General features: G+C 38.6%; 1 non-coding gene across 1 annotated transcript; it reads right to left on the minus strand.

The window, feature by feature from the left end:
- Positions 1–27,847: 27,847 nt before the first annotated feature.
- Positions 27,848–27,954, minus strand: LOC141616036 (small nucleolar RNA R71). The gene has a single exon (XR_012530414.1). It is a non-coding gene; the product is annotated as a small nucleolar RNA R71 (small nucleolar RNA).
- Positions 27,955–72,089: the final 44,135 nt, after the last annotated feature.

A 72,089-nucleotide genomic window follows, 5' to 3' on the forward strand; every position in this document is an offset into this window, starting at 1 on the left:
ATAATGGCTTATCTTTGACGAAGGCCGAAATACTCACCTAGGACCTAGTCCTAGCTTGAATACTTTAGCCCACTCCAAACAAGACAAGTAGGACACCCAATTAACCATAAGAGGGGCAAAGAGTCCAAACTTGCACACACAAATGATCATACACACCCTAGCATATGAAAGGCTACGCAAGAGCATATTCAGCTGACAATCCAACAATATCTCCAATATCAATAGTAATCCAAATTCCAGCTAACCATCAGTACCATAATCCATGAGAACAAGCTAAAATGGCAAAGAGGCAACAAGACTCAAGCATAAGGCATCAAAGCATCCAACAACCAACATGTGAAATGATAATTACAAATATCGAGGCATAACATAAAACATCCAATAACAACCAATCTCACCTCAAAGACAAACCCTCGACCCGAGTCCCGCGACGGGTCATTGGTCAAATCGAGGCTAACCGGTTTAAACCTAGTTTAACCAAACTCATTTGGTCAAACTTGCCCAGCTCAGAGTCTTGGCCCAAATCACAACATTCATTACAATATCATTCTCATGCAATATTCCAATTTCTATCATGTGAACACTATCAACATAAAACAAACATTCCAACTTACAAAATAACTAATTCCACAAAATTCTCGCATAATAAAATAGCATAAATAACCGTCTCACACAAGGGTAAACTTTTATATAAATTTTTAATCGATAAAACGACGTCATTTACTCATACGGACTCCGAATTTTTAATCGATAAAACCACCTAATTTTTCGATGCCGTTCAATCTGTCATATTTTTGGAAACATTGGAAACCGTCTCGGACCGGTACTGACGCGTTCCAGCCAAAACACGGACTTGTCACAACACATAATTCCTCATCCAAATTTGTTCCAAACAATAATATACAAATGGGTAACATAAATTAAACATAAGCATACTCATCTTACTCCATTCATTCATTTATCAACAAGATCGTCTCAAACAAGAACAAACAACAACAAACAACAAATACAACTACTAATGTGACATTAAATCGTCGAGTAATTCGGAATAGTTACCTTAAGCTAGCAAAGAGACAAGTAATAACTTGAGAAAGCTTCTAAAACCCAAAATTACTCTTCATCTTCAACCACATATGAATCACCTAACTCATCTTCAAATTCTTCACCTATAAGAACAACAAAAACACAATTATTAAGCTTAAATTCGAAACCCTAAAAAGATGAGCCTTAAACAAAAATTAGGGGAAATGAAAATAAAGCTTACAAGTAGATGAAGAATGAAAAGAGGATTCCAAATATATAAATTTTATGCAAATTGGTGGAGAAATGAAGGATTTATGAAGGATTTAGAGATTGTAAGGAGGATTTTTGAGATGAATTTGGTGTTTGATGAAAGGAAGAGAGAGAGAGAGTTATGGAGGAAATGAAAATTGAAAGAGGAGGCAAAAGGAGGGAGGGGGTCGGTCCAAATGGAGGGGAGGTCGTCAATTGTTTACGTTTTGGGTTTGCTTCGTCGGTAATTAGAAATATTCGTCGAACGCGATTTCCGAGAATATTAAAGTTCTTAAACACGATTTTACTAAAAGATTAAGTACTCATATGCCCAATATCCAAACTCGTTTACCCAACGACCGTAAGAAATGGGAAAATCCCAATTTTACGACTTTTATCCGAAACCCATTTTATCAAAGGAAAAGGTTTAAATATAGTTTAAATCACTTTTAAACATTTCTAAACTATCAAAAATAATTACATTTCTTCAAAATAAAATAAGATTATGTTTTATCAAATAAATTTTATTTCAAATAAATTAATATAAAATTAAAATAGATTAAAATATTACTTTTAAAATATAATAAAGGTCTTCAAATTTACGGGGTGTTACATGGTACATATGGATTAATACCATAAACAACTTCAAATATAGAATGCTTAGTAGCAAATTTAGGTGACATGTAATAAGCAAACTCAGCATAAGCTAACTTTAAATCCCAATCCCTTTGTGTTTTACTGACCAAACCTCGAAGCAAAGTACCCAAAATTCGGTTAGTAACTTCAGTTTGCCCATCTGTTTGTGGGTGGTGTGAAGTACTAAATAGTAACTTGGTACCCAACTTTCTCCATAGAGTATTCCAAAAATAGCTCAGAAACTTAGTGTCTCGATCAAAAACAATTGTCTTAGGTATCCCATGTAAACAAACTATCTCGCGAAAATATAAATCAGCAACATGTGAGGCATCATCAGTTTTATGGCAAGCAATAAAATGAGCCATTTTAGAAAATCGATCGAAAACCACATAATTGCATCCTTCCCTCTTGGTGTCCTAGGAAGAGCAATAATGAAATCCATATAAATATCTTCCCATGGATGCTCGAGAATAGGCAATGGCAAGTACTCTCCGGGTGTGAATTTGCTCTTTTTCATTTGACACATAACACATTTAGCAATCAAACTTTGAACATCACCTTGCATCTTCGGCCAATAAAAATGTACATGTAGAATGTCAAGTGTTTTAGAAACACCAAAGTGACCAGCAACACCTCCTCCGTGAGCTTCTCGTACTAACAACTCACAAACTGGACATTTAGGAACACACAAGCCATTCCTTTTAAAAAGAAAACTATCTTTTAGTGAAAAATCTTTAAGAACACCATGTTTACATGTATAAACAATATCAGCAAAATCCACGTCGTTGTTGTATTACACTTTTAACATCGCAAACCCAAGAAGTTTCACATTAATTAGTGTAGTCAAAAGTGTATAACGCCTTGAAAGTGCATCAACGACGACATTACTCTTACCATCCTTATATTTTCATGAAAAATTAAAGGATTGCAAAAATTCAACCCACTTAGCATGGCGTGAGTTAAGCTTGTGTTGGCCATTTATATGTTTCAATGCTTCATGATCATAATGTAACACAAAATGATTAGGCCTCAAATAATGACTCCAATGATTAAGAGCTCTCACAATTACATAAAATCCTTATCATATGTCGAATAATTGCATCTTGCTCCACAAATTTTTTCAGAAAAATAAGCAATTGGGCGTCCACCTTGAAGCAAAGCAACTCCAATACCCACTCCACTAGCGGCACATTCAACTTCAAATGGAATAGAAAAATCAGGTAATGCTAGGATAGGTGCTTCACATAACTTGCATTTTACCTCGTCAAATGCGCGTTGAGCTTGGTCATTCCACCCAAATAATCCTTTCTTTAGACATTCAGTTATAGGACTCATAAGAGTGCTGAAATTACGAATAAATCGACGATAAAAAGAATCTAAACCATAAAATGATCTTACTTCTGTCACATTTGTTGGTGTAGGCCATGAACGAATAGCTTCAACTTTTGATTGATCAACAGCAACTCCGTCTTTTGATACCACATACCCAAGAAACACAACACTAGGCACCATAAAACTATATTTCTCCAACTTGGCATATAATTTTTGCTTCCTTAAGACTTCCAACACTTGCTGCAAATGGTCCAAGTGTTCTTCCGTACTTTTGTTGTACACAAGGATATCGTCAAGGTAAACCACAACAAATTTACCATTGAAAGATCTCAATACCTCGTTCATCAAGCGCATAAATGTGCTAGGTGCGTTAGTAAGCCCATATGACATAACCAACCACTCATATAAACTCTGCTTTGTCTTAAAAGCGGTTTTCCATTCATCTCTTTCACGCATTCTGATTTGGTGATAGCCACTACGCAAATCAATCTTGGAAAATATAACTTACCCATGTAATTCATCAAGTATATCATCAAAATGAGGAATAGGAAAACGATATTTGATAGTAATATTGTTTACGGCTCTACTATCAATACACATACGCCACGTACCGTCTTTATTTGGAACAAGATGCACATGGACTTAAGCTTTCTCGCACATAACCACGCTCCATAAGTTCCTCAATTTGCCTTTGTAACTCCTTAGTCTCATCAGGATTGCATCTACAAGGTGCTTTATTAGGTAATGCTGCACCGGAAATCAAATCAATTTGATGCTCAATTCCTGTAATTGGTGGAAGGCCTGGTGGAAGATCCTCCTGAAATACATCATGAAATTTCTCCATCCGGGGTTGGAGTAAAGCTTGCACCTCCAAAGAACCATTTTTTTCATTCTCCCCCTCTTTGACAAAAAGAGCGAAAATTTGGCCTCCTTTATTCAATTGCCTATCAAAATCTTTAGCACTTAACTTGCAATTGTTATTAAGCCTGGTTTCTTACTCTTACTCATAGTGGTTCTTATGTCTTTAGGAGACATGGGTTTCAGTTCAATTTTATTGCCACCAACCAGTAAGGAATACACATTAGAGCGTCCCATGTGAGTGACATGACAGTCATATTGCTAAGGACGGCCCAATATGAGATGACAAGCATCCATAGGCACCACATCACACAATATTTAATCTTCGTAAAAACCCATAGCAAAATTCACAAGAGTTTGTTTTGTTACTTTTACCTCATTACCATCATTCAACCAATGAAGTTTATAAGGTTTTGGATGATTATGAGTGTTCAAAGACAGCTTGTTCACCATTTCAGTTGAAGCAACATTGGTGCAGCTTCCCTCATCAATTATCACATTACACCATTTACCTTTAACAAAACATCGAGTGTGAAAAAGTTGTTCGCTTTGTTCAGTATCAATAGATTCAAGTTTGGCATGTAAAGAACGTCGAATTACCAAGGACTCCCCTCCAATAGGAGCCTGAAATCCCTCAATTTCAATTTCCTTATCTGTTTCAACGCCTTCTTCTTCCTCTTTTTCTAATTCTTCATATATCACATCCCTTATTTCAATTGCATCACGTAAAGTAATAATATGTTTGTTTGGGCACTCACTTTGATAGTGACCAAAGACTTCACATTTAAAGCAACGAATTTTACTCAAGTCATGCTCTTTACCCTTTGCATGGGAACTACCAGCTTCTGGTTTGGGTGGTAATTGAGGTTTAGAACTCGAGCCAGAACCTCCAAATTTTGATGTACCTTCATTCTTATTCGAAGTTGTGCTTTTAGTGCCAAATGAAGGGGTACGAGCAGTCTTTTGTTGTTTCTCAACTTTAAGAGATAATGAACATAGATCATTAAAAGAAACAGAAGGATACATATCGACCACATTAGAAATATGTCGATTCAAGCCTCTCATAAATCGTGCCATTTTTTCTTCTTCTAGTTCATTCACATCACACATCATCATAACTTTCTCAAATTCAGATATATATTCATGCACACTTAAAGATCCTTGAACCAAATCGGCGGCCCTTCGATAAAGATCTTGCTTGTAGTTTTTAGGAACATACCTTTTGCGCAATTTGCGTTTTAGGGTCTCCCAAGAATTTATCTTTTCTTTGTTTCCAGGTGCTCTTTGAATTTTTAAATTCTCATACCAAAGTGATGCATTTCTCACAAGTTTCAGCATTTTTCATCGTTAAGATCTTTAAATTCAAACATACGTTCCCACTCCAAATAATTTTTCGGATCTGTTCCTCCATTGAATTCCGGAAATTCATTTACTTTGAGATCATCGACATTACGCCTTGGTTCGACGTCATGTCGCGGAGGTGGTCTACTATTACGATCCTTGAGGACCAAGTCTCGTAATTCTTCTAAGACAGTAGCTTGCGAATGAAAGTTTTCAAGAAGGACAACAATCTCTCTATCACGCCTTACATTTACATCTTCGTCATCGTTCACCATTATCACTTGACTAGAAAATCAAGAGCTGAAGCTCTGATACCAGATGATACGTTAGTAGAAGCGTTAAATATTAAGTGATTTCCACAAAGTGGAAATAAATAAATAAAATACTCCTTTTGTGGACTTTTTTGTTTATAATTAAAAATATAAATGTAAATTAAAGATATGATTGAACAAACTCGACCTTGAATTTACACAAAATGCGGTGCTTAATATTAGACAACCTTGCCTAATAATTAAGCGATTTATTTCACTAACCGCAACTAGAAAACCAATATAGAATTGAATTACTTCTCAACTCTTATACTAAAATTCAACAAGAACTTCAAATGAATTACAAAATCACTTATTTATAGTGATTTAAGAAATTAATGTACGTAAACATGAAAACGTACAACACTTATTACATTAAACATATGTAATTTATTTATCTGAAATAAACTTGCGAGATTATTAAAACTTCATGAGTTACAACCATTAACTCCATTGATTAAGCTTCTGTTTTCCGTGAATATGAAATGCGTCGCCTTGGAAATAACTCTGCTTCTCATTCTTTTTTTATTCTCATCATAAAGTTACTAAATAAACTCCTCCCATAATTAATTTGATATCAATATGTTGATAATATAAGGAGTTTTTCAATCACTTCCAATAAGCAATAATTCCATTAGAATCATCTTCATTAATCAACGCAACATGACTTAGACTTGAATTCGCCCCCAAATGAATAAGACCAATTTGTAGTAATTAAAAAAACTTCTTTGTCAATTGCGTCAAATAATAATTGATCACTTACTCCCGTATCAGAATCTGTGTTGATCTTTGTGGGTACCTTTTATGGATCTGCTTTCGAATATGAGTCGGTTCTGGTATCGCGGTGTTTGGTTTTTTAATGTTTTCGAAGTCTGGGGTTTCTGGGTTGTGTTGTTGGTTGTTGTTGCTATCCGTGTTAGGCGTTTTCCCGATTTTTATCATCGTCTTTCATACCTTGGTGTTGGTGTTTATCATTAGTGATGATTCGGTTTGGGTTAGGATGATCATGTCCAGCCTTACAGTATGGAACACCAGCGTTACCTTAATGGAAAACACCCTCATAAGAACGAAAGGTGGTATGCAAATGAGCATAACAAGCAATTTTGTGACTGGTTTAAAGATACTATTTACGATGATGACAACCCAATTGACAACCCAATGGATAAGAAGTGGTTAGTTGTTCTATCTTGCCATCGCCGAATTCCAGATGATGAAGACGTCGAATTTGAAGGACTTGATCACAGTGTTATATCGCAATTTGGTAATGATCTTGAAAATGTTAACATTCCAAACATATATACACGAGATGATCATGATGAAGGTATTTGGGTTAATGAAGAGACTAGAAAATCCAAAAACGTTCCCGGCAGCTGTGAAAATATCAGCAATCCAAACAAGATATTTTACGTCATGTGTAATTATTGTCTTGCTGTTATATATCAAACTGTTGTTGTAAACTTTTTCTGTTGTTGCGGCGGGTTGGGGAAAAATCGTACCAAATGATGCTTTATTTCTTGACGATAAAATCAAACAAAAATAAATATAAAATACAATGATTATACCTAAACCGTTGTTCAGGACGTATACAGTTATAACGGTTCAGGCCGTTGTTATCTATATAAAAATGATGCTTTATTTCTTGGCGGTAAAATCAAACAAAATGAAAAGCTTTAAGATAACGGTTATTTCTAACCCATTGTAGATGATACTAATCAATAACGGTTTCAAACAAAACCGTTGTCTGTTTGGAAATAAAATACAACGGCTTTTCATATACCGTGTTTATTAGTTTCCATTAAACAAGGTCTTGCAAGTGTTGTATTATTCACACATATATACTCTGAGCTTCCCCTCCCCCACATAATATCCTCAAACACTGAGCTTCCCCTCAACAACTAGCCTACCCCATTGTCGTCGTAATCATCGTCGTCATCGCCATTGCCGCCGCCAGATCAACCCGGATTCTCCTCTTTAAAGAAGTAATAAACCCTCCTCTCTAAAGATTTGTTTTTTATTATAAGTATGCATTGTTATTGTTTGTTTATTAGTTTCTGCTTTAGATATGGTCGAAAAGCGGAAAAGAAACTATGGAAATGCGTCAGGCGGCGACTCAGGTGATGAGAATAATTTGCAACACACTGCAGGTCGAATGCGCCATAGGGTTTCCCTAGAAGCAATAAATTCAAAGATACTTAATCCTTTACAATGGGATAAAGATACGGGGCTGCCATATGGTGAGAATGCCCGGTATTTAGCGAGTTGGATTGGTTGTTGTGTAAGACAGTATGTGCCTCTCGGTACGCCGCTTGTCAGTGAACTGAGTAAAATACGGAACGCCATGCTAATAAACAGAATAAAGGTATGTATATACAATAATAAATGCTTTAGCTGAAATTAAGTTACTACTTGATATGTGTATTAGCCGAAACAAACCAACTATGCTCATCATATATGCAGTTAGCTTACGTTGTCAACAAAAAGTATGATAAGTACCTTAAAAAAAAGCAATTAGTCTTGCTTCAAGCGGGTTTTTTTGGTCTGAAATAATAAGACGGGATTTTGTAACGATTTTACAGTTAAATGTGACCACTACTGAAAAACAAGTTATCATAAGCTGTAACACTGCCTATATCATTGTGGTTACATTTAACAATAAAATGGTCACATATGCCCGTCTGAAAAATAAGACGAAAAGTGTCCGTCTGAAATAAGAATTTGTGAAAAAAAATGACAGGGGAAGCCCTCAGATCTTGGAAGTTAAAGATTGCTGAGAACCACTTGTTCAACAAGGAAACCGGGAAGATGAACAAGAAACCACCAACAAAGAAGTATCCATATGTCAGTCAAGAGCATTGGGATAGCTATATCGCTTATAGGAAGTCTGACAAGTTTAAGGTAACTTAATAAGTAAAGAAGTATACTTTGTTTAGTGTTTGGCCATGCTTACGTTTCTCGATACAAGTTATTTGATGAAGGCTATGAGTGAGAGGAACAAGGCGAACATTTCAAAGAAAAAGACCGTCTTTTACGGCTCCCGAGGTGGTTATAGATTGATTAAGACAAAACTTGTAAGTACATAATTCTTATAGTATTAGACTATTAGGTGTTTTAGTCGGATGTTATATATTTTCATAGTAATCATACATATTTTGAGAGGATATCAAAGTGATGAAAGAATTGTAGGCAATTTTGGAAAATTCAGTCGTCACGACGCTTGGCTGGAAGGTCACACTTCTAAGAATGGAAAGATGGAAACTGAATATGATAAGGACATCAAAGATAAAATTGCAAGTTTGACTTAATATGTCACTCCTACCACTGGTGGTCGGAGTTACATAATTGTGAGTTTAAATAAAATTTAGTTGCTTAATGGTTTTTTATGTATGTAGAGGATCTGTGAGAAGGAGGTACAAGAAGGAAAATGGAAGCCTCAAGGACGTGATGACATTCTTGCTAGGGCAATCGGCAAAGCAGAGCATCCAAGTCGTGTGAGAGGGGTATCGACGCATGTTGGTATCAATAAGTATCTTGGGAAAACTCCTTGAAGGATGATGAGTGGTGATGATTCCAAGAAGGTAATCATATAAATACTGTATTTGATTCAACATAATTTATAACTATATATGCTGACATTAATTTCTACTACACAGCTACAGAAAATGGCCAGGTTGATGCTGAGAATGTTGGAAACTCGGGAAAAGCCATCAGAAGAAGAGTTGGATATGGTTCAAGAAGTCACAAAGGAAGCAGAGGAGGAGGAGGAGGAGGAGGAGGACGAGGAGGAGGAGGAGGAGGAGGAGGGAAAAGAGGTAATAATATTTATGTCTTATATACAATGTGTTATATGATTTGGAAAATCAGTACGTGTTATATGGACAAGTGTTAATGTACGAAAGGAAGCCGAGGAGGACATGGCACGGGAGAAGGAAATGGCAAAGGAGACTGAGGTGGGAGCCGAGGATCGATATCAGGCAGTTGAAGAGGAAGAGGAAACCAGGAAGGCCGTGACACAGGATGAGGTGGAGGTAGTTGATGATTAGACGTTCTTATCAACACTGAAAAAGGTAATGGCTGCTAGTTTATAATTATTCATATGATACACGTTTTTTACTTATAAAATTTATTAAAGGTAGTGCATGTATGTGTACTAATTGATTAAAGCTATCGTGAAGGGCGATTGCAAGGTGGCTTGTCGTCTGTTCTATTTACAGGCTTCAACAAGTTAAGGTTCATGGTATACCCCTTCGTGACAAATGCAGGAAAGTGGAAGTGTCCCAATTATATAAAGACGAGTATGGGGAAGTAAAATTACCATTTCCTAATGAGGAGGTCACTTATTTGAGAGAAGTCCTAAGTTCTTATGTGCAATGGCCTGACAACCTCATCAATGTTGTCATCCCAAAGGTACCTATATGCAGGCGTTAATTATTACTTGTTCTTTAAATATATTAGGGTACGAATATTAACAAATCGTAAGTACTTTAATCTTTACATTTGCAGAAGTTAAGCAAAGCCATAGCGGCAGCTAAAGCAATTACTACTACGTCAACGGACAAAGTCACCAAAAGGACTACGTCTTCCCCAAACACAAAACCACACGACATACAATATAAGCCAGCTACTTTTGTTGCAGTCAAGCCTGCTTATGATTCTTATTATGAATCGTGTGCATATAAGAAAAAAATGAAAACTACTTCACTGAAGGCTTTGAACAACCTGGCTGTAAAGAAGTCGCCTAGAGGGGATATAGTCATGATTAACATTGAAGAGAAAATTATGGGCGCAGTTGATATAGCCGTACTGGACCCGAAGCAACTGATGGAATTTGTCGACCTTCACAACTTAGATGTTGTTCACATTTTGATTTGTGATGAGTCATAATTATATACATATTTATATCTCCCCTTAGTTACTTTTGATATGGTTTTCGTGCTAATTTATATTAATTACATGCCTTTTATGTTAGAATGTTGTTACTTCTGCTATTTGATGTTTAATACAGGAATGATGCATTTGAGGGGCAAAGGAATAAAAAGGGTATCGTGGAGTGGGCATAGAGGAAAACACGAAGCATGGCACGGGAATCTAGAAGAATAAAGGAAGAGAAGTGAAGAAGACAACACGAAGAAAAGAGCTGAAACAAGAGAATACTCGATCAATCCCAAGTAGGCTCAATTGAGGAAGTCGTGTACTCTATCGAGTTCACCTAGGCTCGATCGAGTACACATCGACCTGAGGGATTTTCCGCAATTTCCATAAGTCGGTTATGTTTTACTATAAATACCCAATTCGTACCCTATGTTTATTTACGCTTTATTTTACCTAGCTACGTATTATTTTACCCTAGAACTCTCTTAAAAACTCTTAGTTTAGTTTTATCATTATTGTTTCCGGATCTAAACACTCTTTAATGATGGTATTCTCTAATCCTTCTTTAGTTATTATTAATTCAAGTTCTATTTCATTCAATATTCATTATTCATCTTTTATTCTTTTAATTATGTCTTCTATAATTATTATTGTTGTTATTACTGTTAGTATGCGTAGCTAATTTCTTATTCTAGGGTGAAAAGGGATCTAGGTTGTTAGAAAAGGGTTAATTAATGAATTGATTGTTAAATTGCTTTTGATTGTAGTTCAATTATTGTCTTACATCTAGTTAATTAATTACTTATCAGAATTGGTTAATTAGTCTTGAAAACTAGGATTTTTACCGACCGGGTTAAGACTAGTATAGGCCACGATAATTGAATTAGACTGACTTAATAATATCGATCGCATGTTAAGTTTAGATCTAAAAAGACATATTAGAATCGACCGATCGTATGACTTTCAACAATATAAATTGCCCAATCAATGAATTAAATCTTACCCTTGGATGACTACCTAGTGAACCCAATCCCTAGACTCTTTAATATTATTGAATTTAGCTTTATTTACATCGCAATTGTTTTAGAAATCAAACAAACAAAACCCCATAAAATTGTTACCTTTAAGACGAACTTAAATATAAACAAACTAGATTAATTAACTCGCCTCCCTGTGGATTCGACCCTTTCTTATTGCTAGCTACTAGTTAGTTGAGAATAGGATTTATTTTGATAGGCCAACGACTGAAAACAACCTTATCAAATTTGGCGCCGTTGCCGGGGAGGCAACAATTTTTCTGTTTGTTTTTGTTTATTTTTGTCTTTTGTCTCAGGGAGCATCAGTTCCTTGAGACAGTTTGATATTTTCTTGTTATTTTCGTGTATGCCCAAGTCTGGCAGGTCGGAGATTGTACCTTTTGATCCCGAGCCAGAGAAGACTTTTCACTATAGACGAAAATTTCAAAGAGAAGTAAGTCAAGTGGAAGACTTGAGTACACTTGACTATGAGCGGTTTACTTTCGAAGAAGATTCGTCCTTTGAAGAGGACACACTTATTTCTGCACCCGTTACTCCTACAACATTGAAGATGCCGACCTTGGCAAGTCATTCCGAATCCACCATTGATTCTATTCCTAAAGGCTTTAAGCTCCCTACCACGGATAAAGGGACCTTTAAAATTAAACCGTCCTACGTACATAAGCCTGGTAGAACGAAATCTATTTGGAAGAAAAGCTGGAGAGGACCCTGCCAAGCACATGGAGAAATTTGTCACATATTGTTGTTCTATTCCTTTGACTGCTAGGGTGACCCAAGATTAAGTCAAACATACTCTTTTTCCTTTCTCTCTGAGAGATGATGCAGCAGAATGGTTCCGTGACCATGATATGGAGACTGACGAAATCACTAACTGGACTTCACTAGCTCTTGCATTCTAGAAGAGGTATTTTACACCGGAGAAGACTAATGCTCTTAGAAGCCAGATTATGAGTTTTAAACAAGGTCCTACCAAAAACTTTAATGAGGCTTGGGTTCGTTTCAAAAGGCTAGTTCGATCCGTCCCTCATCATGGCTTCCAGATTTGGTTCCTTTGCAACCAGTTTTACAATGGGTTGTATGACGATCACAGAGCTTTGCTTGATTCCGCTACCAATGGGAGATTCCAGGATAATACTAATGACGGTAATGCTTGGAAGTTGATTGATCATATAGCTACTCACACTGCTGAGTATGGTAACCCTAGAGGTAGTAAGATAGGAAGTGGTTCAGACAACGTTATTGCGGCACAGTTGGAGGCCTTAACGGCTCAAATAGCTGAATTAAAGACATCTCAGTCTTTGGGTAATAAGCAAGAAACCGTCCATGCAATGATTAATCAAGAAGTGTCCTGTGAGAGATGTGGGATAGATGGCCACACTGCCGCCAAGTGTATGAGTACCATTGAACAAGTCTATACTTTCCAGTCTTTCAAGCAAGGTACTCCATATTCTAACTTCTTCCCTGAAAGGAATCAGAATGTATTTGCTCAAGCCCCGCAGCAGAATGCTTATATCATTCCTCAAAATCGTGGTAATCAACCACAAGGGAATTTTGTTAGGCAAAATCAAGGAGGTTTTCAACACATGCAACCTCCTCCTCAAGGTCCAAGTAATGAGATGGCAGAGATGAAGTCTCTATTACAACAAAGTTTGATGATTCAACAAAAGCAAACGGCTCAAATTTCTAAACTAATAGCTCACAACAAGATGTTGGATACTCAAGTTGCTGAAATGGCGGCTCAAAATCCTTCAAAACAGCCCGGAAATATTCCTCCTCAAGGTAAGCAAGCACATGAGAAAGTTAATGCTATTTCTTTGAGGAGCGGTACCACTTATCAAAGTCCAGACGTGCCCATTGATGGAGAGGAAGTCCCTTATATGCATTCTAAGGGATTGGGTAATCTCGAGTTGAGTGATGATGAGAAAGAATTTTGTAAGGATCAAACACGGGATAAGCAAAAAGAAGAAAAAAAGAGGAAAGACGTGAGTACTCGATCGAGCCCCAACAGGATTGATCGAGGAACCACAGTACTCGATCGAGTACAACACGGGCTCGATCTAGGACACCCCCCAGAGCATGATTTTTCTCGTGTTTCAGCTACGGCATTGGAAGAAAATAGAATCCTCGATCGAGTGACCATTGGACTCTATTGAGTACACCCTATAACTAAAGACGGTGCTTCTAAAACGACTACAAAAGCAAAAGAAGCTGAGCCAATTAAAATTCAACTACCTTTTCCACAAAGATTGCAAAAGTCTAAGCTTGAACAACAGTTCGGGAGGTTCATGGAGGTAGTAAAGAATCTTCAAGTGAGTGTGCCATTTACTGAATTGGTCACTCAAGTGCCGGCGTATGCTAAATTTTTGAAGGAGATCTTGTCAAAGAAGCGCTCGTTTGATGAAGTTGAGACGGTGGCATTCACTCAGAAGTGCGCGGCCGCATTACAAGCTAACTCACCACCAAAGTTAAAGGATCCAGGGAGTTGTTCTATTCCTTGTCATATTGGTAGTATAGCTCCTGATAAAGCCCTTTGCGATTTAGGGGCTAATTTTAGTGTCATGCCGTATTCTATATGTAAAAAGGTTAAATATGGGTCAACTACGTGTCACTAATATGACCTTGAAAATGGCTGATAGATCTTTAAAGAAGCCTATGGGTGTCTTAGAGGATGTGCCAGTTAGAGTAGGGAAGTATTTCATTCCAGTTGACTTTATCTTTATGGATATGGCTGAGGACTCCCAAGTCCCTATTATTCTAGGTAGACCATCCCTACACACAGCGGGGGCGGTCATAGATGTTAGGGATGGCAGTCTTACACTACGAGTTGGGGATGATAAAATCACTTTTATTCTTGATAAACCATTAAAACATCCCAATTTAGAAGCTACTTGTCATATGATTAATGCTCTTGTTCCTACTATTGATGATTCCCTTGCTTATTGTTTGGGCAGGAATCAGTCCGTCGCCCCTGCTGCTGCGTTCGGACCATGGAGCAAGGAAGTGGATGAGATAGCGAAATTGATTTATGGAGATGAGCCTCATCCTGAGCCAGTTTATAACTTTGATGATGATGTCGACATAGAAGCTGAGCTAGATGCCTTGGAGGTCGAGATTTTTAGAGAGGAGCCCGTCAAAGTTTTTGATGAAACTCCTACGAGGGATGAAGCACCCCATCTCCTTCCAAATGATGATGACTTGAAAAGTGATGAACATAATTGCTCGTATTTTATATTAGACTTTGAGTTTGATGAGCCAGAACTTTATTCATCGCCTATTTTCTTTGCTTGGACTATCTATTGGTGTTACTTATGTCTTTGTGTAGCACATGCGCTACTTTTTTATTTACTATTACGTGCTTTAAGTTGTATTGATTGTGCCTTGGATGGGCATTTGTTTTAAATGCAGGCAATTTAATCGTCAGGATGAGTACTCGATCGAGTGGTGATGGGCTCGATCGAGTACCTTTTGTTTTGGGTCAGAAACGTAGCTGGCTTTGATAGGAATTGTGTGGTTGGTCTTTATCCTCTATTTTTACAGCTGGTTTGGGGGAATTCATACGCTCTTACCCGGTATTCTCTTCCCTTGTATCTACTTTTATTGTATTACCTCTATTTCTTTTCCATCCCTTTTTTTAGATGAGTCCTTTAGGTTGCTGGAAATTTTTGAGGGATTGTTATGCTGTAGGCGTCACAATGAGGACACTGTGACATTTAAGTTTGGGGGAGGAGTCTTTAATTATGTTGTGTGCTTTACTTTATGTTGTGTGCATTTATAACAAAAATCCATAAAAATAAAAAAAATCAAAATATAAAAACATGTTTTTCTTTATTTTAGGTCGAGTGTTGGACCATATAGATATATGATTGAGTTTTGATAATGACAAGTATGTGCTTCGTTTTATATAAACTCTTGCTTGTAATCGTTTGTTTAGTCTTTGTTAGATTAACTTAGGTTTACAAGTTAGCAAGTGATGTTATAGCATTCGTAGCTATAACATTAAAGATTTGTGAGGCATCATTCAAGTAATGTTATAGCAGCTTGAGCTATAACATTGAAGATTCTTAAAGCGTCATAGCAACTGTAACAAGTTTCAAGTATGATGATCACTCAAGCAAAAGGCTAGATCAAGTCTTTAACAAAGCTCAAGATGAAGAGCTTTCGGTCAAGATAAAGAGAAGATCCTATCACTGAAGATCTCCAGGAAGATTAGTTAGTATAGGTCTTCATCTAATGACGGTATCTTAAGATAAGAATATTGGGAAAGTAAAGTTATAGCTATTTCACCTATAACTTTACTAACCAAACTTAAAGTTATAGCTGTTTCTACTATAACTTTAGGTAGCATTTTAATAGCACGATTTTAATAAGTTTTAAAATCATTTTTCAAAGGATAAAATTCTTTAAACATATTTCGAAATCATTTGTGTATATAGTAGAGTTGAATTATGGGTTGTTATAATAGGTAACTTGCATATCTCTATTGGTTAGTAAAACGACTTATGGGTCGTCATGCTACCTAGGGTTTGCTAGTCTATTTAACCTAACCCTAATCCAAGAAGAAAGATATTTATTCAAGATGAGCACGGGCCTAGGGTTTCAGCCGTGAGCTGTAAACCGTTGGGGCGTGTGAAGTTGTTGTGCATAAGTAAACTATCTAATCAAATCTAGCTTATATTTATATAAGATATTTTCCTGTCTTAATAATATATGATTTGATTTGGTTGCTTATGTAAACATCTTAAAGATATAGTTTTGGAAAATAAATAAGATTTACTTTTATCTTATTTACCTAAACTATAATATCTTGGATTAAATTAGGAAAGAAATAAAGATTTATCTCTTGTGATCCTTGCCGCCTATATCACGGCATCCTAGGGTTTCGTGTAAACCCTAGTTCTCTCTTCTACTATAAATACAATTGATCATTCCTTGTTCAAGTAAGCTTTTAGAAATACAACAATCTTTGCAAAACATATTTGAGTTTAATTCTTAATTGTCTTATTGTTTTGTTTTTGAAAATATTGCGAAAAGTCGTGCTCTTTAAATTGCTTATCTTTCTTAAGATTACGTCATAAGATAATAGTACTTCATAGTGTTTTTTACTCGTTCAATTGTGTGAACACTTAGAAGAACAATCAAGTGCTTTCTTAGTAACTTAAGATAGTCAAATCGAATATCTAGTGATATTCAAATCGAGTTATAGTTAGAGTTAACTATACGAGTTGGGTTGATAATTTTGTAATCCGGAGTAAGGTACTAAAATTATTAATCGAGAATAGTGGACGTAGGCTTCGACGTGTGAAGCTGAACCACTTCAAATATCGTGTGTCCTTGCATCTTTCATTTCAGTCATTTCATTACGTTCATAATCATTTAAGTTAATTAGTTAAAGTTTAATCAATAAACTTTAAGTAATTAATTAATTACCTTGATATAAAATAAAAAGTAGGCATAATTTTTAAATACTCAATTCACCCCCCCCCCCCCCCCCCCCCTCTCGAGTATTTCGGGTGTGATAGACTCTTCAATCGGTATCAGAGCCTCGTGCTCTTGATTGCCTAACCGCAAAGAGGCTAGATCCGTCTATCTTTTTATCTTTTTCTTTTATTTCTATTCCGCTGCCTTACACGTGTGAAATGGATTCCAAGTATCTTAAGTGTCCCGTCTTTGATGGGAAGAATTATGGACTTTGGAAAAACATGATGACACACTACATAAAAGGACATGATTGGGAGTGCTGGACGATTATAAAGAAAGGACCACATAAAATTTTGGTCGCATCTTCGGAAGGTACTACCCATGAGAAAAAAGAAGAAGACTATGTTGAGGCTGATTACAAGAAGGCTGAGAAAAACTCGAAAGCGATAAGCCTGTTAAAAAACGGCATGACATCGACTGAATTCGATCGTTTTTCTTCTTGCACTTCGGCCAAGGAAATATGGGATGGTCTTGAGTTGGCCTATGAAGGAACATCGGCTGTAAGGAAATATCGCATTGATTTGCTGATTCAAAAATATGAACTTTTTAGAATGGAAAATAATGAATCACTTGATAGCATGTCAGCACGATTTCTACTATAGTCAATGAGCTCAAAAATCTTGGTAAAACTTTTAACTCCGAGGATATTTCTAGAAAAGTACTTAGGAGTCTAACCAAGAAATGGCGTCCCAAGGTCACGGTTATGAAAGAAGTCAGAGATCTCACTTCCCTTCCTTATGCAGAACTTATTGGCGCTCTCATGGCTCATGAACTCGTCCTGGATGACGATGAGGCCGAGTCCAGTAATAAGAAGAGCATGGCTCTACAAGCTTCTGCTAAGGAAGAATAAGATGTAGAAATAGAGGACGAAACGGTCTTGTTTGCTAAACGGTTCAACAAACGCATTTTCAGAAATAAGCAAGCAAAATCGTTCAATAATAATAATAATAAGTTCTCTAATAAGAAAATTTCAGAGTCAAAGAATATGTTTGATAATAGAGGATGCTTCAAGTGTGGAGAATCCGGTCATATGATTAAGGACTATCCCACATGGGAGAGAATCAAAGACAAAGCAAAACGGGAGAAGACCAAGAAGGAATTCAAGCAAGTTATGATAGCATCTTGCTAGGGACATCTCGACCCTGAGGACGACGAAGCATCATAAGAAGAAGAAGTTGCTAACCTATGCTTAAGCAACGTCGGTCTTGACCTCTTCTCAGACGATGATAAAGATAGTGTGGACTCCTACTGCTGCCTTCTAGGAGATTCCGATTCAGAAGAAGAAGAGGTAAGTTATCTTGAACTTAAGAAGAGTGTTAAGAAATTGTCTAAGTATGCTTTAATAGAATATTTTGAGCAATCTCTTGATAAGTGTCACGAACAAGAAATGGAATTGAAAGACTTGAAAGAACAAATTCTTGATATTGCTGAAGAGAATCATCTCCTCAAAACAAAGGCCAAAAAGCTCAAATCTAAAGTTACAGCTAATATGGCTACAACTTCAGATACGACAAATGTTGAGAAGAAGGCTCTTGAGTCTAAAGTTATAGCTAATGAAGCTATAACCTCAGACCTGAAACTCAACATTAAGCATCTTCAATCCAAAGTTATAGCTAGTGAAGCTATAACATTGGAATTGAGGAAAGTCAAAGAGCTTCTTGAGTCCAAGGCTACGGCGAGAGAGACCGTGATCTCAGATCAAAAGAAGGAGATCGAGTCTCTAACTCAGCAATTGAAGGAATCTAAAACCGTTCTTTCAAATACTAAAAGAACGCATACCGAGACGGTTCGAGTTCTTAATGATAGATTCCAAAACTTTAATAACAATTATGAAGAGACTCATCCTCCCAAAATCATAGAGTCAGACCATTCTAAATACAACAAAGAAATAGAGTCCTTAAAAGAATTACTTTTGCATGCTAGAAAGGTTCATGAAAAATAGGAAGGTAGCACACGTATTCTAAATTTCCTAACTGAGCAATCAGATAATAACATGAAAATGGGATTAGGGCACGAGTGCTATGGTCGTAGAGATCACTCTAAATGCAAATCAACCCCTTCCGAACGAGACTTCAGAAGGAGAAAATATACAAATTTACCAGAATATTTGATTTGCAATTACTGTGGTCATACTGGACATATCCAAGAAAATTGTGTCAAATATGCTCAAGATTTAAGAAAAGGAATCAACTTTGTCAAAGCATCTGACACTATTTTCGAGGAAAGTGTTAATACCCCATCTGAACCAAGTACCAGTGAGAAACGCAACAATGATCATCGTTGGTTCTATGATATGAGCTTTGAGTTCAAGAAGGATACCAAAGCTAAACACACACCAAAACCTAAGGAGCCCGTCAAAACCAAAGCTCTTCCAAAACAACCTGAAAAACCGCGACATAAGGAACCCACAACTAAACCTAAAACGGCTTCTAAACAAACCCATTCGCCTTCAAAACGCAAAATTATTAAAAGGGTTTGGGTTAGAAAAGATCTAGTTTTCAGGGTGACTAACGTCAAAGGACCCAACTTAGCTTGGGTACCTAAAAACTGTATCTAATTATTTTGAAGGTTGTGGTGAAAGAAAATAACATATGGTACCTTGACAGTGGATGCTCAAGGCACATGACTGGAGATGTAAATTTATTTCTTTCACTTGAACCCTTCGATGGAGGTAAGGTCACATTTGATGATAACAAGAAGGGTAAGATCATCGGTGTTGGTAAAGTTGGAATATCCTCTTCTCATGCAATTAGTGATGTTTATCTTGTGAGTGGTCTCAAACACAACTTACTTAGTATCTCTCAATTATGCGACAAAGGGAATAAAGTTGTCTTTTATTCAGACTCTTGTCGAATAATAATTGAAGGAACAAGTAGTGTTGTGCTTGAAGGACACCGAAGAAGGAATGTCTATATGATTGATTTAAATAATATTCCTACTAATTCATTCACATGCATGAAAGTAACGACAGATGATCCGTGCCTTTGGCACAAAAGATTTGCTCACATAAATTCAACAACGTTGAACAAGCTAAAGAAATGGGATCTGGTTGAAGGACTTCCATCAATCAAATTCGTTCAAGAAACCCTATGTGATTCTTGTGCTCGTCGCAAACACGTTAGATCATCGTTCAAACCCAAGAGAATAGTAAGTACCAAAGAACCACTAGAACTCGTGCATATGGATCTTTGTGGCCCAATGAAGGTAAGAAGTAGAGGTGGATCCAGGTATGTCTTCGTTCTAGTTGATGACTATTCTAGATTTGTTTGGCCAATTTTTCTCAACTCAAAAGATGAGACTTTCGAAGAATTTGCAGTTCTAATGAAGCTTGCCCAAAATAAATATAAATAAAAATTAGTTTCCATTCGTACGGATCATGGCACCGAATTTGATAATCAAGCTTTTATATAATATTGTAGGGAGAATGGTGTTGAGCATAACTTCTCGGCAACACGAACCCCACAGCAAAATGGTGTTGTCGAACGTATGAATAGAACATTGGAGGATATGGCACGCACGATGTTATTGTGTAGTGGCCTACCTCGAAATTTCTGGGCTGAAGCTATTAGTACTGCATGCTATGTTCATAATCGAGCTTTTATTAGACCTATTCTCAAGAAGACTCCTTATGAGCTTCTTAGGGGACGTAAACCTAACATATCACATCTACGTTGCTTCGGGAGTAAATGTTTTGTCCATAATAATGGCGAGAATAGATTAAGCAAATTTGATCCCAGAAGTGACGAAGCGGTGTTTGTCGGTTATTCTAATCATAGTAAAGCATATAAGGTTTTCAATAAAAGAACCTTATGCATCGAAGAAAGTGTTCATGTCGTTTTTTATGAGAATAATATGTTTGACAAAGCTGAACAGGATGAGGAAGAAGATTTGAACGAACCCGATTTCCGATTATCCAGGGATGAACTTCCAGAATTGGATGAGGAAGATAAAGAAATTGAGGACACAAATGATGAACAAGGAAGCCCTTCGAATGATAAAGGAAAGAGTACTGAGAGTTTAGTTGATGATACTAATACCTCTTCTCAATCCAAGCAATTGGAGGATAAAGTTATAACTGATGAAGCTATAACTTCAACTCCTACTCAACGAACTAAGTCCAAAGTTATAACTGATTATGTTATAACCCCAGACTTGGATTCAGGGGGAACAAGACTTGAACCCCAATCATTCGAAGAAGGTGAGACTAGTTCAGATGAAGATGTGCCTCCTGTTTCTAAGAAATGGAAATATAAGGATTCCCATCCAATGGAAACCATCCTAGGAAGATTGAATGAAGGCGTTCGAACTCGGAGAAGACTTAACAACTTTTGTTCTTTCTACTCCTTTCTGTCAACTATTGAGCCAACAAATATCAAAGAAGCACTTGACGAACCAGATTGGATCGTTGTTATGCAAGAAGAGCTTCAACAGTTCGAACGAAACAAAGTGTGGCATTTGGTTCCAAGACCTAAAGACCGAACGGTTATCGGTACGAGATGGTGTTTAGGAACAAGCTGGACGATACAGGAGTTATTGTACGAAACAAAGCTAGATTGGTTGTACAAGGGTATAATCAACAAGAAGGAATTGACTACGATGAGACCTTCGCTCTTGTAGCCAGACTTGAGGCTATTAGATTATTAATAGCATTTGCTGCTCATAAAGGAATTAACTTTTTCAAATGGACGTTAAAACAGCTTTTCTTAACGGTTATTTGAATGAGGAGGTTTTTGTTGAACAACCCCAGGATTTCTCGATAGCAAGTTTCAAAACCATGTTTTCAAATTAGATAAAGCTCTATATGGTTTGAAACAAGCTCCGAGATCGTGGTACGACAGATTGTCAAAATATCTTCTTGAAAGTGGTTTTAAAAGAGGATCTGTCGATAAAAATCCTATTCCTGAAAACTGAGGTTTCTGATTTATTAGTTGTACAAATATACGTTGACGATATTATTTTTGGTTCAACTAATAATCAGTTATGCAAGTATTTTTCAGATTTAATGACCTCAGAATTCGAGATGAGCATTATGGGAGAACTCAAGTTCTTCCTTGGACTCCAAATCCAACAAACTCCTGAAGGGATTATGATACACCAACAAAAATACATTAAGGAGCTAATCAAGAAATTCGGTATGGAAAATTCTAACTCTAAGCCAACTCCCATGGGCACTGAGAAGAAGTTGACCTTGGATGAGAACGGTAAGTCTGTCGATGAGACGACTTATCGAGGTATGATTGGCTCACTCCTTTATTTAACTGCAAGTCATCCGGATATTATGTTTAGTGTATGCGTATGTGCTCGATTTCAATCGTGCCCTAAAGAATCGCATATGATCGCAGTTAAGAGAATCTTGAAGTATTTGATTGGCATATCTAAATTATATCTGTGGTATCCTCTTGAGTGTAATTTCGATCTCATAGGGTATTCAGATGCAGATTATGCAGGATGTTCACTTGACAGAAAAAGTACTTCCGGCATAGCCACGTTTGTTGGACCGTGTATCATCACGTGGGGGTCAAAGAAGCAAAATTCCGTTGCATTATCTACTGCTGAACTCGAGTACATTGCTGCTGGACTGGTATGTTCTCAGCTTTTATGGCTTAAGCAACAACTATGTGATTACGGTGTTAATGTAGGGTGTATACCTATTTTATGTGACAACACAAGTGCTATAATTATATCTAAAAATCCTGCACAGCACTCACGAACTAAGCATATAGACATTAGACACCATTTTCTACGGGATCATGTAGATAAGGGCAACATAAGACTGGAATTTTGTAGTACAGAAAAACAATGGGCTGACATTTTTACCAAAGCATTGGCTAGAGAACGTTTGTAGATTTTACGGTTGGAAATTGGTTTAATTGGTGGCAACTAAACTTGTCACAAATATTTTATTCTCTATATGACTGACTAGATTTGACGAGATTGTATGACTGTGTCCGTATTTTTTGTTGCAAGTTTAATTGTGTCAAATTTATATTATATTATGAGAATATTCCATTTTCTAGTCATATAAATTTTAAGTTTATTATGAACCAAAAGTCGTAGCCAATTGTTCCAATTTCTTGCCAAAACCGAAATTCCCACAAAATTATCTCTTACCATATCTTAACATATCTTGTCATATCTTTTAGACAATTAACCCTAACCACTTGTTTATACTATGGTAAATATCTTTTTAAAAAAAATCAAAAACTTACCTAACTTCCTCTCCACACGCCACCTCCACTTTCCTATTTCCCTTAAACCACTTTTACCATAATTGATTCCATGCTCCCATAAATACTCCCCCCTACCGTCACCATCACACACACAAAACCCCAAAGACCTCCCTTTATACTTTTCTACACACTCAACCTCCAAAATACTTTAATCATCATGACGCCTCCCTCAACCCGTTTTCACTCGCCATCAACTCGATCCACAACTCAGACCGGGTCCTCCAAACCTTCATGCAACAAAACCTATGTCCCTATCAAAACTCCCTCACCTTCATCAAACAAAAAACCAACTAACCCCGATCATAACCGGGTTGATCCTAACTTAGAAGGGAAAAGACGGAAGTTAAATAAAGGGAAAAAGAAGGCCGTAGGGTTTGAAGATTCGGTGGAAGAAACCGAGGTTGTAGCTACCCAAGAAGGTCATCAAAGGACAATGTTTCGGGAATACATGCCGAATGCAACATCAATGGGGCTTGATAAGCTTTGACTCACCGCGGATGAAAGAACTCGTGTCAACTTTGTTATGAGGTACGGTATTCATGGTGGTCGTCTCTATTCCGAAAAGTGGTATGGAAAAATTGAAGCTTTGCAATTTTTAAGGATTTCTTGAATTTTCAAGAATGGAAGAAAGTTTGTTCCTTTGTTGGTCCGGTTTATCCTATTGAGGTAATCCAGTTTTATTCTTCCGTCTCTGTCAAAAATAATGTGTTGCATGCGGTGGTGAATGATACCGAAGTCAAAATCTCCCTTGCCGACTTTTGTACTCTGTTTTCGGTCCCTGATGATGGGATCGAAATAAATCCGAGTGCGGAATAGGGAGATGTGACGGAGGAAGAAAAGCTTAAAATTAAGAAGTCGTTTGATGTTGATGCTACGGGGTCAAGTAACATGCTTGCGGGGCCATTTACCCCAAAATTGAAATTCTTTCTTAATTTCATTTGGAACACGGTTGTTCCGAGAAGGGGTGGTTGTGATAAGTTGTCTAGTTATGAGATGGTGTTGTTGTCTAAGTGGCTTGAAGGATCAAAAGTTAGTCTTCCTCGTCTTGTGTTTCATAAAATCGTTCAAACAAGTATATGTGTCACTGAGGAAAAGTTTTATACTACTTTGGATTTGCCTTATGGTATGTGGGTCTCTCGGCTTTTGGAACATAAAGGGGTGATTGGGATTTCTAGCTATGGTGTCAAGGTGAAAGATGAGATGTGTGACACTCATCTTAAATTGATGAAAATGGGTGCAATTGGACCCGATTTGGTGTTTTTGGCAAAAGAGAATGTGGAGGAGAAATAGTCGGATGTGGTCTCGATTGTTGAACAAAAATTGGAATTGTGTATGGCAAGTATTTGTGAAAAAATGGATGCACAAAATAAGATGGTTGCGGAGTTGGTCTCGGGTTTGGGAAAAGACAAGAATGAGGCTTCGGGTTCGAAGGGTTCGGATCTTGGTGAAGTCTTGTCTTATTTGCATGGGCTAGAAGCACGGGTTGATGCCATGGCTAAGGATGCGGCTAGGGCGGCCAAGGAGTGTGTTCGTCATTCTAGTTCGTTGGCTAACTTAGCTAGTCAAGGTGGGGCTTTGTGGAAGGAAGGGAAGGCTATGCATGAGGATATGCGGGTTGTGTACGAGGCTACTCAAGCCTTGTCGTTGAAGGTGCTTAATTTTGAGCGGTGTCTCACGGCACAAGCTAACCATGTCCGTTCATGCTTTGATCGTCTTGACTCTCTTGAGTTTAGGACCCGTCCCGGTTATGTCAACCCCAATGTCGTGAAACGTGACAATCCTTAAACCCGTCCTCCTCTTTTCCTTGCCTTTTCTTTTGTTAGACTTTATATTTTGAATAATTGTCTAATTCGGCCCATTTTGGCTTGCTTTTTATTCGGCCCAGTTGGCTTAAATAACTTGTTATTATTCGGCCCAATTGGCAATTAGACTAGTTTGGTTTGTAGTACACTTATTTTCTATTTTGGCATGATTATGTAGATTACTTTCTCATTTTATAATCTTTCTTTGCATGATTAATACGTGTCTCGATCTATATCATTCTAGTTGTTTTATATCTTTTCTCGTCTTTTCGATGATGTCAAGAGGGGGAAGAAATTCTTGTGACTTAAGTATTTGCCTAAGCTTGCTCCTTGTCAGAACCTTTAATCTCTTAAGGTCCTTAGATGCTATACTTTGTATATAAGTGATTGTTCTTGCGTTCAACTGTCTATGACTTTTTTTTAGTATTATTGATGCGTGTCTTTTATATGATGTTTTACACCCTATATTACACGCATTTCAGAGCTCATTTATGTAGTTTATTCTACTATTCTCCCCATTTCCGGCTACTTTCGTGTTTTTGTACATTATTGCAGAAATGTGAAGAATTCAGCGGAAATCAAGCTAAATCCGTCCCCGAGTATCTTGCATTGCATTTGACGTGAAGTATTTACTCAAGGAACGAGCTTGGTGCGCATTTCAAGGCCCAAAAGACAAATCCACGAGAATATAGAAGTCAAGTACCAGCTTAAGCAGTCGATCGACCGATACCTATGGTCGATCGACCATCCCACGACTTACAGAAGCCACTGTTCAGTGCCACTCAGTCGATCGACCGGTCCCAGTGGTCGATCGACCAAGTTACAAGCTGATACGCAGATTTAACATATAGAACGAGAAATCCAAAGCCCAAAGCGATATTAGGTTTAGGAATAATGTTACGTTATACTCCTATATAACGTAACCTGCTCACATTCAGAAAATTATCAAGTTTTACATTCAGTTTTCAACTCCGTTTTCATCAGTTTTAGTTTATCATTAATTAGGGTTCAAGGATTGTTTCGGTATTGAATACAATTCACTTCCATATTCGGCTTTGTTCTTTTCCTTCGCAATTCACACGGTACTCTCTAGTTTTGTTCAGTTATTTTGCTTTCATTCATAGTTGTAGAATTGCTAGATCAGTTTCCCCAAGCCGAATCACTGTCTTATGTTAATTGTTTCTTTCGCCGTATTAATCATGAATTCTGTAGTTTATTTAGCCAATTTTATTGTTGCCTTTATTTTCAGTATGAGTAGCTAAATAGCTTGTGCTAAGATGTAGGGGAACTGTAGATTAGGCGGCGTAGAATTAATTTGGACTGAAATCGCGTGTCAGTCGATCGACTGCCATACCTGGTCGATCGACTGACCACGTGAGGTGTTACCTTCGTTTTAATTGATTTAATTCTATATTCGACGAATCGAGTGCACACGTCTAGTTGAATGTTTAGGATATGACTGACCCATTAGATCGAGAGATAGGGACAGTTGCTAGATCACCAATTAAAATGACTAAACAAAGCTGAGATCGAAATATAGGTAAAGTTTAGATTATTAGTCACTTCTCAGGACGAGAGTCGGTATTAGTGATATTAGGAACCTATAGCGAGATCGAAAGATGCTATCTGTTAAGAGTGGACCGAGAGGACCTCTTGTTTTCCCGCCTCATGTGTTTGATTTAGACCTACTTAGTATGCTGCCGCCGAAACTACAGTGAACCGATCATCTTAGCACCCTTTTAATTCTTTATTTCATCTACTGTTTAGTTTATATTTACTTTTATTGCCTTAGCTATAAGATCACTCAAATCAATCAACCCCCACGTTCTGTTACCTCAAGACTAGAAATAGACAATTATTAATTACATTCGCCTCCCTGTGGTTCGACCCTGCTACCACTGTCTATAGTTGTAGTTGGATTATAAATATTATTTTTGGTGCTCACAACGACGGGTATCAAATTTTGGCGCCGTTTCCGGGGAGGCAATAGTTTAAAATTATTAGTTGTTTTTAATTTTAGTCTTTCGTTAGTTTAAGGGACTTCCGTTCCTTATACTCTTCTTATACTCTTCTTGTAGTTTCTTCTTATGCGCAGGTCACAGGGTGGTGAACTACTACCGTTCAATCCTGAGATTGAGAAATCTTTGCGCGAGTTGAGGCGATCATCTAGGGTATTGCCGACAGAGGAAGAGCTGAGTACTCTGTCTAGTTACTACGAGAACGCTCTATTTGAGGAGGATCCACCTTCATCTCCAGTTTCTACTTCATCAGCTGAGACCGTCACATCTCCAGATCTTCCAGTCATGGCTGAAGAAGCAAGTATAGCCAGTCACTCAGAGCCAACAGCTGAAAATCTCTACAAGGGATTTGCATTACCAGGGGAGGCAAGGAAATTCGAGCCAAAGCCTTCCTATATTAACTTGGTTGAGAGAAACCAATTCGAGGGAGCTGCAAATGAAGATGCAGCCAAGCACATGGAAATATTCATTGATTATTGATGTTCCATGTCCCCACCAGCCGGTGTGACCCCAGACCAGGTGAAGGAGACCATGTTTATATTCTCTCTTCGTGATGCTGCGAGGGAGTGGTATAGAGACCTGGATCGAGCTGCTCATGGGATCACCGATTGGAATTCTTTGGCCTTGGCATTCTATAAGAAATATTTTTCTGCCTCGAAGACCAATGCCATTAGAGCTCAGATCACGAGCTTTAAACAGGAGCCCGATGAGAACTTTCATGAAGCATGGGTCCGATTTAAGAAGCTGGTGCGAACCATTCCGCACCATGGGTTCGAGAAGTGGAGTCTATGCAATCAGTTTTATAATGGGTTGTACGACAATCAGAGAGCTATCCTGGATGCTGCAGCTAGTGGCAGATTCCAGGAGAATATGGGAGAGACTAAGGGGTGGAAGATCATTGATGATTTGGCCACCCATAAGGCTGAATATGGGAATTCCAGAGGCAATCAGAGGAGGAGTGCTGAATCCCCTTCTGTAGCTGCATTAGAGGCTATCACGGCGAGGTTTGACAAATATGAGTTGGGAGGAGCTTCAAAAGGAGGGATGTATCATGTGAATGCTGTTTCAGACGGTCCTTTTGTCTGTAGAAGATGTGGAGCTGAGGGACATGTTTCAGAAAATTGTCCTAGTCCCTTCGAGTCTTGTGCTGCCTTTCAACATTATAGGCAGACCAACACTTATTATGAGCCGAATGTCCATCCGAACTTGAGGTGGAGTAGCCAGAATGTCCTAAACCCAACTCCACCTCCACAGCAGCAGCAGCAGCAGCCTTATGTGCCTCCACATAAGCAGCCATACCAAAAACCTCCTTATGTGCCGGAGCAGCAGTCCCAAAATTCCGATCTTGCTGAGTTAAAGAATTTGTTGCTGAAAGAGTCTCAAGCTAGAGAGGCCGGGATGAAGATGCTAGAGAGCCAAATTGCTCAATTGGCTAGCAAGAATACAACTCGAGCTCCGGGACACTTACCGACTCAAACTGATCAAAAAAAGACCCTTAATGCCATTACCTTGAGGAGTGGGACCGTCCTGGAGGGGCCTGCTATGGTTGAGGATATCCCTGAAAAAGTTTAGGCGGAACCAAGCAAGAACAAAGCTGTAATAAGTAATAGCAAGAAAAAGGCGTCTACCAGGTATATCAGTTGATCGACTGATATACCCAGTCGATCGACCAGTCCGCGAGTTACAGGAGCTTCTGGTACTATTGAAGCCAGTCGATCGACTGACCAACCTGGTCGATCGATTGGAACCGCTGCTGAGGGTGAGCAATTTCGTCCTCCAATGCCCAATAATTTGAGGGACCACTTGTTTCGGGGTACGACAACTCCGAAAATATTGGGGTAAGACCCGAGTGCTGATGGGTCAGTCCCGGTTCCGAAATATGATCCGACAACGGTTAATGGGTCATTTTTGAGACGGTCTGAGGAGGGTTCAAGCTTCAACAAGGAGAAAGTGGTGGACTTTCAGCCTAAGTCCATGGATGCCGGCATGCGAGATTTAGAGGAGAGGGCAAAGTTACTTCTTACAGCCCCTTATCCAGAGAGACTGGTGCCGACGAAGGAACAGTTATCTTTCAATAAATTTGAAAATGTTGTTCGTAGCTTAAACGTACAAGTACCTTTCCTAGAATTAGTAAATCAAGTGCCTGCTTACATGAAATTTATGAAGCAATTACTGTCTAAAAAGAGGCCACTTGAAATTGTGCATACTGTCGCACTCACTGAGGAGTCATGCTTCTATTTGACTCACACTGCACCACATAAATTAGCTGACCCAGGTAGCTTCTCCGTTCCTTGCAATATTGGTACCTTCTCAATTGAGAAGGCACTATGTGACCTAGGAGCCAGCATTAGCGTCATGCCCTTGAGTCTAGCTAGGAAGTTGAAATTGACTAGGTTTGCAGTCACCGATATGACGGTACAGATGGCTGATCGTTCTGCGGTCCAGCCAATAGGAGTCTTAGAGGACATTCCTGTGCAAATAGGAAAGTTTTTCTTCCCTGTTGACTTCGTTGTACTAGACATGCCTGAGGATGCCCACATACCTATCATACTAGGTAGACCATTTATGCACACTGCTGGTGCAGTTATCGATGTAGGTTCTGGAACTTTGACCTTTAAAGTGGGAAAGCATTCTATTGTCTTTGCCCAGACGGCTAAGAAGAAAGACCCTATGTGGCCTGTCACTTGTAATACGGTTTCTGAAAAGAAATCATACTTTGTGCTACCTGATATGCCTGTCTCTATTCCTATTCCTGTTGTGACACCTCCGCCCCATATTGGGAGCAAATTGGAGGAAGATTCGTCTGTTTTACATATTGCAGGAGCTGGTTTGGGGAAGGAAGAGCCGCTGGTTGCTCCAGCTGCAAAGGAGCCAATCGTCTCAAGAGGCAGCCTAGGATGTCTTAGCTATGGCACGGATGAGGAGCTTGAGGATGAGCCAGTCAAAGTAAGGGAGTCCGACTTGGACTTTGATGAGCCAGAAGAGGTCGTTGAGTGGGACGATATCCAGGATGATCCGTTGAGTCCTGTGGATGCTGAAGTTGAAAAAAGTGCAGCCGAGAAGATGAGCACTATTGAGGCAACCTCTAGTAGCCAGAAGCCGACCAAGTGGGCCATTCCGTGGCCATTCTTGATCAACTATTAGTTGATCACGTGCTTTACAAACAATTTTTATTGCTTTTAGACTCTTTATTTTTATTGCTTTTGTGTGCGCATTTTATTTGGTTTGCTTAGGATTCTAAAGCCTTATACTATACTTTGGATTTTGCGCAATTTTGGGCGCGTTATTTTGTGCATTTGCAGGTTTTTAGACCTCATTAGCTCAAGTAATTGAGCTAATTCGAAGAAATCTGAAGTTACAGCAGTTATTCCAATCGATCGACTGCCTTCTATGGTCGATCGACTGGTCTGCAGTTTCCAGGAGCTATTGATCCTTTCACCTTAGTCGATCGACTGGGTGATGTGGTCGATCGACCAAGTTCGCTGTTGTATCCATTTTCGATCACTCCCCTGCTGTGTTTGATCGTTTTGCGGAATTGAGGGAGTCTTCCCTCCCCTTTATTTTCCGACTCATTTCTGATTTCTTCCATTTTCGTAATTTTGCACATAATTACCGCCTCATAATTGTTTTCTCGATTTTATGCGTGGTATTTGTTTGTCTTTTCAGGTACTTATTGGTAGCACTGCTGGCTACTGAAACCTCCTAGCTAACGCTGGTTTGGGGAGGTTTTCCTTGCTGCGCTTAAAGTCTTGTGAGCTCCCGAGTTCCATTTCATGTCATGTTTGTTTATTCATTTTTCGCAAATTCCCGTTTCCCTTTTGCTTCTTTATACATGATTTTGCACAATGGGGACATTGTGCGATTTGGTTTGGGGAAGGGTTTTGCGTTGCATTTCATTTGCTTGCATTCACGTTTACATTTCAGTTTTGCATTGTTTATTTCATTTCTCTTATATATACAAAATTCAAAAAAATTGATAATAAAATTTCAAAAATTTCAAACAATGCACGTTTAATTTTAGAATATAGGTCGAGTCGGAACGGCAGTATTTCAATGATGACATTGCATTTGCACCTGTTTTTGCCTAAGCCTTGCTAATTGACATGTTATTAGTAGAATCATTTGCATAGTGATACCTGTCGCTGTGAGTACCAAAGATAAAATTTATAATCTCCTATTAAGACTAACCTAGGCTAGTGGTAACAGGGTCGAACCACAAGGAGGCAGTTGTAAACTTTAATTGATTTATGTTCAGTCTGAGGTAACTATTATGGGGGTTGATTTGAATTGGTCGACAGCTAAAGTGAACAAAGATAATAAACTAAATTAACAAAACAAACAGATAAAAGAAGGGTACTAGGATGGTCGGGTCATTATAGCTTCGGCGGCAGCAAACTAAGTTGGTCTGAATCAAACACAGGTAAGGCGGGAAATAAAGAGGTCCTCTCGGTCCACTCTTAACAAATAGCATCTCTCGATCTCGCTATAGGTCCCTAATGTCACTAATACTAACTTTCGTCCTGAAAAGTGACTAACGGTCTAAACTATACCTATCTTTCGATCTTAGCACAGGTTAGTCGAATTAATTGATGGTCAAATAACTTTCCCTATCTTTCGATCTAAAGGGTCAGTCACAAAATAGGTATCTAACTGGTCGCATGCATTCAATTCGTTAGATACAAGATTAAAAACAATTAAAACGAAGGATAACCTTACAAGGTCAGTCGATCGACCAACTCTGTCAGTCGATCGACCAACACGCGGGTTCAGTCCGTGTAAAATCTAATGCCGCCTATGCTACAACTCGCCTACATCCTAGCACGAACTATTTAGCTACTCATGGCGATGATGAAAACTATAACAACATTAAAGATTAAGACTAAGGAATTCATGCTTGAATTAACGGTATAAAGAAATTGCATAAGATGATAATTACGGCTTTCGGGAAACTAACTAGCAAATCTATCTCTACGAATGCAATAAAGATGAACTGAATTAAGAACAAGGAAATACCGAAATTGCAGAGGAACGATTAAGAACGAGAACAAAATTCCGATGCTCACAATGTCTCCGAACCTTAATTATTGATAAACTAAATTGAATGTGAAACCAGGTAAAACTCAGATGTAATTCGATACCTAAAACTGAAAGTTGTGTTACGTTATATAGCAAATAAGCGTAACAATTATTTCCTAAACCTAAACTTCACGGGCTTCAAGATTAACGGTCTCTAAATTCACGTCTGGAATAAAAATCTGGTCGATCGATTGATAATTCTGGTCGATCGACTGCTCCTCAGCAAACAGTGGCTTCTGGAACCCGAGCTTTGGTCGATCGACTGAAGGTGGTAGTCGATCGACTGGATGAGCTGCTACTTGACTTCTTAAAATACGTGGACTTGTCTTTTGGGCCTTGGATCGCGCACCAAGCTCGTTCCTTAAGCAATTCCTTGGCTTTCGGGAAACTAACTAGCAAATCTATCTCTACGAATGCAATAAAGATGAACTGAATTAAGAACAAGGAAATACCGAAATTGCAGAGGAACGATTAAGAACGAGAAAAAAATTCTGATGCTCACAATGTCTCCGAACCCTAATTATTGATAAACTAAATTGAATATGAAACCAGGTAAAACTCAGATGTAATTCGATACCTAAAACTGAAAGTTGTGTTACGTTATATAGCAAATAAGCGTAACAATTATTTCCTAAACCTAAACTTCACGGGCTTCAAGATTAACGGTCTCTAAATTCACGCCTGAATAAAAATCGTCGATCGATCGATAATTCTGTCGATCGATCGCTCCTCAAAGAAAGCAAAGTGGCTTCGATCCGAGCTTTGGTCGATCGACTGAAGGTGGTAGTCGATCGACTGGATGAGCTGCTACTTGACTTCTTAAAATACGTGGACTTGTCTTTTGGGCCTTGGATCGCGCACCAAGCTCGTTCCTTAAGCAATTCCTTTACGTCATTTGCAATGCAGCTTACTCGAGGACGGATTTGACTTGATTTCTACTCATTTCCGCATAAATCTGCAATATTACATAAAAATACGAAAGTAGACAGAACGGGGCAAATAGTAGCATAAATTACATAAATGAGCTCTGAAATGCGTGTAAAAGGAGATGTAAAACATCATATAAATGACACGCATCAAACTTCCCCAAACCAAACCCTTGCTTGTCCCCAAGCAAGAACTAGACTCGATCTAATGACCTAATGGAACGAGTTCAATCTCAGAGCGAATTGACAACTGTAAAGCCTAAACCGATTTAATGCACAATCAACAATCAATTAGTAATGTGAATCATGCAAACGAATTATAAAGTCGTCAAAAACTGTTGCACCTTTGACTATAGAGACTTATCAAATTGGACTCTCGCGGGTCGCTCAAATCACTCAATTAAGCACAGGTGAATAATGTAAAGATAGAAAGAATTCATTTTGTAGTGACACTCACCTAACTACGACCTATGAGAACATGCCAGCAATAAAATATGAAAATGACCTCTATGACCGTACATATGCATTCCAACCAAACAAATGACCAATGACACATGCCGAGGTATATATGTGGATATGTGAGGTATGGGTAAGAAGAGGCAAAACATTTTATGGTAAAGTGGAGGTACAGATGATCAAGCTAGTACCAAAACGGAACCACGTGGCAACATCCAACTTCTTTCTCATAAACAAATAAAACGGTGCTATAGCAAGCACAAAACTCACAATCTCCAAATTATTAAATCAATAAAACTCCCCATAGAATATAAATGAAACATGGGAGCAAAAATCGCCAGAAGATAAGGATTAATTTATGCGAATTGACTTCTTTTCTCGAACCTCAGTCGATCGACCAAAAGGGGCAGTCGATCGACCCAACTGAACAGTACAGAACTTTTTTCTTTTTTCGAATCATTTTTTTTCTTTTTTTTTTTTGTTTCTTTCTTCCTTTCCTTTTCATTTCATTTCCCAACCATTATCTCAACAGAGCATATGCCACCAAAAATGAGTAACAATCCCAAAAACACAGACTACTAGCTTGACAAAGGACAGGCTAAATGTAGGATGTAGTAAATAGGACAAAAAAGGATATTTTTGGCAGTGTGAAGCTTATGGGCAATATGAGAAAAGGAAACCTCTACCACATGTGTCAACTAACCACAAACCGAATGCATACAGGTATTAAGTAGATCAAATTCATATTCATGCAAATTAAGGAAACATGTCTCATAAGGAGTACTACTCACATTCCTAGATAAACCGGTCATGAATGTCACCAGTTATAGGCTCTAATAACTCAGAAATATGATGTAGCTTGCCAATTTTCAAAGTCAAGTCTCAAGTCCAGCAAATAATTAACGAAAACTCGTAGACTATGCACTTACTATTCTACTAATAACATGTTAATCAAGCAAGGCTTAGGCAAAACAGATGCAAAGAGCAATATCATCCTTGAAATACTACCGTTCCGACTCAATCTATATGCTAAAATAAACGTGCATTTTATGAAATTTTTGAAATTTTTCAATTTTTTTTTGGATTTTTGGGATATATATAAAATGAAGAAAAAACAATGCAAACTGAAATGTAAACGTGAATGCAAGCAAATGAATGAAGTGCGACGCAAAACCCTTCCCCAAACCAAATCGCACAATGTCCCCATTGTGCAAAATCATGTAATGAAAGCAAAAGGAAATGGGAATTTGCGAGAAAAGGGAAATAAAAACATAATGACATAAAGTAAAGACTTGGGAACTTACAAGACTTTAAGCGCAGCAAAGGAAACCTCCCCAAACCAGCGTGAGTTAGGAGGTTTCAGTAGCTAGCAGTGCTACCAACAAGAGTGCCTGAAAGACAGAAAACACCACGCATAAGACCGAAGAAAACAATTTTGGGACGGTAAAAATTGTGCACAAATGAGGCAATAGAAGAAATAGACAATTCGACGGAAAATAAAGTGGAGTAGAAAACTCCCTTAGGTCCGCATATCGACCAAACACAGCAGGGGAGAGGTCGTGAACGCATATAGCAGCAGCGGTGGTCGATCGACCACTTAACCCAGTCGATCGACCAGGTGGACATGAACAGTAGCTCCTGTAAACCTGCAATTCAGTCGATCGACTGAAAACACTGCTGCAGTGTCTTATTTCTTCGTAATTGCTCAATGACTCGAGCTAACAAGCTCTAAATACCTGCAAATGCACAATAATACGCGCCCAAAATTGCGCAAAACCCATGGAAAAGTCTAAAGTACTTAAAAATTCTAAGCAAGTAAAATAAAAGCGAAGTTTTCGCGCACACAAAAGCAATAGAAAATAGTTCGAAAGCAAATAAAAAGAAGTTTATAACGAACTTGATCAACTAATAGTTGATCAAGAAGGACCACGGTATGGCCCACTTCGTCGGCTTCTGGCTACTAGAGGTAGCCTCAACGGTGCTCATGTTATCAGCTGCACCCTTCCTAGCTTCGACAGTCGGAGAACTCAGCTGATCAACTTGGCCATCTCCCCAATCAAGGACTTCCTCGGAATCATCGGAATCCAGATCAGACCATCTCACCTTGACTGGCTCATCTTCCACTTCCTCATCGGTCCCATAGCTTAGGTAACCAAGACCGCCTCTCGAAACAATTTGCTCTGTCGCGGCTGGAGCATCCAACGGCTCTTCCTTCCCCAAACCAGCTCCTGCAATATCTGAAACAACAAATTCTTCCTCCTTTTTGCTCCCAATCTGGGGCGGAGGGGTTAATACAGCAGTAGTAATAGGGACAGGCAATTCAGGGAGCACAAAGTACGATCTTTTTTCAGAGACCGTATTACAAGTAACAGGCCACATGGCGTCCTTCTTTTTAGCAGGTTGGGCAAAAACGATAGAATGTTTCCCAACCTTGAAAGTCAAGGTTCCTAAACCGACGTCAATAACTGCACCAGCAGTGTGCAGAAACGGCCTACCTAAGATGATCGGTATATGGGCATCCTCAGGCATGTCAAGGACAACAAAGTCAACGGGGAAGAAAAACTTCCCTATCTGGACGGGTATGTCCTCTAGGACTCCTATAGGCTCGACCGCAGATCGGTCAGCCATCTAAACTGTCATGTCTGTGATAGCGAACTGGGTCAACTTGAGTTTCCTAGCTAAACTCAAGGGCATGACACTTATACTGGCCCCTAGGTCACACAATGCCTTCTCAATTGAGAAGGTACCTATTTTGCAAGGGACAGAAAAGCTGCCCGGGTCCTCTAACTTATGGGGCGCAGTGTGAGACAGATAAGAACAAGACTCCTTGGTGAGTGCGACAGTGTGCACTGTTTCAAGTGACCGCTTTTTGGACAACAGTTGTTTCATAAATTTAGTGTAAGCGGGTACTTGGTTAACTAACTCAAGGAAGGGGACTTGCACATTCAGACTACGGATAACTTTCTCAAACTTACTGAAAGATACCTGTTCTTTGGTCGGCACGAGCCTCTCCGGATATGGGGCTGTAAGGAGCACCTTAGCCCTCTCTTATAAGTCGCGTGTGCCGGTATCCTTGGACTTTGGCTGAAAGTCCGTCACCTTCTCTTTGTTGAAGCTAAACCCCTCCTCAGACCGTCTCAAATGAGAACCATTGACCGTCATTGGATCGAACTTCGGAGCCGGGACTGACCCATTAGCACTCGGGTCTGCCCCTAAAATCTTCGGGACTGTGGTACCCCGAAACAAATGGTCTCGTAGATTATTTGGCATTAAAGGACGAGATTCTTCAACATCAGCAGTGGTATTGGTCGATCGACCACCCTCCTCAGTCGATCGACTGGTTTGCACAGTTCCAGAAGCTCCTGTAACCCGTAATTCAGTCGATCGACTAGGTATATCAGTCGATCGACTGAAATTCCTGGCAGACGTCTTTTTCTTTGAATTGTTCGTTGAAGCTTTCTCTTTACTCGTTTCCGGCTCATCTTTTCCAACAGCATCCTCAACCATGGCAGGACCATCAAGGGTAGACCCGCTCCTCAAAGTGATGGCATTTAGGGTCTCCTTTTGTTCGGGTTGAGTGGGTAAGTGTCCGGGAGCTCGGGTGTTATTTTTACTAGCCAGATGAGCAATTTGGCTCTCTAGTAGCTTCATCCCGGCCTCTCTTGCTTGGGACTCCTTCAACAACAGATTCTTAAGCTCAGAAAATTCAGAATTTTGTGCTTGTTGTTGCTGCGGCACATAAGGAGGCTTTTGATATTGCTGCTGCTTTTGATGAGGAGGCACATATGGTTGCTGCTGCGGCGGAGGTTGAGTTGGATTCAAAACATTCTGGCTTCTCCAACTCAAGTTTGGATGCGGTGGCTCGTAGTAGGTGTTAGTCTGCCTATAGTGTTGAAAGGCAGCACAAGATTCGAAGGGGCTAGGGCAGTTCTTCGAGACATGGCCCTCAACTCCACACCTTTCACAGACGAAGGGACCGTCCGTCACAGCATTGACGTGGTATATCCCACCTTTAGAAACTCCTCCTAGCTCATACTTGTCAAATCTCGCAGTAAGAGCCTCAAGTGCAGCTACAGAGGAAGATTCAGCAGCTCTCCTCTGGTTTCCTCTCGAATTCCCATACTCGGCCTTGTGGGTAGCTAGATCATCAATGATCTTCCACCCCTTGGTTGCTCCCAAATTTTCAGCGAATCTTCCATTGGCTGCAGCATCCAAAATGGCCCTCTGATCGTCGTACAGCCCATTGTAGAAATGATTGCACAGACTCCACTTTTCGAACCCATGGTGCGGTATGGTTCGCACCAACTTCTTGTATCGGACCCATGCTTCATGGAAATTCTCATCTGGCCCTTGTTTAAAGCCCGTGATTTGAGCTCTAATAGCGATCGTCCTTGAAGCAGAAAAGTACTTCTTGTAGAACGCTAACGCCAATGTATTCCAATCAGTGATCCTGTGAACGGCTCGGTCCAGATCTCTATACCATTCTCTTGCAGCATCGCGAAGGGAGAAGATGAACATAGTCTCCTTGATCTGGTCCTGGGTCACGCCAGTTGGTGGGGGTATGGAACAGCAGTAGTCAATAAAGGTCTCCATATGTTTGGCTGCATCTTCATTCGCAGCTCCCCCAAACTGATTTCTCTCGACCATGGTAATGTAGGCAGGCTTTGGTTCGAATTTCCTGGCATCTCCTGGTAATTCGAACCCCTTGTATAAGTTATCGGCTGTCGGCTCAGAGTAACTAGCTATACTTGCTTCCTCGGCCATGACTGGAATTTCCGGAGAAGTAACTGTCTCGGCTGAAGAAGTGGAAACGGGTGAAGACTGTGGGTCTTCTTCGAATAGTTCGTTCTCGTAATAGCTTGACAGAGTACTCAGCTCTTCCTCTGTCGGTAATACCCTTTGTGATCGTCTCAACTCGCGCAAGGATCTCTCAAGCTCAGGGTTCAACGGTACTAATTCTCCACCCTGTGACCTGCGCATAAGAAGAAACTACAAAAAGAATATGAGAAAAGTTTAAGGAACGGATGTCCCTTAAACTAAGAAAGACTAAAAATAAAAACAACTAAAATTAGGACTATTGCCTCCCCGGCAACGGCGCCAAAATTTGATACCCGTCGCTGTGAGTACCAAAGATAAAATTTATAATCTCCTATTAAGACTAACCTAGGCTAGTGGTAACAGGGTCGAACCACAAGGAGGCAGTTGTAAACTTTAATTGATTTATGTTCAGTCTGAGGTAACTATTATGGGGGTTGATTTGAATTGGTCGACAGCTAAAGTGAACAAAGATAATAAACTAAATTAATGAAACAAACAGATAAAAGAAGGGTACTAGGATGGTCGGGTCATTATAGCTTCGGCGGCAGCAAACTAAGTTGGTCTGAATCAAACACAGGTAAGGCGGGAAGTAAAGAGGTCCTCTCGGTCCACTCTTAACAAATAGCATCTCTCGATCTCGCTATAGGTCCCTAATGTCACTAATACTAACTTTCGTCCTGAAAAGTGACTAACGGTCTAAACTATACCTATCTTTCGATCTTAGCACAGGTTAGTCGAATTAATTGATGGTCAAATAACTTTCCCTATCTTTCTATCTAAAGGGTCAGTCACAAAATAGGTATCTAACTGGTCGCATGCATTCGATTCGTTAGATACAAGATTAAAAACAATTAAAACGAAGGATAACCTTACAAGGTCAGTCGATCGACCAACTCTGTCAGTCGATCGACCAACACGCGGGTTCAGTCCGTGTAAAATCTAATGCCGCCTATGCTACAACTCGCCTACATCCTAGCACGAACTATTTAGCTACTCATGGCGATGATGAAAACTATAACAACATTAAAGATTAAGACTAAGGAATTCATGCTTGAATTAACGGTATAAAGAAATTGCATAAGATGATAATTACGGCTTTCGGGAAACTAACTAGCAAATCTATCTCTACGAATGCAATAAAGATGAACTGAATTAAGAACAAGGAAATACCGAAATTGCAGAGGAACGATTAAGAACAAGAACAAAATTCCGATGCTCACAATGTCTCCGAACCCTAATTATTGATAAACTAAATTGAATGTGAAACCAGGTAAAACTCAGATGTAATTCGATACCTCAAACTGAAAGTTGTGTTACGTTATATAGCAAATAAGCGTAACAATTATTTCCTAAACCTAAACTTCACGGGCTTCAAGATTAACGGTCTCTAAATTCACGTCTGGAATAAAAATCTGGTCGATCGACTGCTCCTCAGCAAACAGTGGCTTCTGGATCCCGAGCTTTGGTCGATCGACTGAAGGTGGTAGTCGATCGACTGGATGAGCTGCTACTTGACTTCTTAAAATACGTGGACTTGTCTTTTGGGCCTTGGATCGCGCACCAAGCTCGTTCCTTAAGCAATTCCTTTACGTCATTTGCAATGCAGCTTACTCGGGGACGGATTTGACTTGATTTATACTCATTTCCGCATAAATCTGCAATATTACATAAAAATACGAAAGTAGACAGAACGGGGCAAATAGTAGCATAAACTACATAAATGAGCTCTGAAATGCGTGTAAAAGGAGATGTAAAACATCATATAAATGACACGCATCAAACTTCCCTTTTCTCTCAGGGAACCTATTAAGACTAACCTAGGCTAGTGGTAACAGGGTCGAACCACAAGGAGGCAGTTGTAAACTTTAATTGATTTATGTTCAGTCTGAGGTAACTATTATGGGGGTTGATTTGAATTGGTCGACAGCTAAAGTGAACAAAGATAATAAACTAAATTAGCGAAACAAATAGATAAAAGAAGGGTACTAGGATGGTCGGGTCATTATAGCTTCTAAGGCGACAAACTAAGTTGGTCCAATCAAACACACGTAAGGAAATAAAGAGGTCCTCTCGGTCCACTCTTAACAAATAGCATCTCTCGATCTCGCTATAGGTCCCTAATGTCACTAATACTAACTTTCGTCCTGAAAAGTGACTAACGGTCTAAACTATACCTATCTTTCGATCTTAGCACAGGTTAGTCGAATTAATTGATGGTCAAATAACTTTCCCTATCTTTCGATTTAAAGAGTCAGTCACAAAATAGGTATCTAACTGGTCGCATGCATTCGATTCGTTAGATACAAGATTAAAAACAATTAAAACGAAGGATAACCTTACAAGGTCAGTCGATCGACCAACTCTGTCAGTCGATCGACCAACACGCGGGTTCAGTCCCTGTAAAATCTAATGCCGCCTATGCTACAACTCGCCTACATCCTAGCACGAACTATTTAGCTACTCATGGCGATGATGAAAACTATAACAACATTAAAGATTAAGACTAAGGAATTCATGCTTGAATTAACGGTATAAAGAAATTGCATAAGATGATAATTACGGCTTTCGGGAAACTAACTAGCAAATCTATCTCTACGAATGCAATAAAGATGAACTGAATTAAGAACAAGGAAATACCGAAATTGCAGAGGAACGATTAAGAACGAGAACAAAATTCCGATGCTCACAATGTCTCCGAACCCTAATTATTGATAAACTAAATTGAATGTGAAACCAGGTAAAACTCAGATGTAATTCGATACCTAAAACTGAAAGTTGTGTTACGTTATATAGCAAATAAGCGTAACAATTATTTCCTAAACCTAAACTTCACGGGCTTCAAGATTAACGGTCTCTAAATTCACGCCTGGAATAAAAATCTGTCGATCGATGATAATTCTGTCGATCGATCGCTCCCTCGAAAGAAACAAAGGGCTTCGAACCCGAGCTTTGGTCGATCGATCAAAGGTGGTAGTCGATCGATCGGATGAGCTGCTACTTGACTTCTTAAAATACGTGGACTTGTCTTTTGGGCCTTGGATCGCGCACCAAGCTCGTTCCTTAAGCAATTCCTTTACGTCATTTGCAATGCAAATTTACTCGGGACGGATTTGACTTGATTTCTACTCATTTCCACATAAATCTGCAATATTACATAAAAATACGAAAGTAGACAGAACGGGGCAAATAGTAGCATAAACTACATAAATGAGCTCTGAAATGCGTGTAAAAGGAGATGTAAAACATCATATAAATGACACGCATCAAACTTCCCCAAACCAAACCCTTGCTTGTCCCCAAGCAAGAACTAGACTCGATCTAATGACCTAATGGAACGAGTTCAATCTCAGAGCGAATTGACAACTGTAAAGCCTAAACCGATTTAATGCACAACCAACAATCAATTAGTAATGTGAATCATGCAAACGAATTATAAAGTCGTCAAAAACTGCTGCACCTTTGACTATAGAGACTTATCAAATTGGACTCTCGCGGGTCGCTCATATCACTCAATTAAGCACAGGTGAATAATGTAAAGATAGAAAGAATTCATTTTGTAGTGACACTCACCTAACTACGACCTATGAGAACATGCCAGCAATAAAATATGAAAATGACCTCTATGACCGTACATATGCATTCCAACCAAACAAATGACCAATGACACATGCCGAGGTATATATGTGGATATGTGAGGTATGGGTAAGAAGAGGCAAAACATTTTATGGTAAAGTGGAGGTACAGATGATCAAGCTAGTACCAAAACGGAACCACGTGGCAACATCCAACTTCTTTCTCATAAACAAATAAAACGGTGCTATAGCAAGCAAAAAACTCACAATCTCCAAATTATTAAATCAATAAAACTCCCCATAGAATATAAATGAAACATGGGAGCAAAAATCGCCAGAAGATAAGGATTAATTTATGCGAATTGACTTCTTTTCTCGAACCTCAGTCGATCGACCAAAAGGGGCAGTCGATCGACCCAACTGAACAGTACAGAACTTTTTTCTTTTTTCGAATCATTTTTTTCTTTTTCTTTTGTTTCTTTCTTCCTTTCCTTTTCATTTCATTTCCCAACCATTATCTCAACAGAGCATATGCCACCAAAAATGAGTAACAATCCCAAAAACACAGACTACTAGCTTGACAAAGGACAGGCTAAATGTAGGATGTAGTAAATAGGACAAAAAAGGATATTTTTGGCAGTGTGAAGCTTATGGGCAAGATGAGAAAAGGAAACCTCTACCACATGTGTCAACTAACCACAAACCTAATGCATACAGGTATTAAGTAGATCAAATTCAAATTCATGCAAATTAAGGAAACATGTCTCATAAGGAGTACTACTCACATTCCTAGATAAACCGGTCATGAATGTCACCAGTTATAGGCTCTAATAACTCAGAAATATGATGTAGCTTGCCAATTTTCAAAGTCAAGTCTCAAGTCCAGCAAATAATTAACGAAAACTCGTAGACTATGCACTTACGATTCTACTAATAACATGTTAATCAAGCAAGGCTTAGGCAAAACAGATGCAAAGAGCAATATCATCCTTGAAATACTACCGTTCCGACTCAATCTATATGCTAAAATAAACGTGCATTTTATGAAATTTTTGAAATTTTTCAATTTTTTTTTGGATTTTTGGGATATATATAAAATGAAGAAAAAACAATGCAAACTGAAATGTAAACGTGAATGCAAGCAAATGAATGAAGTGCGACGCAAAACCCTTCCCCAAACCAAATCGCACAATGTCCCCATTGTGCAAAATCATGTAATGAAAGCAAAAGGAAATGGGAATTTGCGAGAAAAGGGAAATAAAAACATAATGACATAAAGTAAAGACTTTGGAACTTACAAGACTTTAAGCGCAGCAAAGGAAACCTCCCCAAACCAGCGTGAGTTAGGAGGTTTCAGTAGCTAGCAGTGCTACCAACAAGAGTGCCTGAAAGACAGAAAACACCACGTATAAGACCGAAGAAAACAATTTTGGGACGGTAAAAATTGTGCACAAATGAGGCAATAGAAGAAATAGACAATTCGACGGAAAATAAAGTGGAGTAGAAAACTCCCTTAGGTCCGCATATCGACCAAACACAGCAGGGGAGAGGTCGTGAACGCATATAGCAGCAGCGGTGGTCGATCGACCACTTAACCCAGTCGATCGACCAGGTGGACATGAACAGTAGCTCCTGTAAACCTGCAATTCAGTCAATCGACCATTGGTGCCAGTCGATCGACTGAAAACACTGCTGCAGTGTCTTATTTCTTCGTAATTGCTCAATGACTCGAGCTAACAAGCTCTAAATACCTGCAAATGCACAATAATACGCGCCCAAAATTGCGCAAAACCCATGGAAAAGTCTAAAGTACTTAAAAATTCTAAGCAAGTAAAATAAAAGCGAAGTTTTTGCGCACACAAAAGCAATAGAAAATAGTTCGAAAGCAAATAAAAAGAAGTTTATAACGAACTTGATCAACTAATAGTTGATCAAGAAGGACCACGGTATGGCCCACTTCGTCGGCTTCTGGCTAAATAGATTTGCTAGTTAGTTTCCCGAATTCACGAACGAATCAACTAATAGCTAAAGTGAACAAAGATAATAAACTAAATTAACGAAACAAACAGATAAAAGAAGGGTACTAGGATGGTCGGGTCATTATAGCTTCGGCGGCAGCACACTAAGTTGGTCTGAATCAAACACAGGTAAGGCGGGAAATAAAGAGGTCCTCTCGGTCCACTCTTAACAAATAGCATCTCTCGATCTCGCTATAGGTCCCTAATGTCACTAATACTAACTTTCGTCCTGAAAAGTGACTAACAGTCTAAACTATACCTATCTTTCGATCTTAGCACAGGTTAGTCGAATTAATTGATGGTCAAATAACTTTCCCTATCTTTCGATCTAAAGGGTCAGTCAAGAAATAGGTATCTAACTGGTCGCATGCATTCGATTCGTTAGATACAAGATTAAAAACAATTAAAACGAAGGATAACCTTACAAGGTCAGTCGATCGACCAACTCTGTCAGTCGATCAACCAACACGCGGGTTCAGTCCGTGTAAAATCTAATGCCGCCTATGCTACAACTCGCCTACATCCTAGCACGAACTATTTAGCTACTCATGGCGATGATGAAAACTATAACAACATTAAAGATTAAGACTAAGGAATTCATGCTTGAATTAACAGTATAAAGAAATTGCATAAGATGATAATTACGGCTTTCGGGAAACTAACTAGCAAATCTATCTCTACGAATGCAATAAAGATGAACTGAATTAAGAACAAGGAAATACCGAAATTGCAGAGGAACGATTAAGAACGAGAACAAAATTCCGATGCTCACAATGTCTCAGAACCCTAATTATTGATTAACTAAATTGAATGTGAAATCGTAAAACTCGATGTAATTCGATACCTAAATCGAAAGTTGTGTTACGTTATATAGCAAATAAGCGTAACAATTATTTCCTAAACCTAAACTTCACGGGCTTCAAGATTAACGGTCTCTAAATTCACGTCTGGAATAAAAATCTGGTCGATCGACTGATAATTCTGGTCGATCGACTGCTCCTCAGCAAACAGTGGCTTCTGGAACCCGAGCTTTGGTCGATCGACTGAAGGTGGTAGTCGATCGACTGGATGAGCTGCTACTTGACTTCTTAAAATACGTGGACTTGTCTTTTGGGCCTTGGATCGCGCACCAAGCTCGTTCCTTAAGCAATTCCTTTACGTCATTTGCAATGCAGCTTACTCGGGGACGGATTTGACTTGATTTCTACTCATTTCCGCATAAATCGCAATATTACATAAAAATACGAAAGTAGACAGAACGGGCAAATAGTAGCATAAACTACATAAATGAGCTCAGAAATGCGTGTAAAAGGAGATGTAAAACATCATATAAATGACACGCATCAAACTTCCCCAAACCAAACCCTTGCTTGTCCCCAAGCAAGAACTAGACTCGATCTAATGACCTAATGGAATGAGTTCAATCTCAGAGCGAATTGACAACTGTAAAGCCTAAACCGATTTAATGCACAACCAACAATCAATTAGTAATGTGAATCATGCAAACGAATTATAAAGTCGTCAAAAACTGCTGCACCTTTGACTATAGAGACTTATCAAATTGGACTCTCGCGGGTCGCTCAAATCACTCAATTAAGCACAGGTGAATAATGTAAAGATAGAAAGAATTCATTTTGTAGTGACACTCACCTAACTACGACCTATGAGAACATGCCAGCAATAAAATATGAAAATGACCTCTATGACCGTACATATGCATTCCAACCAAACAAATGACCAATGACACATGCCGAGGTATATATGTGGATATGTGAGGTATGGGTAAGAAGAGGCAAAACATTTTATGGTAAAGTGGAGGTACAGATGATCAAGCTAGTACCAAAACGGAACCACGTGGCAACATCCAACTTCTTTCTCATAAACAAATAAAACGGTGCTATAGCAAGCACAAAACTCACAATCTCCAAATTATTAAATCAATAAAACTCCCCATAGAATATAAATGAAACATGGGAGCAAAAATCGCCAGAAGATAAGGATTAATTTATGCGAATTGACTTCTTTTCTCGAACCTCAGTCGATCGACCAAAAGGGGCAGTCGATCGACCCAACTGAACAGTACAGAACTTTTTTCTTTTTTCGAATCATTTTTTTCTTTTTCTTTTGTTTCTTTCTTCCTTTCCTTTTCATTTCATTTCCCAACCATTATCTCAACAGAGCATATGCCACCAAAAATGAGTAACAATCCCAAAAACACAGACTACTAGCTTGACAAAGGACAGGCTAAATGTAGGATGTAGTAAATAGGACAAAAAAGGATATTTTTGGCAGTGTGAAGCTTATGGGCAAGATGAGAAAAGGAAACCTCTACCACATGTGTCAACTAACCACAAACCGAATGCATACAGATATTAAGTAGATCAAATTCATATTCATGCAAATTAAGGAAACATGTCTCATAAGGAGTACTACTCACATTCCTAGATAAACCGGTCATGAATGTCACCAGTTATAGGCTCTAATAACTCAGAAATATGATGTAGCTTGCCAATTTTCAAAGTCAAGTCTCAAGTCCAGCAAATAATTAACGAAAACTCGTAGACTATGCACTTACGATTCTACTAATAACATGTTAATCAAGCAAGGCTTAGGCAAAACAGATGCAAAGAGCAATATCATCCTTGAAATACTACCGTTCCGACTCAATCTATATGCTAAAATAAACGTGCATTTTATGAAATTTTTGAAATTTTTCAATTTTTTTTTTTTGGATTTTTGGGATATATATAAAATGAATAAAAAACAATGCAAACTGAAATGTAAACGTGAATGCAAGCAAATGAATGAAGTGCGACGCAAAACCCTTCCCCAAACCAAATCGCACAATGTCCCCATTGTGCTAAATCATGTAGTAAAAGCAAAGAGAAATGGGAATTTGCGAGAAAAGGGAAATAAAAACATAATGACATAAAGTAAAGACTTGGGAACTTACAAGACTTTAAGCGCAGCAAAGGAAACCTCCCCAAACCAGCGTGAGTTAGGAGGTTTCAGTAGCTAGCAGTGCTACCAACAAGAGTGCCTGAAAGACAGAAAACACCACGCATAAGACCGAAGAAAACAATTTTGGGACGGTAAAAATTGTGCACAAATGAGGCAATAGAAGAAATAGACAATTCGACGGAAAATAAAGTGGAGTAGAAAACTCCCTTAGGTCCGCATATCGACCAAACACAGCAGGGGAGAGGTCGTGAACGCATATAGCAGCAGCGGTGGTCGATCGACCACTTAACCCAGTCGATCGACCAGGTGGACATGAACAGTAGCTCCTGTAAACCTGCAATTCAGTCGATCGACCATTGGCGCCAGTCGATCGACTGAAAACACTGCTGCAGTGTCTTATTTCTTCGTAATTGCTCAATGACTCGAGCTAACAAGCTCTAAATACCTGCAAATGCACAATAATACGCGCCCAAAATTGCGCAAAACCCATGGAAAAGTCTAAAGTACTTAAAAATTCTAAGCAAGTAAAATAAAAGCGAAGTTTTCGCGCACACAAAAGCAATAGAAAATAGTTCGAAAGCAAATAAAAAGAAGTTTATAACGAACTTGATCAACTAATAGTTGATCAAGAAGGACCACGGTATGGCCCACTTCGTCGGCTTCTGGCTACTAGAGGTAGCCTCAACGGTGCTCATGGTATCAGCTGCATCCTTCCTAGCTTCGACAGTCGGAGAACTCAGCTGATCAACTTGGCCATCTCCCCAATCAAGGACTTCCTCGGAATCATCGGAATCCAGATCAGACCATCTCACCTTGACTGGCTCATCTTCCACTTCCTCATCGGTCCCATAGCTTAGGCAACCAAGACCGCCTCTCGAAACAATTTGCTCTGTCGCGGCTGGAGCATCCAACGGCTCTTCCTTCCCCAAACCAGCTCCTGCAATATCTGAAACAACAAATTCTTCCTCCTTTTTGCTCCCAATCTGGGGCGGAGGGGTTAATACAGCAGTAGTAATAAGGACAGGCAATTCAGGGAGCACAAAGTTGGGTCTAAGAGACTCCGCAGCAAACCGATCAAAAAACTCTAATGCCTCTTTTTCGGGCATTCCTGTGAAGTCTACCTTAAAGTTTAGGTATGCTCGCGTAGGGTCGGTCACCCCATGGTTGATGGTCAAGATTATTTGGAGTGGAGAGAATGCTTCTCGTCTGGGCTCTACCCACTTCATCAGCCTAGCGACATAAGCCCCAAAAATTTCGTTCTCTTCCTGCGGAAATCTCAGAAAGAACGACATGAACACGGTCTCAAGGAACCGAGGTTCCCTGAGATAAAAGGTAGAAAGACTAAAATTAAAGCAACTAAAATTAGGACTATTGCCTCCCCGGTAACGGCGCCAAAATTTGATACCCGTCGCTGTGAGTACCAAAGATAAAATTTATAATCTCCTATTAAGACTAACCTAGGTTAGTGGTAACAGGGTCGAACCACAAGGAGGCAGTTGTAAACTTTAATTGATTTATGTTCAGTCTGAGGTAACTATTATGGGGGTTGATTTGAATTGGTCGACAGCTAAAGTGAACAAAGATAATAAACTAAATTAACGAAACAAACAGATAAAAGAAGGGTACTAGGATGGTCGGGTCATTATAGCTTCGGCGGCAGCAAACTAAGTTGGTCTGAATCAAACACGGGTAAGGCAGGAAATAAAGAGGTCCTCTCGGTCCACTCTTAACAAATAGCATCTCTCGATCTCGCTATAGGTCCCTAATGTCACTAATACTAACTTTCGTCCTGAAAAGTGACTAACGGTCTAAACTATACCTATCTTTCGATCTTAGCACAGGTTAGTCGAATTAATTGATGGTCAAATTGTTGGGAAATGTGTCCTCAACGATAGTGCGATCACATGATTTAAATATCATCATTAAATCTCATTTTGAAGAATACAATTGGGAAGTAATTTTGTTACTGTCAACTGGTCAACATATATCGGTAATGATTGGCTGACTAGAGTTTGACATTACTGTCGTGAGACGGTGGTGATCAGTTGACCCCCTAGGTCATACCTAAAGGGCAATACACTTAATTGATTATTTAATTAATCGTATAACGTTGCGAGTTAATTAAATTACTTGAAAATTGACGGACGATTTTGGAAGTAAAATTTACGTATCAAATTGAAATGTGATTAAATGAGATACGGTCTGAGTAATTGAATTGTATCATTACTCGGATGAAATTATTGTTTAAAGAAACAATCGGAATTGAATGAATTATTATAAATTCAATCAGTTGAAATTTATAAATGGTAAAATATTTTGGCACAAGTAATTATGAAATTACCAAGTCGATTTTTGTATGTGACGTATTAATACGTTGATTTTTAATATGTTAAAAATACATAACATATTTATGTCACATATGACATGTGACACATTGACAATTGACAAAAATAATATGGGATCCATATTATATAAAGTGCCGAAAAATTGGAGAGCATTAAGCTAGTTAATTGTTTTTAATTAGTTGATAAAACATAATGATGCAAAAGCAAGTCTAGGCATGCAAACCTATTGTTCCTTGTGAAGAACAATTGTTCCATGCATTGGCTCCCCAATAACACTCCTCTTACACGGTTTTGGGGAAGAAAAACTATCATTGTTTTTCTATAATTTTTACATAATAATATACTAAGTGTAGTGTATTTTATTCATTCTCATTCACTCATCCAAAACATAAGTTCTAGTAAGAAGAAAAATCCTCTCTTTCTCTCTTACAAAAACCGAAATAATTCAAGTGTTATATATTATTTTGGTTCAATTTTCTACTAAGATTAATATTATACTAGTATTCATAATATTAATTAGATTAAGTGTTAAGCCTTGGGTATATAGCTTGGGAAGAGATCTTATTCTTAGATCTTGTTCATCCATTGGAATAGCTCAAGAACAAGAAGAGAAAGGTGATCTCTCTTGTGCCCAATATAGCCGAAATATTGAATGTAAGGACATTATTTCTCTTCTCTTTTATTAATGTTTGCATGCATAAAATCCGTTTTAATTTTATGACAAATTAATTAGACATATATGAGTATGTTAAATATGTATATGAATCTACATTTCCTTCAATCGGTATCAAGAGCCACGGTTGTTTGCATGCAAATTGGTTAAAAGTTTTTCCGAGTTATATGAATAACAAAATAAAACTTGTAAAATTTGTGTTATTATGATACATCACGAAATAATTACATGCATGTTGATATTTCTGGTCCTAAAGTGTTTTAGGATATTTTGGTTAATTTTTCGGATTTTTATTGTTCATATTTAATAATAATGACATTTAAATGTGATTTTATGAGTAAAAATGTCATTTTTGGTCGAAAATTAGCTATACTTCGAATTTTCACTTGGTTTTTTGATATGTTGTTACATATATTATTTTGACATAACCTGTAAATTTTCATAATTTTTGGACTTGTTATGCTCGAAAAATGAATTTTTTCATCATTAAATTCGGATTTAAGAGAAAAATAGGTTAATATGAGTTAAATTTCGAATCTGGTCATAGAAAATTAATATGTTGTCACATGCAATTTTACAAGATGTGTGTAAAATAATTGGCTATAAAGAAGTCTTTTAGCATGATTTATGAATTTTTGAAGAAAAATGGCATAAATAGTGACATTATTAGTTGAAAATTACTAAAACATAATCTATGACTTAGGAAAAACGTCTAATGTTGCATTTTATTATATTTTTCAGATCTAAAATTGAAAAGTTAATGAAAATAATTTTTCCATGTTTTTATGATTATTTTATTAAATATCGATAAACCGCAACATTGTTTTTCCGGAAAAATTCCGAAATTTTTAACCTAAGATTTTGAACATTATGAGTGTCATGGAATTTTTCCAGAATGTTCATGAATTTAAATTTCAAATTTTGAATTTATTTGAAATTTTTGGATTTATTTGAAGTTTAATAGCTTATTTTTGTAATTTTTGTCCATTTATGAACAATTTAAGTAAATAAAAGTTAATTATGGTCAAAATATTAGTGAAGACTATATTTTGAGTCCTAAGTGGTTAGGGTAATTAACTTATGCATAAATATGAGTTTATGTATTTTTGGTGATTATAAAATGTTGAAATCACGCAAATCCGTAAAAACCGAGTAATATACGATATTGGCTAATTAAAAGGCGATTTAGCATAAAAATTGAGCATGTTCATACATATTATAATGCTGCATTTTTCTTTATGATTGTCATAATTTTAATTTATGTAATTTTGAATTATGTAATTTTACTTAGTATGGCCTTAGATTTTAATTGGTATTTCCCGAAATGTATGGGAATATCGATTCGGTTGTAATTTTTATTGTGATCTCGTATCACCGTTTTGTAATTTAATAGATTTATTTTATTTTAGTTACAAATGTATAATAGGAAATTATGTAATTTATTATGTAACTTTATTCATTCCGGAGTTCCTAAAGACGGATTTCTTCAAGAATGGCGATACATAAAGACGGTGTTACCTCGAGATGCGTGTCACAACCGAAGTTCAAGGGACCAATGGAGTTGGTTTCCGAATATGTAATAGATTAATAGTTTTTCTATTTTAGGAAAGGCCATACTAGGATTTATTTATCTTTATGCTTGCATTTTATTTTATGTCACATGCATCGCTAAATCGCCATAACTAAACATGCATTGTCATTTTATCGAGTTTATCGACCGTGTCAATTCGAATTATCGTAGTTCACCGCTTTAGTTCACTTAAAACGTGATAGATAATAAATTGACATGACCTCTCGCTAAAACAAACAATTGAGACATAGCCTTACCAAATAGTAGAAACCATGAAAACCTATTTCGCGAGGGAGTGCACTCGGCCCTACCGGGGTACAAACCTTGTTACGTAGGGGAAGTGGGTGATGAGTGTTAATCCACCGAGTTCATGTTAATGAGGGTTTCATCGGCCATACCGTGCCCAAGTTGATGTGGATTTGGATAATGGACACATTTATTCGAAATTTGGATTGAGCTCAACGGAAGTATTCGCGACCGTAGTTGCATGTGTTCCGGGCTATAGATAAATATTAGAGTAAATTTATCGACCAAGAGTTCTAAAAGTAGAATCGATTAAAACGTTAATCCACCGAGTTATATTGATAAGGGTTTCATCGGCCATACCGTGCCTAAGTCGATATGAATTTGGATCTTGGAATCATTTATTATAGTTGGGTAGAGGTCACTATATAAATGTTCATATCTTGTTAAATTTGCAAGTATGATTTAAAAAGACAAATGTTAATATTTCCTTTCCTCCGTATTTGTAGTGCATTACAATGAATCCATCAAATGCTACCGCACCGATAACCATTGAGTCATATCACCATGTTCTTGACGACGTATGCTCCAACAATAATTTCGATACAACTAGAGAACTTCATTTCGGGATAGGTTCGGATGGAAACCTCAATTTCATCACTTCTTCTAAACCACCCACTACTACTAAACCTCGTGTGAGTCCGTCTCAGGAAGACTACCTCATACGATCTATAGGGTCTTTGTCTCTGGAAGATAAAGATGCCAAAGCTAGTGGGAGCTCTAGCAATCAAGTTCTTGCGTCAAAAGGCAAGAGGTTCAAGAAGAAGGGAAAGAAAATCAAGAACTTCAAGCAAGTTAATGATGAGTGCCATTATTGCTATGGCATGGGACATTGGCTAAGGAATTGCCCTATGTATTTGCGAAATATAAGGGAGGGACTCATTACTCCAAAAGGTACAATTCCTAAAGAGATTTATGTTATTGATATAAATTATACTTCCACTACAACATGGGTACTAGATACCGGTTGTGGTTCTCACCTTTGTAATCATTTACAGAGTTTAAGAGATGTGGAGAAGCTTAGCAAGGGAGATGTGGATCTTCGACTTGGAAATGGAGCTCGGGTAGCGGCCGAATCCAAAGGAACTTATGTTCTAGCTTTGCCAAACGGTTTTGAGTTGTATTTGCATAATTGTTTTTATGTTCCTACGCTCTCTAAAAACATTATTTCAATCGCCATGCTAGACGTGGACGGTTTTTGTTTTGCCATTAAGAACAATTGTTGTACTATTTCTAGGAATGATTTGGTTATTGGCCAAGCTACTTCCATCAATGGCATTTACATTTTAGAGACCTCAAATCCGACAAATGATATTTATAACATCCAATCAAAGAAACTCAAAACAAGTGACCCAAGTGAAGCGTTCATTTGGCATTGTCGATTAGGTCACATAAACGAGAATCGCATCAAAAGATTAATTTCTACTAATGTGATTACACCATTTGATTATCAATCATTTGGTACATGCGAATATTGCCTACTTGGCAAGATGACTCGTAATCCTTTTAGTGGTAAAGGGACACGAGCCAGTGAGCTATTGGGACTCATACACACCGATGTATGTGGACCAATGAGTATCACCGCTCGTGGTAATTATGACTACTTTATAACCTTCACCGATGACCTAAGTAGACATGGGCATGTCTATTTAATGAAACATAAGAGTGAAGCGTTTGAGAAATTCAAGGAATTTCAAAACAAAGTAGAGAACCAATTGAACAAAAAGGTAAAAGCACTACGTTCCGATCGTGGTGGTGAATACCTAAGCCTTGAATTTGATTCACACTTGAAAGGTTGTGGTATTATATCACAACTTTCTCCACCCGGAACACCACAACTCAATGGTGTTGCCGAAAGGAGGAATCGAACCCTACTTGATATGGTTCGATCAATGATGAGCCAAACCGAGTTACCGAACTCGTTTTGGGGATTTGCGCTTCAAACCGCAATTAGATCTTTGAACAATAGTCCCACTAAATCCACCGAAAAGACTCCATATGAGATGTGGACGGGAAAAGTTCCTAATATATCCTATATGAGGATTTGGGGATGTGATGCTTACGTCAAGACTAAAGCCGACAATAAGCTTGCCCCAAGATCCGAAAAATGCACCTTTGTAGGTTACCCCTCGCATTGTCGAGGATACTACTTCTACAAACCTCAAGAAAACAAAGTGTTTGTGTCTAGTGAGGCTGTCTTCTTAGAAAGTCAATTTATTTCTAAGAGACAGTGGGAGAAATTTTGAACTTGATGAAGTTCAAGAGCCACAAACCGAGGTAGAGACGCAAGAAGATGTTCCTTCGTCGTCTAACGCGGTAGTACCTCCTCCACTTAGAAGGACGGGCCGAGTAATTCGCCATCCCGATCGATATGTGGGACTTATCGAGGAAGATGGAACACTCGATGTGTTGCTTATGGAAAGTGACGAGCCCACCACCTACAAGGCCGCAATCTCTAGTCCTAATTCCACCTTATGGCTTGAAGCCATGAAGTCCGAAATGGATTCTATGCTTGAAAACCAAGTTTGGGACTTGGTAGATTTGCCTAAAGGGGCAAGACCCCTTCAATGCAAATGGATATTCAAAGTCAAGAATGGCATAGAAGGACATGACGATGTCTACAAAGCTAGGCTAGTGGCAAAAGGATTTACCCAAGTCCAAGGTCTCCATTATGATGAGACCTTCGCCCCCGTGGCCATGCTAAGATCCATACGGATTTTGTTAGCGATCGCCGCATTTCATGATTATGAAATTTGGCAAATGGATGTCAAAACCGCTTTTCTAAATGGGCATTTAGAAGAGGAGGTGTACATGATACAACCCGAAGGTTTTGTTGATTCTAAAAAATCCTAACAAGGTATGCAAGCTTAAGAGATCCATTTATGGTCTTAAGCAAGCATCTAGAAGTTGGAATCATCGATTCAATCATGTTATAAAGGAAAATGGTTTCACCCGAAATGTTGAGGAACCATGTTTATACATGAAATTTAGTGGGAGCAATGTTGTGTTCCTAATCTTGTATGTCGATGACATACTACTCATTGGAAATGATATTCCAATGTTGTCTTCTGTTAAGAAGTGGTTAGGTAACCACTTCCAAATGAAGGATTTAGGAGAGGCACAACGCATATTAGGTATCCGGATCTATAGAGATAGACCCAAGAGGATATTGGCACTAAGTCAAGAGTCTTATGTTGATAAGATTCTTCGACGATTCAGCATGGACAAATCCAAAAGGGGTTTGGTACCTATGGTAACCGGAACGATATTGAGCAAGACTCAATGTCCCTCCGAACCCCATGATGTTGAACGCATGAAATTGATCCCTTATGCTTCCGCTGTTGGATCAATCATGTATGCCATGATATGCACACGTCCTGATGTCTCGTATGCCTTGAGCATGACGAGTAGATATCAAGGAAATCCAGGTGAGAGTCACTGGATTGCTGTCAAGAACATCCTTAAGTACTTGAGAAGAACTAAGGACTCTATTCTTGTATTTGGAGGAGACAATGAGTTGCGTGTTACGGGATACACGGACTCAAGTTTTCAAACAGATAGAGATGACATGAAATCACAAGCTGGTTTTGTTTTCATGCTCAATGGTGGTGCCGTAAGCTGGAGAAGCTTCAAGGAAGTCAGAATCATGATTCAACAACGGAGGTCGAGTACATTGCAAATCGAGGCTGCCAAGGAAGCTATGTGGATCAAGCAATTCACGGAAGGTCTAAAAGTAGTACCTACCGCCAATGATCCCATCACTCTCTATTGTGATAATAGTGGGACGATCTTCCAAGCTAAGGAGCCAAAGTCTAGTAATAGATCTAGACATGTACTTAGAAAGTATCATGTAATAAGAGATTTCATTGAAATAAAGGAAATTGCGATTTGTAAGGTTGGGACGGATGACAACATAGCCGATCCGCTCACCAAGCCTTTATCGCAGGCTAAGCATGATGGACATGTTACGTCCATGGGACTTAAACGTGTACCAAATTTTTGTTAGATTTTGAAATGAAATAAAAAGTGTTGTTTTTGTTCATGTTCATAATCTCATTTGTCTTTTATCTTTAATTTATACTTTGTTACATCCAAACGGGTTGTAGAGACAATTGAACCCCGTTAAAGTGAACACGGATTAACATCGTATTTGCCCATAGTCACTTGTATGAGGTGACGTCTCGAAGTGACTAGAGTGTGAGGCGATTGATGGCAAGTTCAAGTGCCATAGAGTCATGTGAGATGACTAGTCGATCACATAGGCAGACTGTTAGGAACATTTTGTCGTGCCTAATGACCGCTTATAGAGTTCTGGCAAATTTATATAGCCTGGTCGTGGCGAGAGCTACTATAGTGTTCTAATGAGTCGATTCTTTTGACTAAAGACTATTCGCCTAAGATGGCACAGTTTCAGATTAACTTTGATTTGTGTTACTACGACCTTCGTAAATGGGGTCAAATGGGCATATTTTGGGTTATGATGGCTGTGGCTAGTCGAAGGGAATGAGTGCGATAGGAATTGTCCACCCCTAGTCAGGGTTATAACAATATCTCAGGGCCACTCGAGGAGTAATGAACTGGAAATGCGTGGCCACGCTCGGAAGGTATCCAGTGTGGATAAATCCGGTCAATCAGTTATTCTCCAGATCGAGGAAACCACTCTCGATGTGATCACTTGCAAGTACGACCTGAAAGACACCTTGCATTGAGTGGGAGATAGTAATAGGACAAGAGAATTGGTGACGCACACTTGTCGAGGACAAGTGGGAGATTGTTGGGAAATGTGTCCTCAACGATAGTGCGATCACATGATTTAAATATCATCATTAAATCTCATTTTGAAGAATACAATTGGGAAGTAATTTTGTTACTGTCAACTGGTCAACATATATCGGTAATGATTGGCTGACTAGAGTTTGACATTACTGTCGTGAGACGGTGGTGATCAGTTGACCCCCTAGGTCATACCTAAAGGGCAATACACTTAATTGATTATTTAATTAATCGTATAACGTTGCGAGTTAATTAAATTACTTGAAAATTGACGGACGATTTTGGAAGTAAAATTTACGTATCAAATTGAAATGTGATTAAATGAGATACGGTCTGAGTAATTGAATTGTATCATTACTCGGATGAAATTATTGTTTAAAGAAACAATCGGAATTGAATGAATTATTATAAATTCAATCAGTTGAAATTTATAAATGGTAAAATATTTTGGCACAAGTAATTATGAAATTACCAAGTCGATTTTTGTATGTGACGTATTAATACGTTGATTTTTAATATGTTAAAAATACATAACATATTTATGTCACATATGACATGTGACACATTGACAATTGACAAAAATAATATGGGATCCATATTATATAAAGTGCTTAAAAAATTGGAGAGCATTAAGCTAGTTAATTGTTTTTAATTAGTTGATAAAACATAATGATGCAAAAGCAAGTCTAGGCATGCAAACCTATTGTTCCTTGTGAAGAACAATTGTTCCATGCATTGGCTCCCCAATAACACTCCTCTTACACGGTTTTGGGGAAGAAAAACTATCATTGTTTTTCTATAATTTTTACATAATAATATACTAAGTGTAGTGTATTTTATTCATTCTCATTCACTCATCCAAAACATAAGTTCTAGTAAGAAGAAAAATCCTCTCTTTCTCTCTTACAAAAACCGAAATAATTCAAGTGTTATATATTATTTTGGTTCAATTTTCTACTAAGATTAATATTATACTAGTATTCATAATATTAATTAGATTAAGTGTTAAGCCTTGGGTATATAGCTTGGGGAGAGATCTTATTCTTAGATCTTGTTCATCCATTGGAATAGCTCAAGAACAAGAAGAGAAAGGTGATCTCTCTTGTGCCCAATATAGCCGAAATATTGAATGTAAGGACATTATTTCTCTTCTCTTTTATTAATGTTTGCATGCATAAAATCCGTTTTAATTTTATGACAAATTAATTAGACATATATGAGTATGTTAAATATGTATATGAATCTACATTTCCTTCACAAATAACTTTCCCTATCTTTCGATCTAAAGGGTCAGTCACAAAATAGGTATCTAACTGGTCGCATGCATTCGATTCGTTAGATACAAGATTAAAAACAATTAAAACGAAGGATAACCTTACAAGGTCAGTCGATCGACCAACTCTGTCAGTCGATCGACCAACACGCGGGTTCAGTCCGTGTAAAATCTAATGCCGCCTATGCTACAACTCGCCTACATCCTAGCACGAACTATTTAGCTACTCATGGCGATGATGAAAACTATAACAACATTAAAGATTAAGACTAAGGAATTCATGCTTGAATTAACAGTATAAAGAAATTGCATAAGATGATAATTACGGCTTTCGGGAAACTAACTAGCAAATCTATCTCTACGAATGCAATAAAGATGAACTGAATTAAGAACAAGGAAATACCGAAATTGCAGAGGAACGATTAAGAACGAGAACAAAATTCCGATGCTCACAATGTCTCAGAACCCTAATTATTGATTAACTAAATTGAATGTGAAACCAGGTAAAACTCAGATGTAATTCGATACCTAAAACTGAAAGTTGTGTTACGTTATATAGCAAATAAGCGTAACAATTATTTCCTAAACCTAAACTTCACGGGCTTCAAGATTAACGGTCTCTAAATTCACGTCTGGAATAAAAATCTGGTCGATCGACTGATAATTCTGGTCGATCGACTGCTCCTCAGCAAACAGTGGCTTCTGGAACCCGAGCTTTGGTCGATCGACTGAAGGTGGTAGTCGATCGACTGGATGAGCTGCTACTTGACTTCTTAAAATACGTGGACTTGTCTTTTGGGCCTTGGATCGCGCACCAAGCTCGTTCCTTAAGCAATTCCTTTACGTCATTTGCAATGCAGCTTACTCGGGGACGGATTTGACTTGATTTCTACTCATTTCCGCATAAATCTGCAATATTACATAAAAATACGAAAGTAGACAGAACGGGGCAAATAGTAGCATAAACTACATAAATGAGCTCTGAAATGCGTGTAAAAGGAGATGTAAAACATCATATAAATGACACGCATCAAACTTCCCCAAACCAAACCCTTGCTTGTCCCCAAGCAAGAACTAGACTCGATCTAATGACCTAATGGAACGAGTTCAATCTCAGAGCGAATTGACAACTGTAAAGCCTAAACCGATTTAATGCACAACCAACAATCAATTAGTAATGTGAATCATGCAAACGAATTATAAAGTCGTCAAAAACTGCTGCACCTTTGACTATAGAGACTTATCAAATTGGACTCTCGCGGGTCGCTCAAATCACTCAATTAAGCACAGGTGAATAATGTAAAGATAGAAAGAATTCATTTTGTAGTGACACTCACCTAACTACGACCTATGAGAACATGCCAGCAATAAAATATGAAAATGACCTCTATGACCGTACATATGCATTCCAACCAAACAAATGACCAATGACACATGCCGAGGTATATATGTGGATATGTGAGGTATGGGTAAGAAGAGGCAAAACATTTTATGGTGAAGTGGAGGTACAGATGATCAAGCTAGTACCAAAACGGAACCACGTGGCAACATCCAACTTCTTTCTCATAAACAAATAAAACGGTGCTATAGCAAGCACAAAACTCACAATCTCCAAATTATTAAATCAATAAAACTCCCCATAGAATATAAATGAAACATGGGAGCAAAAATCGCCAGAAGATAAGGATTAATTTATGCGAATTGACTTCTTTTCTCGAACCTCGCCGATCGACCAAAAGGGGCAAATCGACCGAACCGAACAAAGATCTGAGAACTTTTTTCTTTTTTCGAATCATTTTTTTCTTTTTCTTTTGTTTCTTTCTTCCTTTCCTTTTCATTTCATTTCCCAACCATTATCTCAACAGAGCATATGCCACCAAAAATGAGTAACAATCCCAAAAACACAGACTACTAGCTTGACAAAGGACAGGCTAAATGTAGGATGTAGTAAATAGGACAAAAAAGGATATTTTTGGCAGTGTGAAGCTTATGGGCAAGATGAGAAAAGGAAACCTCTACCACATGTGTCAACTAACCACAAACCGAATGCATACAGGTATTAAGTAGATCAAATTCATATTCATGCAAATTAAGGAAACATGTCTCATAAGGAGTACTACTCACATTCCTAGATAAACCGGTCATGAATGTCACCAGTTATAGGCTCTAATAACTCAGAAATATGATGTAGCTTGCCAATTTTCAAAGTCAAGTCTCAAGTCCAAAGAAATAATTAACGAAAACTCGTAGACTATGCACTTACGATTCTACTAATAACATGTTAATCAAGCAAGGCTTAGGCAAAACAGATGCAAAGAGCAATATCATCCTTGAAATACTACCGTTCTGACTCAATCTATATGCTAAAATAAACGTGCATTTTATGAAATTTTTGAAATTTTTCAATTTTTTTTTTTTGGATTTTTGAGATATATATAAAATGAAGAAAAAACAATGCAAACTGAAATGTAAACGTGAATGCAAGCAAATGAATGAAGTGCGACGCAAAACCCTTCCCCAAACCAAATCGCACAATGTCCCCATTGTGCAAAATCATGTAGTAAAAGCAAAGAGAAATGGGAATTTGCGAGAAAAGGGAAATAAAAACATAATGACATAAAGTAAAGACTTGGGAACTTACAAGACTTTAAGCGCAGCAAAGGAAACCTCCCCAAACCAGCGTGAGTTAGGAGGTTTCAGTAGCTAGCAGTGCTACCAACAAGAGTGCCTGAAAGACAGAAAACACCACGCATAAGACCGAAGAAAACAATTTTGGGACGGTAAAAATTGTGCACAAATGAGGCAATAGAAGAAATAGACAATTCGACGGAAAATAAAGTGGAGTAGAAAACTCCCTTAGGTCCGCATATCGACCAAACACAGCAGGGGAGAGGTCGTGAACGCATATAGCAGCAGCGGTGGTCGATCGACCACTTAACCCCGTCGATCGACCAGGTGGACATGAACAGTAGCTCCTGTAAACCTGCAATTCATTCGATCGACCATTGGTGCCAGTCGATCGACTGAAAACACTGCTCCAGTGTCTTATTTCTTCGTAATTGCTCAATGACTCGAGCTAACAAGCTCTAAATATCTGCAAATGCACAATAATATGCGCCCAAAATTGCGCAAAACCCATGGAAAAGTCTAAAGTACTTAAAAATTCTAAGCAAGTAAAATAAAAGCGAAGTTTTCGCGCACACAAAAGCAATAGAAAATAGTTCGAAAGCAAATAAAAAGAAGTTTATAACGAACTTGATCAACTAATAGTTGATCAAGAAGGACCACGGTATGGCCCACTTCGTCGGCTTCTGGCTACTAGAGGTAGCCTCAACGGTGCTAATGTTATCAGCTGCATCCTTCCTAGCTTCGACAGTCGGAGAACTCAGCTGATCAACTTGGCCATCTCCCCAATCAAGGACTTCCTCGGAATCATCGGAATCCAGATCAGACCATCTCACCTTGACTGGCTCATCTTCCACTTCCTCATCGGTCCCATAGCTTAGGCAACCAAGACCGCCTCTCGAAACAATTTGCTCTGTCGCGGCTGGAGCATCCAACGGCTCTTCCTTCCCCAAACCAGCTCCTGCAATATCTGAAACAACAAATTCTTCCTCCTTTTTGCTCCCAATCTGGGGCGGAGGGGTTAATACAGCAGTAGTAATAGGGACAGGCAATTCAGGGAGCACAAAGATGGGTCTAAGAGACTCCGCAGCAAACCGATCAAAAAACTCTAATGCCTCTTTTTCGGGCATTCCTGTGAAGTCTACCTTAGAGTTTAGGTATGCTCGCGTAGGGTCGGTCACCCCATGGATGATGGTCAAGATTATTTGGAGTGGAGAGAATGCTTCTCGTCTGGGCTTTACCCACTTCATAAGCCTAGCGACATAAGCCCCAAAAATTTCGTTCTCTTCCTGCGGAAATCTCAGAAAGAACGACATGAACACGGTCTCAAGGAACCGAGGTTCCCTGAGATAAAAGGGAGAAAGACTAAAATTAAAGCAACTAAAATTAGGACTATTGCCTCCCCGGCAACGGCGCCAAAATTTAATACCCGTCGCTGTGAGTACCAAAGATAAAATTTATAATCTCCTATTAAGACTAACCTAGGCTAGTGGTAACAGGGTCGAACCACAAGGAGGCAGTTGTAAACTTTAATTTATTTATGTTCAGTCTGAGGTAACTATTATGGGAGTTGATTTGAATTGGTCGACAGCTAAAGTGAACAAAGATAATAAACTAAATTAACGAAACAAACAGATAAAAGAAGGGTACTAGGATGGTCGGGTCATTATAGCTTCGGCGGCAGCAAACTAAGTTGGTCTGAATCAAACACAGGTAAGGCGGGAAATAAAGAGGTCCTCTCGGTCCACTCTTAACAAATAGCATCTCTCGATCTCGCTATAGGTCCCTAATGTCACTAATACTAACTTTCGTCCTGAAAAGTGACTAACGGTCTAAACTATACCTATCTTTCGATCTTAGCACAGGTTAGTCGAATTAATTGATGGTCAAATAACTTTCCCTATCTTTCGATCTAAAGGGTCAGTCACAAAATAGGTATATAACTGGTCGCATGCATTCAATTCGTTAGATACAAGATTAAAAACAATTAAAACGAAGGATAACCTTACAAGGTCAGTCGATCGACCAACTCTGTCAGTCGATCGACCAACACGCGGGTTCAGTCCGTGTAAAATCTAATGCCGCCTATGCAACAACTCGCCTACATCCTAGCACGAACTATTTAGCTACTCATGGCGATGATGAAAACTATAACAACATTAAAGATTAAGACTAAGGAATTCATGCTTGAATTAACGGTATAAAGAAATTGCATAAGATGATAATTACGGCTTTAGAAACTAACTAGCAAATCTATCTCTACGAATGCAATAAAGATGAACTGAATTAAGAACAAGGAAATACCGAAATTGCAGAGGAACGATTAAGAACGAGAACAAAATTCCGATGCTCATAATGTCTCCGAACCCTAATTATTGATAAACTAAATTGAATGTGAAACCAGGTAAAACTCAGATGTAATTCGATACCTAAAACTGAAAGTTGTGTTACGTTATATAGCAAATAAGCGTAACAATTATTTCCTAAACCTAAACTTCACGGGCTTCAAGATTAACGGTCTCTAAATTCACGTCTGGAATAAAAATCTGGTCGATCGACTGATAATTCTGATCGATCGATCGCTCCTCAAAGAACAAGTGGCTTCGAACTCGAGCTTGATCGATCGATCAAGGTGGTAGTCGATCGATCGGATGAGCTGCTACTTGACTTCTTAAAATACGTGGACTTGTCTTTTGGGCCTTGGATCGCGCACCAAGCTCGTTCCTTAAGCAATTCCTTTACGTCATTTGCAATGCAGCTTACTCGGGGACGGATTTGACTTGATTTCTACTCATTTCCGCATAAATCTGCAATATTACATAAAAATACGAAAGTAGACAGAACGGGGCAAATAGTAGCATAAACTACATAAATGAGCTCTGAAATGCGTGTAAAAGGAGATGTAAAACATCATATAAATGACACGCATCACATAGTTTACGAGTTTTCGTTAAATTATTTGCTGAACTTGATACTTGACTTAGCTTTTTGGCAAGCTACATCATATTTCTGAGTTATTAGAGCTTATAACTGGTGACATTCATGACCGGTTTATCTAGAAATGTGAGTAGTACTCCTTATGAGACATGTTTCCTTAATATGCATAAATATGAACTTAATCTGCTTAATACCTGTATGCATTCGGTTTGTGGTTTGTTGACACATGTGGTAGAGGTTTCCCTTTTCTTATTTTACCCATAAGCTTCACACTGCCAAAAATAGCCTTTTTGTCCCATTACTACATCCTATATTTAGCCTGCCTATGTCAAGCTAGTAGTTTAGTTGTTGGGATTGTTACTACGTTTTTGGTGGTATTTGCTCGATTGAGATGTTGTTGGGAAAATGAAAAGAAGGGAAAGAAATATTGGAAGAAAGGAAGAAAGAAAGAAAGAAAAAAATGATTCGGAAAAAAGAAGAAAAAAAAAGAGTTTTGTACTGTTCAATACGGTCGATCAACTGACCATTCTAGTCGATCGACTGAAGCCCGAAAAAGAAAGAAATCAATTCGCATGATTCTAGTCCTTATTAATTGGCGATTTTTGCTCCCATGTTGCAATTATATCTTATGGGGAGTTGGTTGATTACTGTTATATTGGAGTTTGTGAGATTTGTGCTTGCTAATAGCACCGTTTCGATTGATTTTGAGCAAGAAGTTGGATGTTATCGTATGGTTCTGTTAGGTACTAGCTTGATCACCTGTACCTCCACTTTCCCATAAATGTTTTGCCTTCTTCTTACCCATTACCTCACATATCCATATTTACCTCGGCATGTGTCATGGTCATTTGTTTGGTTGGAATGCGTATATACGGTTGTAGAGATTACTTTCATATTATATTGCAGGCATGTTTTCATAGGTCGTAGTTAGGTGAGTGTCACTACAAGATGAATTCTTTCTATCTTCACATTATTCACCTGTGCTTATTTGAGTGATTTGAGCGACCCGTGAGAGTCTGATTTGATAAGTCTCTACAGTTGACGGTTCAGCAGTTTTTAACGACTTTATAACTCGTTTGCGTGATTCACTTTGTTAATTGATTGTTGGTTATTGCATTAAACTGGTTTAGGCTTGACATTTTGCAATTCGCTCTGAGATTGAACTCGTTCCATTAGGTTTTAGGACCGAGTCTAGTTCTTGCTTGGGGACAAGCAAGGGTTTGGTTTGGAGAAGTTTGATGCGTGTCTTTTATATGATGTTTTACACCCTATATTACACGCATTTCAGAGCTCATTTATGTAGTTTATTCTACTATTCTCCCCATTTCCGGCTACTTTCGTGTTTTTGTACATTATTGCAGAAATGTGAAGAATTCAGCGGAAATCAAGCTAAATCCGTCCCCGAGTATCTTGCATTGCATTTGACGTGAAGTATTTACTCAAGGAACGAGCTTGGTGCGCATTTCAAGGCCCAAAAGACAAATCCACGAGAATATAGAAGTCAAGTACCAGCTTAAGCAGTCGATCGACCGATACCTATGGTCGATCGACCATCCCACGACTTACAGAAGCCACTGTTCAGTGCCACTCAGTCGATCGACCGGTCCCAGTGGTCGATCGACCAAGTTACGAGCTGATACGCAGATTTAACATATAGAACGAGAAATCCAAAGCCCAAAGCGATGTTAGGTTTAGGAATAATGTTACGTTATACACCTATATAACGTAACCTCCTCACATTCAGAAAATTATCAAGTTTTACATTCAGTTTTCAACTCCGTTTTCATCAGTTTTAGTTTATCATTAATTAGGGTTCAAGGATTGTTTCGGTATTGAATACAATTCACTTCCATATTCGGCTTTGTTCTTTTCCTTCGCAATTCACACGGTACTCTCTTGTTTTGTTCATTTATTTTGCTTTCATTCATAGTTGTAGAATTGCTAGATCAGTTTCCCCAAGCCGAATCACTGTCTTATGTTAATTGTTTCTTTCGCCGTATTAATCATGAATTCTGTAGTTTATTTAGCCAATTTTATTGTTGCCTTTATTTTCAGTATGAGTAGCTAAATAACTTGTGCTAAGATGTAGGGGGACTGTAGATTAGGCGGCGTAGAATTAATTTGGACTGAAATCGCGTGTCAGTCGATTGACTGCCATACCTGGTCGATCGACTGACCACGTGAGGTGTTACCTTCGTTTTAATTGATTTAATTCTATATTCGAAGAATCAAGTGCACACGTCTAGTTGAATGTTTAGGATATGACTGGCCCATTAGATCGAGAGATAGGGACAGTTGCTAGATCACCAATTAAAATGACTAAACTATGCTGAGATCGAAAGATAGGTAAAGTTTAGATTATTAGTCACTTCTCAGGACGAGAGGCGGTATTAGTGATATTAGGAACCTATAGCGAGATCGAAAGATGATATCTGTTAAGAGTGGACCGAGAGGACCTCTTGTTTTCCCGCCTCATGTGTTTGATTTAGACCTACTTAGTATGCTGCCGCCGAAACTACAGTGAACCGATCATCTTAGCACCCTTTTAATTCTTGATTTCATCTACTGTTTAGTTTATATTTACTTTTATTGCCTTAGCTATAAGATCACTCAAATCAATCAACCCCCACGTTCTGTTACCTCAAGACTAGAAATAGACAATTATTAATTACATTCGCCTCCCTGTGGTTCGACCCTGCTACCACTGTCTATAGTTGTAGTTGGATTATAAATATTATTTTTGGTGCTCACAACGACGGGTATCAATTATGTTGAGGGGGAACTTACACTTAGTCACAAATCTTAAGAGACTTGTCATCATCAAAAAGGGGAAATTTGTTGGACCATATAGATATATGATTGAGTTTTGATAATGACAAGTATGTGCTTCGTTTTATATAAACTCTTGCTTGTAATCGTTTGTTTAGTCTTTGTTAGATTAACTTAGGTTTACAAGTTAGCAAGTGATGTTATAGCATTCGTAGCTATAACATTGAAGATTTGTGAGGCATCATTCAAGTAATGTTATAGCAGCTTGAGCTATAACATTGAAGATTCTTAAAGCGTCATAGCAACTGTAACAAGTTTCAAGTATGATGATCACTCAAGCAAAAGGCTAGATCAAGTCTTTAACAAAGCTCAAGATGAAGAGCTTTTGGTCAAGATAAAGAGAAGATCCTATCACTGAAGATCTCCAGGAAGATTAGTTAGTATAGGTCTTCATCTAATGACGGTATCTTAAGATAAGAATATTGGGAAAGTAAAGTTATAGCTATTTCACCTATAACTTTACTAACCAAACTTAAAGTTATAGCTGTTTCTACTATAACTTTAGGTAGCATTTTAATAGCACGATTTTAATAAGTTTTAAAATCATTTTTCAAAGGATAAAATTCTTTAAACATATTTCGAAATCATTTGTGTATATAGTAGAGTTGAATTATGGGTTGTTATAATAGGTAACTTGCATATCTCTATTGGTTAGTAAAACGACTTATGGGTCTGTAGACACCTCGTTTCTGCACCCCTCGCAAACCACCCGGTGATGATTGGGCCGCATGTTTGGTACGCGGAACGATTTGTGACAGTTCGTAAGATTGTCGTCAAGTGTTTGCTCAAATATTAATGTCAACCTCTTAGTTGTCATCTACGTCCGGATACGGTCGTTTTGGCAGTAATTAGAGTACATTCGGAGTCCGGTCAAAAACCGTCTCCATTTTCGATAATCGTTAAATCCCGAGTCGAATGTTCGGAATGTTCCGGATATTTCTATTCCATATTTCACAAATTTTATCTTTTGGCAAATAATATCCCGTAATATTCACAAGATAATCGAATTATTTCCGTCCTACCATAACTCAAACGCGAAATCTTTCTTCAAAGAGGAAACCTCTCGGGAATAGACGCAGCAGGTGCTCGCCTCTTTCCAAGGGACGCAGTGGCTGCTGCGCCTCTTCCCAGGCCCTTCTTTGCATGATTTACGTATCTTTTTTATATCTTTCCGAGATTCACTTCCAAAGAGTCTCCGAAACCCTATTCCTTCACGTGATTAGTATAAATAGGAGCCTTCGTTCCTCATATTTCTCACGCGAGTGTCCGCCCTTCTCTTCTCCCTTTGCATTCTAGACATCGTTCTTACTAATTGGCGCCTACGTGCTTGGACTTCCGACCACGTAAGCTCGGATCTTTCCGGGTACCAGCCTCTCCGTTGCATGACCGACCAATTTGACCAACTACACTCAATCAATCTAATTAATCAATTTGTTTCAATCGTTTTCCTCTTACGAGGGCACTCTCTTTGCATTCGCGTCGAGCATTCACTAGTCGATACTTAGTTCATCTCGTTCCGTCAACATGTAAGTCTGAGGGTGTATAATTCCTCTTTTATTTATTGTATCATTATTGTAAGATTTATGTCGAAAACATCTTTCAAAACCGATTTCTAAAACCATGCTTTAAAACCTCTTTTTACGGATTTCCAGTAGACAGACGTCGAGAAAAGACGCAGCAACTGCTGCGCCTCTTCGAAGGAGCGCAGTTCCTGCTGCGCCTCTTCGTGAGGCTGCCGCAGTTCCTGCTTCTTTTCTTCTTCTTCGTCCTCTGTAATTCGTCTTTTGTTTCATCTGTTTTCTTTTGTTTTCCTCTAATTCTTCGGTACAATAGTTTAATAATCACATGTATATTATTTATTCATCATTCATTCACATGTTTAAATCGTCATTCCGACTTAAATCCCTTATAACCAATATTCGCGGGTTTTCGTCATTAATATTCAAATTCGGGTTTTTAGAAGTTCAATTCTTCCATATTGAGTTTCTGGAATTCGTCATTGATACATTCTAATCTGTCTTTCATCATATTTTCATCAATTCGTCACATTCATCATGTTTAATCTAATTGATTTGTTTAGTTGTTTATTGATATCATTCATTAACATCGTCCCTTCATGTAATTAATTCGTTCACTTCCGTCTCATCCATGTTTTACTGTTTTTATGACACCTTCATATGTAAATAATCCATTAAATCACTTTCGTCCGATTCAATCGTCGTAATCAATCCCTTAAATTTACCAATTAACATTAACGATTTGCAGTTCCGGCTTCACAGCCAGAACTCACCCTTGGAACAGACGCAGCAACTGCTGCGCCTCTTCCAAAGGGCGCAGTCTATGCTGCGCCTGTTCCAGGATGAGTTCTGTCCCTGAACCCCTTTTCTGCTTTGACCTAGTTTGTTTAGCTTACGTATTAATTTAACTAATATTCGTATTATCGCTTGATTTCTGTTCGTTAATTTATTTATTTGTTTCTTTTATTTCTTTTATTCCTTTTTCTCAAAATTATCCGTTTCAAGGGTGTTTTCGACATAAATCGTCTATTCCAATGTAATTATTGTAATTTTCATTATTGTAATTTTCTATCTTTAGAATCTTTATCGTTTTATCATTTGTATGCTTTCACATGTAATTTGACTTAAATCCAACTTCGACCCAATTGTATGCTAAACTACGTGTCTCACCGACTTAGTATTAATTCTCACATGTTAGGATTAAAACTTGGATGTTGCATTGCATGCATATAGCCGACGATATATCAAGTATAGACAACTTCCCTAATCATTAGTAGAGGCCGCTATCGAGGCGGGCGGGATTAGGTGTTCGATCAAAAGAGCTTCCTAATACGTACCCTCACCCCTTACTCCAGATCTCCGTGAGCACCCGTGTTCATTGGCATCCACGAGAGTCATTCTAGACATAGAATGCTAAGGGTAACGATTGCTTAGTGTTCATGTCACTACTTTGTGTCTTGACATGACACGAGGTATTCGAACGGTTCCAATTTCCCATAAAAATTGGTGGCGACTCCTTACAAAATGCAAACGCTTGTCCCCGTTTCTTCACCAAGCGCCCCCGTGGGCGGCCCGCTGTCCACAGTTTGGCGACTACGCTGGGGATATTACACTTACGTGTAGCTAGGGTGAAACTTGAACAAGGTTAGGGAATAAGTTTGTACAAGACAATTGTCGGTTTTCATAACTCGGTCTTCCTAGACCGTTTATTCGGCCTTCCTAGGCCCAACCCAACCCATTCGACCAATCGTCCCGTCTAAACGGTCCTAATTCTTATTTGGGCCGAAGGATGGATAGCGATTGACGTCATCCATACCATGATGCTTACTCTTGTTTGTATCAAGGGCCTTCACTACTTGAGGAAATGGACTAGGAATCGGCCTTACTCTTGTTTGGCACGAGCCTCTCCACAGACTTCGGGTTTGATGGTTCGGTATGGCAACCCACCCTCTTAAACCAAAACCCTTTTAAATGCACTCAGCATCCCGTCATAATGCTTGTGTAAATGTGTAAACCTTACGTGATCACCATTTCTAAACAAAACCATGACGAATTTTCAAAACAATCAAAACTCATTTTCAAACAATATTTTCGAAAAAGTAGGCCTTTAATTAGCGCGAAATCCGGTCAAAACTCTGTCCGTTTGTCAAGTCAAAGTTCGGGCCGCAAAGCCCATTTCAAAACCCCACTTCGAGTCCACCCCTGCAACTACACTACAGTTGACTAGGACACACATTTTCAAAGACCTTGTCTTTCTTCAAAACTCACTCAACACAAGTGGCACACACCCACTTCACGAGTCAAAACTTTTCTTCTCTTAGCAAGTGTGATAGAATGGTCGATCGTGTTTTGATTCGTCGCCAATCTCTTATCCAGTTTCTAAGATGCCTGGGTCAAGTGATGAAACAAACCTCCAGCAAATTCAAGAAAGTAATGATCGAATCCTAGCCGCGATAGCCCAAATGCAAATCACTCAAGAACAAACCTATGACCGCCTTGAACTTATCGAAGGCCGTATCTTTGATGTAGAGGGAAAGTTGCCTCCCCCTAAAAGTGAAGTACTACGTTTCTCCGATGACGAGTCTAAAGATGAGAATCCAATCATAGGGACAACCGCAGCTGAGAAAAGACTCCAATACCTAGAGGAGCAATTGATGTACCTTAAGGGGGATGACATTTATAGGGAAAATAATCGCAAGTATGAAGCCGTCAATTCCAAATTGCCTACTAACTTTAGCATGACGGATATCCCTAAGTTTAAAGGACATGAGAACCCTTTGAACCACATCCGCGCCTTCAAGGACTACATGTCTATCAAAGGCATCAAACCCGAGATGTTCTTAAGGATCTTTCCTTCATCTCTTGACACCATTCCAAAGCAATGGTTCTACACTTTGGATCACAAAAAGGTCGCTACTTGGGAAGACGCCGCGATCGAATTCTCAAAACAATACGCGGATAATGCCGAGATCCAAGTCAGCATGCGCACCCTAGAGGTTCTTACCCAAAATGACAAAGAAGGATTCACCGACTTCCTAAGTAGGTGGAGGAAGACTAGTACTCAACTAGTTGAGCGCCCGGATGAGGCCACTCTTGTGGAAAAGTTCGTGGATAATCTCAAGCCCATATATGCCAGTCACTTGAGATATCAAAACATCAAGACTTTCAAGGACTTAACCGTACTAGGGACACGAATTGAAGATGACATCCGTAAAGGACTCTTGTCCAAAACGGTAGGTCGAGGATATCAAGGGTCCGCAAGTCGTTCCTACGGCTCTACTAGCAAAACCGACGAAGTCAACCTTCTCGAGCCATCCAAGAAAACTAGCCCACCAAGGAAGTTCACAAACCTTGGGGATACATACTCCAACGCTCTAAAAAGGCTAATGAAGCAAGGTAAACTCCAACCCATTGGACCTACTCCCGAACCTGAAAAGAAGTCCAAATTCTGGGATGAAAACTCCTATTGCGAATACCACAGGGGCAAAGGGCACGACACAGAAAAATGCTACAAGTTGAAACACGTGCTTCAAGATATGATTGAAGATGGTCGACTTCCAATCCCACCAAGAGGCAAGCCCAACAACACTCAGAATCCTCTTGGAGTTCTAGTGATTACAAGTGACGAATCTACCTTAGATTGCTCACATCTCATTTCTCCCACCGAAAACGAAGTTCATGCAATTGAGAAAGAAAGGCTCTACTCTACTATCTCCCCTGCCATTTCCGACTTCATCGCATGGGCAAGGAGTGTAGATAGACAAGTGTGGGAACTAGAAAACATGGTAACGACCTTACGCAATCCCAATGCAACGCCTAAAGAACGTGTACCATTGATCTTCTCTCAAAATGCCACTATGCAAGAAGTAGTCACCGTGGTCGATGGACTAGTCGATCAAATCATACGACTAGAAAATGATATCATGAGAATGAAGGAACTAGCTACAGTCAATGGGGTTTGGGCCGATGACGATGAAGACGAATACCTCATTGAAAACTCTTTAGTCAAGGAAATAGTCCAAAATAGTGAAGACCAAGATGTGGATCACCTAACTCGTTCGGGTCGTCCATATCAAAGCACTACTCAAAACGGTCCAATCAACGTCATCACACCAAATGACAACGAAGACGACCCCACTGATCATTTGCTCAAGCAATTACAGAAAACCAAGGCTGATCTTTCAGTCTGGCAACTAGTGGCAAGCTCATTTCCGCATCGCCAAGCTTTATTGCAAG

This window comes from Silene latifolia, chromosome 11 (assembly GCF_048544455.1).
Source record: "Silene latifolia isolate original U9 population chromosome 11, ASM4854445v1, whole genome shotgun sequence".
In the NCBI taxonomy this organism is placed as follows: domain Eukaryota; kingdom Viridiplantae; phylum Streptophyta; class Magnoliopsida; order Caryophyllales; family Caryophyllaceae; genus Silene; species Silene latifolia.